This window comes from Cuculus canorus, chromosome 5, assembly GCF_017976375.1.
Source record: "Cuculus canorus isolate bCucCan1 chromosome 5, bCucCan1.pri, whole genome shotgun sequence".
Lineage (NCBI taxonomy): Eukaryota > Metazoa > Chordata > Aves > Cuculiformes > Cuculidae > Cuculus > Cuculus canorus.
In genome coordinates, this window is record NC_071405.1 from 30,153,741 (window position 1) to 30,225,829 (window position 72,089).

At 44.8% G+C, this 72,089-nt stretch overlaps 1 protein-coding gene across 1 annotated transcript; it reads left to right on the forward strand.

Moving 5' to 3' along the window:
* The first annotated feature begins 23,896 nt into the window (after window positions 1-23,896).
* On the forward strand, window positions 23,897-37,352 carry LBHD2 (LBH domain containing 2). Its single transcript, XM_054068803.1, has 4 exons — window positions 23,897-23,999; window positions 28,186-28,276; window positions 32,636-32,837; window positions 33,969-37,352. The coding sequence occupies exons 2-4, from the start codon at window positions 28,187-28,189 to the stop codon at window positions 34,043-34,045; spliced, it is 369 nt and encodes a 122-aa protein (XP_053924778.1). The 5' UTR covers window positions 23,897-23,999; window position 28,186; the 3' UTR covers window positions 34,046-37,352.
* Window positions 37,353-72,089: the final 34,737 nt, after the last annotated feature.

The following is a 72,089-nucleotide window of genomic DNA, read 5'->3' on the forward strand; positions in this document are numbered from 1 at the left end:
CTGAAGAGTGGGAAGAAAGGAGGTGAATGGCATTCCTGAAATGTAGGAAAAGAAACATTTTATCATGGTTGTCATGGAAACAAGTAAGCACTTAGAGGTTTTATCATTTCCCTTAGCACTTGTAGCACACAACCTGTGTGAAGAGGAGCATTATCATACACAGGGAGGCTGACAGATACCTGAATGGAAAACAATGTGTGAGGCAATCTGTTCCAGGGCCAGCTGAACATATCCCAACAGAGGGTCTCCAGAGGCAGCAGGGAGATGGCACTTCCTAAAGTGCTCCCAAAATAGGGTTTATATAGGCAGCACAGAGGCAAATGTCTGGGGAGGCTCAATTTGGCACAGAAAACCACATGCAATTTAGGGGCACGTACCATCCTGGGGCTCTCGTTAGTGCCAGCCCCACTTTCTGTGGTCCTGTACATCCTTAGTCCAACCAGGCATCTCTTTCATAATTGTTATGTTTGTGTGTTTCCTCGCTGCAATCTTTGGGTTTTATTCAACATATCATGTAAAACTTTCCTTACTCAAATTAATTATGGTGCATTTGACTGGAAAAGGTCGTGTAGATCCAGCTCAACCCTTAAATGACAGATCATGCCCACACAACATCAATACATCAAACGGGAAGACATTTCCTTGGTTACAGTGCATTCATAGGCCAAAAATCACTCTCTGATCTCAGCACACCAAATATCCATTATGTTGTGGCCGTGACTGTTTTGGTCATTTTAGAGAGGTGCTTTCCCTATCTGCCTAAAATACTAAACATCTTCCTCCTGATCCAATATTTTCTTTAGGATGTCTCTCTTCTTCTTGTGGATGTGCAAAAAAACATGCAGGCACTTATCACATGAGGCACACCATGATGAGAAACACCCACCCTTCTCATGAAGTACCACCTCCCTCCTATCCATCTTCTTAAAGTGCATGGCAGTGGCCATCTGCAACCACTCTGCACAATGCTAAATAATTCTTCCTTCATGCCGATATTACCAACAATGAGCTTCCTTGGCCAGAGAAACAGAGCATACACTGAATCCAGATGCCCAGAACAAGAACCATAGCATTCATATCTTCTCTGAAAGCAAATAGCCCTCTCCTTTTCAGCACCCAGTCCCAATTTTTTTGCAGTAACACAGTATCACAGACAGAGCAGAAGCCTCCCTATTTTAAATCCCCACAACATTTGTGGAAGCTGATTTCCCAGCCCCAGCTGGTGAGCTCCTGATCTGCAGTAAGTTGTCAGAAGTAGTGGTGACATGGTTGCGCACTTGTACAGGCACAGTCATGGTTGTGTTCTTCTCTTGTATTTCTGGACACTGCTCACATCTCTAATTGGTCTTTGTCACCCAAAACTTTGCCATTGGCTGCAGCCACCCAGTTCTGCACTGCTACCTGTGTCCCAGAAGTCATTGCTGCCTATGTGAGCCCCAAAACAGAAATCTTGTCAAGTAAAACTGCTTCACAAAATTTGATCTCGGCTTCCTACAGCATAATTTCCTACAGCTCTATCACCTCAGTATCCAATGTCCTAGAAACTCTCAGATGCAAATTCTTCTGCTTGCCCAACCACAAATGCCTATGCATAGTGCCATCTATATTAATGAATCTCATAATCATAGCACTTAGCAACATGTCTTCCATCTGCTGCCCAATAGTAATTTGAAAATGGTGCCAACAACTGTAATGGATGGCAGGAAAGGATGTGAATCACAGGAGTTTGGCAGTTTAATACACTTACCCCTCCAGACTAGTAATCCTATAGTTTCAGAAAGGCATCCCACAATGTACTGCTAGTAAATCTGTAGAGCGCCGAACAGAGAGGGGGATGGCTCGACCTCAGATCATCTCCCAAATGCTGAGAAAACATCATATGCACAAGGATTGTCAAGAGAAGCATCTCAGACTACCATAAGAAGGAAGGTGGACACAGAGTTTGATATGGTATGTACGACTCACATGTATATACATATCTACAGAAAAATACCATCCCAGTATAGACGTAGCCAAAGCTCTAAAAAAGCCAATGTCTGTTCTAGTTGGTCCAAAGACATCCTTTACAATTTAGAGAAAGATGTGAATACTGGAGAGGGAGAAAATGACAACCTATCTCCCCAGTTAATAGCTAGGGTTAAATCCTGAATAGCCATTTTTCACCACTGAGCTATACGACCACATTGTGACAGGTTTACCATATATATACCATATATATATATGAATATACTCTTTCATGGTGGGGAGAAACATAGTTCAGTTGACTTTCTGTGAGAGTAAGGCCTTTCTCTGGGTATTTTAATGTACATACTGGCATACAGAAAACATGGTTTGAAGCAAAGGTCTGTAGGGAATTAATGTTCCAGATAAACACTTGTTTTTTTTGGCCTGACGCAGCACCAAGATGAAGGGGCTGTTGTTAAGTTGAATTCTTTTCTTGTTAGCAAGTAGGTCTCCCGGTAGCACTTGTAGAGATAAGGGGATCAGATCTCCAAATTCAGGATGAAAGCTGATCACTAGGTCACAATGGAAATTATTCTCTTGCTTTCAAGGTATCGGGTAGTGGCCATTACTACAGACTACTGTGTTAGTTTGGAGTCATATGAAACATCCTATTTTCTTTGCCCCTGTTACTAAGACAGTTGCCATCCTATTACTATGCCTTTTGTATCTTTTCTTGCTTTTTAAAAAATTTTTGTTTGTAACTTTACACTTTGCTTTGCTCGACACTTTCCTGTGTAACCTATATCCCAAGAAGAACACAAGTAACTGTGGGTGACGTTTGTTTGGTAGCAGGTCTGCCAGCTGATTGTCTTCCAAGTTGTCCATACGGGATATGTAGCTGGTTGGCATATAGCAATTTCTACCTTGTAAATCTGTGTCCTCCTTTATCACACTGCTTTGTAACAAAGATAACCGTGTCCTGCAAGAATATTCCTGTTCATCTGAGTCTTTTTACAGATTTGCTTTGACTGTGTTCCTTCCTTTTTTGTGTTTGATTTCCACAGTTATCCTAGGGAACACATTTTTCTGGGACGAATACTCACCAAGTGTGAATTCAGCATGAAAATACATTTCAAACTCATAATAACAACCTCTTACATCACAAAATAATTCCAGAAAGTTACAGTCACCCACTTGGAAACAGAAACATATCACATCATCAGGATATCAATGACTTCAAAGGAACTAGCTACAAATGAGACATAGAGCACAGATTATTCTATTTAGCAAATAAGTCTAAACAACAGGTCCGTATGTAAATATTGTGATCTCTTCTTCAATAATCTATGAAGAAAAATTATTTAGTTATGCATCAGATGAATTATTCAGCCAAACACTTGGAAAATAAGTGAGATGCAAAACATTTGCTCTTTAAGAAGTCTTCTTTTAATCAATTAATCTTGTTACCAAGTTGGCTTCTGACACAGGAAAAATGGAAAAGAATGAAGCAGAACAGTTTCTTCCTGAAGAAAATTGATTAGATGTCAGCAACATCCTTGTTTTAAATCTGGAGAAGTAGTCTTTGAATGCTAGTAACTTTCTTAAATCTTTCTTAAAGTTTGTAAAGTTATGCCGAGAATCCAGATGCTACATCTCAAAACTTCTGCAGAGATGCTCAAGGTCATAGTTAACGTTTCTCAGATTCAAGAGATTAGAATAAAGGTTCCTCATGCAGCTTCGTATGTTTCCTCTGTTGGATCATGAACTGTATTTCCCTCTTCTTGCACCTCTCCTGAGTTGTATCACAGAACCCCACTAAGAGAAAGATTAATACATCTAGTGACACTCTCTTTCAAAACCACATTGAAATGTTTCTCCAAGAAAAGCAGCCTCCATCCCCCCTGAGAAATGAAGTCTGCCATCTGGTAGGTTTGTTCTTTATAGTCATTTAGAGGATATTAAATCTTCTTTTGTATGCAGAGAAATGGATTGTGGAGGGGCTTAGCATTCTGTTTAATTTGAAAAAAAATAAAAAGGAGAAAAAACAGTTTGGAAAGTCATTGTGTCCAGCGAAGAATATTAGAGAGGCATTAAGTAGGAAGACAAAAGGCAAGCTAGCATCAGCTCCTTTGAAAGCTGTAAATCTCCTGACTCCTCGGGTGGTTGGTTAAGTTCATTGTTAGTTGGGTAATTATTGTCCTTCATTAGAATCTAAGCTTCTGAACAGATTTTGAAACAAAATCATCCAAAATGAGCAGCCAGCAAGACCCACTGGTGTCAAGGGGAAGTCATGGAAAAAATATATTCAAACAGAGCCTTTAAAGAAATCTATAAATTTCCATTTACATAGATAAATTGCTTATCTTTAAAAATCAGGGCTTTTTTAAGATGTTCTCTTTGGTCACTGAGGAAGTGTTGAAGGTAGCTAGTTCCTCAGGGAGAAAAAGCCTCCAGACAAGGTTTTTGGTTTACCTTGGGGACTTTCAATGACTCTCCAACTTGGAGACTAATGGTTCAGGATGCTTCCTAATCAGCATATCCCAAGGGTGGAGTGCCCCTTCTGTGAACTGGAGGCTGTTTGCAGACCTTTCCAGTTGAAAGGATCAGGGAAATCCAAGCAGAGAGGAAAGCGCTACGGGCATGCTAGAAATTCAAAAGACTCATGCAAGGTCTGATAATCTAAAGCAAATTAGATACAGTGATTGATTGGATACTATTCATTGATTGCAAAGATATAGACTAGCAGCTCCCAAAACAGACTTCAAAAGGTTTTAAGCAGGGCCAGAAACCTAAGTTAAATTCAGGTTAATTCTATTGTAATGCTGATATTTGGTGTTATTGTAAGCATTCTCTCTGTAAGTGAGGATTCAAGAAAAAGAAAAGTCGAGAACATTGAGCTAGACAGTGTCCCCATGAAATGCAGAAGAGCCTTGAAATTGAAACCCACTGTAGCACCTGCACCAAAGTGTCCAGTGCCACACAGAGCAGCCCTGAGCTGGTTCTCTACAAAAGTGCAGGAAAGCAGTAGAAATCAAGAGTGTCATTTTGTGCCATCCTATAGCCTTACACTGCAACCCCATCCAGACTTACAGGACATGGCTGGCCCAGCTGCCTACCTGGGACCACGTACTCACCTCAGGGCTGTGAGAAACTCTCTAAAATGGGAATTCAGCTGTTCTTGAATTACGGCAAAGACAAAAGAAGCCATCAGAAAAATACTATGCATCCATTTGAACACCTGATCGAGCCCAGGGTACCACCTACACAACAAAGTAGATCCACGTAAGTCATCTGGGAAGAACCAGATGCAAACTGGAGCAGCCCTGCGACTCACATTGCTAACTGCAGGGAAAAACAACCCTGTAACTAGCAGCACCAGCAGTAGATCTCCAAACCTCTCCACTATTCCTCTGGATTCACAGACAGTCAAATTCTTACCAGACTCATGTGTCAGCAGGTTGTAAAAAGTTTTAAGTCGCCTCTTCTTTTTATAGCATTCTGGAAGAAGTTGTACTAACAATGAGACACTGCTTGACAGCCCTGAATCCCAAGCTGTTGGGATACAGTGTGACTTCCACCATATTGCTGCCAGCCCCCACCACCCACCAGGAATGGCCTGGCAGAAGGAGCAGCACAGCCTGTTAGGAGGAGCCTCTAACAAAGAGATCCCTTATTCCCTGCACTCAGCTAAAGGGCAGCACTCACATCCATCAATGCAAGGATGCCAATTCAGCTTCTTGCAGGTCAAGAGATCAGAAGAGTGGTGAAAACTGTATACATTTTTTGTGCTGCATGGTCCAAATGAAAGGATGTAGGCTGAACGATACCTCATCCACAAAGGATGCTGTTTGTTTTTACCTTGAACTCCATTTTCAAACCCATGCAGGAAAGCTAACCCTAGAGAGCTGAAGAATGGAGAAAAAAATGAAACGCCACCAACTGTTGTCATTGGACTTGGCTTCACTCCAAGAACTGTCAGAGCTGAAATTGATTAGGATATATGGTATCCTGGAAACAGTCAGTACCTTCAACTGGTTTTAAAGTTGTTTTAATTGTCTCCCTACCACCATGGCAACCATACTCCCAACCACAGCCTCCAGGAGGGGAGACAAGCTGTTGGAGGAGAGTGGCTGTGCATATAGACCACATCTGATGATGATGCAGTGATTCAGATGGATACAACCTTGCTTCAATTCCAGAAGGGACCAAATTTGGAGAAGGAAATGCAGCCAGTACTGTAATAAATATTAACTCATAGGGATAGCCAGCATAGAATCGTAGAGTGGTTTGGGTTGGAAAGGACCTTAAAGATCATCCAGTTCCAGACCCCCTGCCATGGGCAGGGACACCTCCCACTAGATTAGGCTGCTCAAGGCCCCATCCAGCCTGGCCTTGAACACCTCCAGGGATGGGGCAGCCACAACTTTCCCAGGCAACCTGTGCCAGTGCCTCACCACCCTCATCGTGAAGAATTTTTTCCTAATGTCTAGTCCAAAATTTTCCCCTTCCAATTTAAAACTCTTCTACCTCATCCTATCACTACTGGACACAGAACTCCAGGTGGTGTCTCATGAGAGTGGAGGGTGAAAATCGCCTCCTTTGACCTGCTGGCCATGCTTCTTTTGATGCAACCCAGGATATATTAAGCATAATTATTCAAATGAACCTTTGGTATTATACAGGGAGGCCCCCATTATGGTAGTCACTAAAAGTCTTATCCCACGAACAACCCCTGCAGTGTTCCACACCTGTGTGGGGGGTATGCAGGGTTGCATCTGCACGGTGGCAAAGGATGAAGCTGTGTGGCCTTTGAAAGCATATCAGGAAGTAGTAAAGCCTGAAGGGGAAAGGGTGTAAGTAGGAGGTCTGTAGCCAAGGAAAGACATACGTTTGATTTAAAAGTTACTCTCTTTCTTCCAATATATTTTTGATATTCAATATCAGAAAGTTCTGTGTGATTATTAGTTTCCCAGCCAGAAGCTCTGGCAACTGAAGACTCTGATTCTCACGCATAGTGCATTTTAATACACCTTACATTCTCCTGCTCAAGCAGCACCATGGTGAGACCAGGTTTTCTAACCCTAAAGCCTTTGTACCAGGTGGAAATTGATCCCTTTTGCTTCTGCCTGATTTATGTGAGAGCCAAGCCTGCTGTTGACTGCTTCGTCCATGCCTGCTTGGACACAGGAGCTGTGCTGCCTGTGTTTTTCTTCAAGATATGTAGCCATGGAACTTTACCTATTATGAGATGCTTCACGAAACCACCTTTTAAAATAGTCAAATATCTGCAAATTATTTGGAAACTCTTATCTCCCTTGTCTCTGCAAGGACATTACTCAGTCAAATGTAACCAGAAAAATGAAGGACTGAGAATTTTCAATCAGGACTGGGGTGATTAATTGTCTCAGAGCACTCACAAGGTGACCTGCACAGCAAACAAGGTCTGACATCTTACGATGCAAAATGAGAGGTGTTTCCAGGAGGGACAAGAGCAATCCACAGAGATGGGAAAAGAAAGGTCAAATTTACAACATTGAATTCACAAGGTTAATAATGCCTTAATTTATCTGATTCCTTCACTTTGGCTGAGCCAGCACGGCTGCCCCTACTTCTAACATTACCCTGCAACAGAAGTAAAAGAAATTAACTTCTTTTAATCTATAGAAAAAACATTTATGGTAAGAGACACCATTGTATATATGCACTACAGATGGGCAGTTACCACCACTCAGCTGATGTGCTGACTTGTTAAGGCACGTGAAGAAAGCAATATATACACCATGTAGAAGCAAGGTGATAGCTGCATCTCTTGCATACAGCTCTACGGGCAGACACACAAGACAAACACATACCCGTGCAAGCCCCACTGTAGACATCCACCTTGTGGAAACTGCACATCTAACCTGGTTGCCTTTGGCTGTAATAACAAGTCAGATTTTGGAAGAGGCTCAAGGTACGGGCTTCTCTGATGCAGCAGTGCTGGCACTGGGGGCTTGCACATGGTCCCCTCCCAAGAAACTCAAGGTGTCACATGCAGCTGGTGTCACCCAGAGCCTCAGCACTGGCATGTGGGTTCATGCCTCAACCCTCTTGACCATGGGTTTTCATCTTGATTTAGTGTGCAGGATGAGTGCCCTTCCCACACCGGTCTTACTCCAGATTTGGAAATAAAACCCCCTTCCCTTGCAGCCAAGAATTATTTCCATGATATTTACTTAATAAAGACATCTATCCATACTTGGAGTCTCCTGGCATCATTAATCATACAATAAAATTCAGTTTTTGTAGTATTTAAATAAATTCCACAAGAATAACACTGGCTGGCTGGCACTTCCCCTGCTTATCACCTAGAGAGCTTTTGCCATTCAGCCTCCCTTAGAAATTACAGTGGGCTTCAGAAGCCACCAGTATGGGGCTTCCAGAACCCCACACAGAGGATATTCCCTCCACATCCTCTGCTTTCCCAGCTGGTGTCTGATCAGCTTGCCCGTGGGAGGAAGTGAATGCCTCACTCAGGGCCTCAAATGTTGCAAATGCAACTCTAAAGCCTTCTTGGAGAGACCCAAACAGGTGGTGGTTGCTTCATATAAATGTTTTCACTAGCTGCCATGGGCACATCTTGAGCTAACAGAGGCATGAACCTTATCACAAGTGTTTATGTGAGGAAAGAAGGGTCACATTTCCTCACCAGAATCATGGTAAACACACAGTGGAAGCATTGCTACAAAGAGCACTTGGGAATTTATCATGATTCACAGGGACCTCAACCATCCACTCTCGTTTTCCACATTGTTCCTCATGATTGCTGCTGCTCTATCTGGGTGGTGTCCCAGCCAGCTGCTCTCATATCAGTCTCAGCTAGCAGTAGCTCATTGCTTGATGACATCCAAAGAAGAGAGCCCTTGCCCAGTGTCCAGCACCTCAACAACCCTGACATGCTGGTATGGAGGAAGGACAGAGAGGCTCTGAGCTGTCTGTCACCTGAAAACCTCTCAGGAACTGCCAACTTCCTGCCACAATCTCTGTGAGGAGCAGGAACAAAGCCTCACAGCACTGCAGGGCACCAAGAGGCCTGAAGCCAGAAGCCAGACACTGTGTCCCGCAGTGACCCACCAAGGCTCATCTGCCACCCAGGATTACACAGGGCCTGGGACGGAGACAGAAACTTGTTATCTTCATCTTAATATCTTAATGAATGACATAGACAGTGAGATTGAGCGCACCTTCAGCAAGTTTGTAGATGACACCAAACTAAGCCGTGCAGTTCCCACAACAGAAGGACGGGATGTTGTCTAGAGGGACCTGGACAAGCTGGAGAAGTGGGCCTGTGGGAACCTCATGAGGTTCAACAAGGCCAAGTGCAAGGTCCTACATCTGGGTTGGGGCAATCTGCAGATTCAGCTCAGGATGGGAGATGACGTGATTGAGAGCAGCCCTGCAGAGAAGAACTTGGGGTGCTGATTGACGAGAAGCTCAACATCAGCTGGCAATGTGCCCTTGCACCCCAAAAGGCCAACCGTGTCCTGGGCTGCATTAAAAGAAGCATGGCCAGCAGGTCGAGGGAGGGGATTCTGCCCCTCTATTCTTCTCTTGTGAGACCCCAGCTGGAGCATTGTGTCCAGTTCTGGAATCCCCAGCATAAGAAGGATATGGAGCTGTTGGAATGAGTCCAGAGGTGGGCTACAAGGATGATACCATGGGCTGGAGCACCTCTGCTATGAGGACGGGCTGAGAGAGCTGGGGTTCTTCAGCCTGGAGATGAGAAGGCTCAGAGGAGACTTCAGAGAGGCCTTCCAGTACCTGAAGGGTGCTACAGGAAAGCTGGGGAGGGACTTTTTATGAGGGCTTTTAGTGATAAGATGAGGGGCAATGGGTATAAACTGGAGAGGGGCAGATTTAGACTAGACATAAGGAGGAACTTATTCACCATGAGGGTGGTGAGGCACTGGCACATGTTGCTCAGGGAAGTTGTGGCTGCCCCATCCTTGGAGGTGTCCAAGGCCAGGTAGGATGGGGCCTTGGGCAGCCTGATCTAGTGGGAGGTGTCCCTGCCCATGGCAGGGTGGTTGGAAATGGATGATCTTCAAGGTCCCTTCTAACCCAAACTATTCTATGATTCTATTTTCTTCCTTGTGGCCACAAAACCAAAATAAATAGCTTTTCCCACAAAACTCAGAATAGCTTTAAGACATCTATTTTTCTGACAGCAGTCACACCCTGTCCCTACTCTTCACCTTGCCTTTTGTAGGTCCTGGTGAAGCAACTCAGGAAAAAGAAGTGCGTACAGGATCCTGCTCATGGAGAGCAGAGAGCAGAAGTGGAAACAGGGGGAAAGGTCCCTCAGTTTCATCTCACCATCCCCACCAACCTCCCTGCAAGATTCTGGTGTCAGTAGATACAGAGAACAGCAGCAGTTTCTCTGGTTTACCTAGGGGAGCAGCTTGCCCAGCCCCACGGCTAGATTCTGCCACATTCCAGACATTAACCACGCTCCCCAAGTACCTGATGGGGCATACAGCCTCCCTAACATTGCCCCAGGGCTCTGATCACATGGACACCTGCTTCCTAAAGAATTCATGCAACTCCCAACGTCACTAGGAAGTCAGTTTTAACATCTATCATGTAAATCTACCCTTCCAGCTGTTCTGTCCTCAGACAAGGAAAACTCCTTGTTGTGCGTCTTGGAACAAAATTGCCACAAATGAATGGCCAGCCTATTGCCACAGCAGAGCTCCGTCTTAGCACACCACATCTTTATACACTGAAGCTGTGCATTGCCCAGCTGGGGTTACACCAATAGCCACATTTTCCACACGCTTGCAAAAGTAAGGTGTAAAAACACAGTGTGTAAAAGCTCACAGTTCAGGAGCAGATCCCAAAGGAGAGTGGACAAAACCAGTTCTTGGGCAGCTGTTGTGTTGGGGTCCATATCCATAACCTTGGCACTGGAAAACATCCTGGTATATACAATCTCTGTGTAAAGACTGTATATATATCTCCATATATCTTTTGGGAAGGAACTGCCCTCACTCTCAAGCAACTGTACCAACCATGGACACAGATCCCTCCCATCCACCATCCTAGGTACAGGAACTGCTGAACACAGCTGTGCCAGCATTGTCCTACTGCCCTAATTCAATCACCTTTCAGCATTGCCCAGGGACACAGGCAGGTATCTTGCCTTAAATCAGCAGCAGCTGACATTCTTCCCACCAGCCAAGCATTAATCACCCTGAAATGGAGGCCAAGCTCCTCATTTCCTGACAACTCAAGGTTAGCCCAAGCAGAGGAGATCTTAGGAGAAGTTGAACATCACCTCCTCTTCCCCTGCCTGCTGCTGGCCAGGCAGAGGCTCCAGCGCAGGCAGCCGTGCCACCCTTGGGGGCTCCATATACCCTGTTCCATTCATACCATGTGTCTTCAGTCCCATGCCTGGCACTGGTTTTGTAGGACCTCACACGAGCCAAATGCTGGAATGGCCTTCCCTTGGTAGACACCCATCTGCTGTTCACTGCCCATGTTGTTCCATTGTGATCTTGTGCTTGTGCTGGAAGCACTGCTGTTGGGAAAGGCATGGAAGGAAAGGCACGCTCAACCGCTGTGGTGCATGTCCCCCCTCAGAGTCCCACCACCCCTGGGGCCAAGAGAAGAGGGGACCCCATGGACTGCATCTCTGCAGGCTAAGCCTGCATCTCTGATCGCTGGATGTGCAGAAGGAGGAAGGCAGGTCTTGGCTCTCCTCATACCCCTCAGCGTCTGTGTTTGAGCTGCTTTCCAGGGGAATTGGCAGCAGTGGGAAGGTCCATGTTCCTTTTTACAGCCCTTCAGGGCTACATCCTCCCCACCACTGCTTCCCAGGATTCTGCCACAAGACTGGCTCACCCACTGCTTGTGTTTTCTGTATCTCCCCCTGCCATCCCCAATACAAGCAGAGCTGCAAACACTCCGCTGACAGCCTCTCTCCAGAGGGTCTGAGGTGGGCTCCTGGCAGCTCCCTGGGAGTCCCTGGTACAGTGTGCCTGCCAGCCCCAGCTCCGTGGCCCCTCTGGACAAGATGGTAATGGGATGCACACAGAGAAGCATGTCCCAACTGTGGGCAGGGCATGCAGCTGAGAAACTCACTCTGGAGAGAATACACCCCCTCCCAAAAGAAAAGCAAAAAAAGTTTTGTAGACTCTGGAACAGTTTGGGTTAGAAGGGACCTTAAAAATCATACAGTTCCAGCCTCCCACTAGACCAGGCTGCCCAAGGCCCCATCCAACCTGGCCTTAAACACCTCCAGGGATGGGGCAGCCACAACTTCTCTGGGCAACCTGTGGCAGTGCCTCACCACCCTCATAGTGAATAAGTTCCTCCTTATATCCAGTCTGAATCTGCCTTTCTTCAATTTATAGCTATTCCCCTTCACCCTATCACTCCATGTCCTTGTAAAAAGTCCCTCCCCAGTTTTCCTGTAGCACCCTTCAGGTATTGGAAGCCCTCTTTGAGGTCTCTCCAGAGACTTTTCTTCTCCAGGCTGAAGAACCCCAGCTCTCTCAGCCCGTCCTCATAGCAGAGGTGCTCCAGCCCATAGTATCATCCTTGTAGCCCGCCTCTGGACTCATTCCAACAGCTCCATATCCTTCTTATGCTGGGAATTCCAGAACTGGACACAATGCTCCAGATGGGGTCTCACAAGAGAGGAATAGAGGGGCAGAATCCCCTCCCTCGACCTGCTGGCCATGCTTCTTTTAATGCAGCCCAGGACACGGTTGGCCTTTTGGGGTGCAAGGGCACATTGCCAGCTGATGTTGAGCTTCTCGTCAATCAGCACCCCAAGTTCTTCTCTGCAGGGCTGCTCTCAATCACGTCATCTCCCATCCTGAGCTGAATCTGCAGACTGCCCCAACCCAGATGTAGGACCTTGCACTTGGCCTTGTTGAACCTCATGAGGTTCCCACAGGCCCACTTCTCCAGCTTGTCCAGGTCCCTCTAGACAACATCCCGTCCTTCTGTTGTGGGAACTGCACGGCTTAGTTTGGTGTCATCTACAAACTTGCTGAAGGTGGACTCAATCTCACTGTCTATATCATTGATGAACAATGACATAAAACAGCACTGGTCCCAGTACGGACTCCTGAGGGACATCATTTGTTATGGATCTCCATCTGGACATCGAGCCATTGACCAGTACTCTCTGAATGTGACCATCGAGCCAATTCCTTCTCTACCAAACAGTCCACCTGTCAAATCCCTGTCTCTCCAATTTAGAGAGAAGGATGTTGGGCTACAAAGATGGTCAGAGACTGGAGCAACTCCCGTACAAGGACACACTGAGAAAGTTGGGGTTGTTCAGCCTGGAGAAGAGAAGGCTCAGAGGAGACTTCAGAGAGGCCTTCCAGTACCTGAAGAGGGCTACAGGAAAGCTGGGGAGGAACTTTTTACAAGGGCTTTTAGTGACAGGACGAGGGGCAATGGGTATAAACTGGAGAGGGACAGATTTAGACTAGACATAAGGAGGAACTTATTCACCATGAGGGTGGTGAGGCACTGGCACATGTTGCCCAGGGAAGTTGTGGCTGCCCCATCCCTGGAGGTGTTCAAGGCCATGTTGGATGGGGCCTTGGGCAGCCTGATCTAGTGGGAGGTGTCCATGCCCATGGCAGGGGGGTTGGAACTGGATGATCTTCAAGGTCCCTTCCAACACCATGATTCTATGGTTGTATGATTCTATGAATCTATGATGTTGTGGGTGGCAGTGTAGAAGGCTTTACAGCAGCAGTCCAAACAGATCACATCCACCACTTTGGATGCCTGTGCCTCCTGAACTCGTCCATTTCCCACCCGGGGCTGTCTCGGCGCAGGTGGGGAGCCCCGTGAGGAGGCTACGGGGGGCGCCCCCTCCGTGCCGGGCGTCCCATGCGCTGCGGGCGCGGTGGGGTCGCGCTGTTCCACGCGTGTCCGCGTCGGGGCTTCCACCCCCCCGTTTGGGGAGGGGTTTCCCTGCCGGCGGGGCCGGCCGGCGGGCGGGGAGGTGCCGCGGCGGCGGTGCCAGCGCCCGGCCCGGGGGGATGCGCTGACGGAGCTGCCGCTCCCCTCTGCCGCCGTGCAAGGGCGGCGGGCGGCTGCCGCCTCGCCTCGCCTGCCCCGCCGGTGAGCCGGGACGGGGACCGGGACGGCGGGGGGCGGGGGATTCGCGGGGAAATTGCTGGCGGCGGGGCGGGGGGCGGCAGCCCCGGGGTCCGGCGGCGCCGCGGGGAAAAGCCGCCACCTGTAAGTCCCGCGCTTGCGGCGGAGACGAGCGCGGGGAGCTGCCGCGGGGCAGCGCGACCCAGCCGGGCTGCGGCGGAGCGCGGGGGCAGCGGAGCGGTGCGGAGCGCGGGGGGCAGCGGTGCGGAGCGGTGCGACGTGGGGTCGGCGGCGCGGTGCGGGGGTCAGCGGTGCGGAGCGATGAGGCGGGCAGCGGAGCGCGGGGAACAGCGGGGAGGTGCGGGGCACGGCGGTGCAGAGCGGTGTGGGGGCAGCGGTGCGGAGCGGTGCGGGGACAGCAGAGCCGTGCGGTGTGGGGGCAGCTGTGTACTGCGGGGGGCAGCGGAGTGGTGGGGTGCAGGGAGTAGCAGAGTGATGGGATGCGGGGGGCAGCAGAGCGATGGGATGTAGGGAGCAGCGGAGTGATGGGATGCGGGGCTGAGCGGTGCGATGTGGAGCAATGCGGGACCCTGCGGAGGGCAGCGGACAGGGTCGTGCGGGAGGGAGAGGGGTGCAGGAGCTGGGGAAAAGTGCTTCACTTCCATGCCTGCCTGTGGGGAGTTGCAGAGGAAGGAAAGTCAGAAAGTGCACGTCTGCCCTGGCTTGTTTCTCCAGGTCCTTATTTGTTCGACTAAAGGATGTTAAAGAGAATTCACTAAAAAACGAGTTCTCCTTAAAAAAAAAAAACCCAAACAACCAACTTGTTCGGCAGCCGAAAGGGCTGTGTAGAGGAATCCTGATGAATGAGTGTAGTGCTGAGGGAGCTGTTGGTTTGTGGTCTGCGATCACCTCAGCTGTTCATTTATTTTATTTCTTTTCACGGCGACTTTTGAGGCAAGGAAGCGGGTAACAAAGCCCAAGTTTAAGACAATGATGCTTTTGCGTGCAGCCTAGCTGAATTGAGTGAAAGAACCCTGAAATCCTGCTTTTCCTGTCAGATAGCAAGTACCACACACACGATTACTTGTAGAGAAAGAAAGAACCTACTTTGCTCTGTAAATGAGGACTATATTTTGCTCTGAGCAAGGGGTGTGAATATTTTCGTACTGCCAAATGAACATACCACAAAAATTTTCTTTTCATCTGGGATAGAGCCGGGTTTGTGGATCTCTGAATATAGCTACAGTTGCAGAGGGGCATTAGGTTGGACTGTAGCATTAACCCCTCAAGCCACAATCAGCAATATACAGAGGGAAATTTGTTTCCATTAGTCTTTTCCTGACTGAGATCTTTACTGCAGTTGTATAGTCAGTGGTACAGTGAAGGAGGCCCTCCTGGCTATAGGTTCAATGCTCATTGAAGGACCCTGAAGTTGGTGTTCACACCCGGAGCCTGGCTCTTTGCACAATGCCTCCTTATGAGTAGCCTGAAAATGAAGGTGAAGCGGGGAAATCTGCCTACACACAACCAGGCTCAAGCCAGTGTTTTCCTTCTCTTAGATTTAATGAGCAACAAATTTTGTGCCCAGAAAAGGATCCAACTTGCAGCTCAGGATTTCAATAATTAATATTCCACTTAAAAAATGTTTTCACAGTCAACATTATGATTATAGTGAGAAAACAAGCAAACAGGGAATGACTTGACCTGGTTTCCTTGCTTTCCTGATCTAGCCTGACAATTTGTCAATCAAGTGGAATTTCCTCTGACATCTCTGGTACATTACTTTAGCAGAAGAAATGAATGTGCAGATACAGTTACTACTTTCCCTCCCTTCTTACAATGATCTCTTTGTATTAAGCAACAGGCTTTTGCATAGCTCTGGTATCAACCCCACAGTGTCACTGGCTGAAATTGCTCCTTCTCTCTCATTTCTGAAATAAAGCCTCTGCGTTTGAGCCTATTTAACCACATCTGTCTGTTTTGGAGGGGTCAATCAGAAAAGCCTCAAGCCAGGGCAGATCCTACCTCATGTAAGGCAGGAGGAGCCCTGCTGTTAGTTCAAGGAGACCAGCATCTACCTCTCAGCAACAGCCCTTCTCTTTGCTCCTCAGACAGGTGTATCTTCTCTGGAAAAATCTGTAAGTTAATCAATTTCCTATGTTTTCCATCTTCAAAGGAAGACTTCATTGCTGACCCCAGGAAAACTGCAAACCAATAACACCAGGTAGAATGAAAAAGAGTGATTGATACCGACAGATCCTTAAAACCTTATCTCAACTGCCTGTTTCGGTCTTTATGCCTCCTTGATTGCAAGTCTTTAGGGGCTGAGATCAGCTCGGAGAGAACATGACCAGTAGCATCTTCTGCAGAGCAGATACCAGTGCTGGAAGAAGCTGTGGTCCAGCAGGACAAGCCCTTGCTCTTATCAGGGTGCACTGACTGGTCCTGCAGCATTTGCCACACAGTATTCATGTCCGCACAGGACTGGGAGAGAATAGTCCAAGTCTGTTGAGACCACCTGAATTTTCGGTTGAGATCTGTCTTTGTTATACACGTGCAAAAACTGCCCCTGTGAAAATATTTAGAAGACCTCTAGGTCCGTAAGATGCTTGTTAATTGGTTGGCAGGAAGACTCATAGCCCTATTAATGCGTATCTGTTTTCAGTGTTAATGACTCATTAAAAAAAAATAAAGCATACTGAATTTTTATTTTTTTAAATAATTTCTTTATTTTCAATTGTGTGTTGTCCTCACCCTCCATCGTGCCCATCCCTGCTGTGATAGCACAGAGTGTTCTCATATCCTCTATCTCAGGCTGGGGCAACTTCCCGTACTCGGAAATTCAGTTAAGGGTGGCAGAGTTTTTACTTCCTAGAGAAAATCAACTTCATCTCTGGTGTTAGGTTGTGATGTAGTGACGCTTGTGGTTATGCTGTTAATTACCAATAGGGAACATTAAAAATCTCCTCATGGTCTTTGTTTTCTTAGGAGTGTTCAGCGGATTTGTGTTCGCTTGTTTTTAAAATCTAACATTTTTGCTGTTTTGGCTTTACTAAATTCTCTATTAAATGTTCAATACTGTATCATATTAGAGCACTAATAGCACTATATTCGGATTTCCCCAAAGTTACAAGGAAAGAACTAGCTTATCTTTTAAGTAAATACTGTTCTAGTTAACCGTACGTAACCTCTTATCCTATTCTGCTATCTAGAACTGAGCCCAGTGTGATAAACTATCTGGAATATTCTTTCATGGTGCCAGAAAGGCATTTTGCAATCCATTTTCCATGGCATTTCCGTCTAACAGTTACCTTCTCTGCTGATGTTTTAAGACACTTTTTTCCCCCTCTCATCTGCTTGTGGGACTGTGGCCTGAATTTAGGACCATCCAGAAATAGCTATGGAATAGTAGAAAGAAGCGTAGGAAGAAGTTTCTGTCACCAATGCTCATGGGTGCTGTAAGGTAAGGGAAAGTCGTGACATGAAATCGAGGGATGAGAGAATCGTCATCTTCCAAGGAAGATGCCGAAACCAAAACTATTTCTTTCTGAGACCCTTTAGTAACAGTTGTTCAGAATTAGGTGGAGTGGTGTACTTATTTGTAAGGTGCTGGCTTTGTAAGGTTGTTTTGAAAAACTGAAGCCAATGAAGGGTTCATTGCGTGAGCTGAGCTCAGAAACTGTTTGCTCAGCACAGGCATTTCCGATCCCAAAAGCAAGTTCTTGGATGAGAGAGTATTTGCACAGTGAGTACCAGAAGAGATGCTTCTAAAAACATTTAACAGCTTGTTGAGGCTTATCTCTAATTTTGATGGGGCTGTTTTCTTAATGAGGTCCTCTCACATCAATTAGCTGCTGAATACGTTGTTAAAAAAAATAAATCCAAAGTTTCTCTTGGCACCCGGTTCTATGAGGACTCTATGGAGATTTCCATGATACTGAGGTCTATCAGCATTCAGAGGAGCTGGCTTAGTCATTCTTCCCATCTGCTCTACTTCTTCCTCCCTCCGCTGCTCTGCACATGCTTCCTGGCTGTCTGCTACTCATCCCTATCTCTGAGTGTCCTGGCTGGCTGCCTGTCTCTTCTCCCTTGCCGTACCTATCCCTTGTGGCATCTTCTGTGAGGAAGTACAGGTAGTTTAGTGCTAAGATCAAAGAGCTGGAAAAACTTAGCTTCTCTAAAGCAGCCAGGAAAAAGAGAAGGAAAAAAGAAAAAATTCACCAAGGAAGCACCGATAGCAAGCAGCTTTGCAAATATCATTTGTGTCAAACTTTGAGTTAAATCACCCCCAAATCCTGAAATTGCTTTAAAAATTGTGGTAGTTAAGCACAGATAAATTTAAGTTCTTTTTCCTTCTTCTTTGAACATTTACGAGTCAAGTTTCTAGCTGCTTTTCACAAACAGGGCCAGTAGGAACTTGGACAATTACAACACACTGGAGGGTGAGGTTTGTGTGTAGTCATGATACTTTGGAACCCAGGGATGCAAGAAGAGCGGCGGCTCCTTAATGCCTCACTGTGCAGCACCAGGAATCAAGGAAGCTGAGTTTGAGTGATCTGCCAGTACTGTGCCCTTTGCAAGCCTTTGTTTTCATGTGTTGCTAATCCACAGATGAGTGTTTGAGAAATTCCGCAGAGTGATATTTACCCCAACAGCTTCTTTGGAGCAGAAACAGTAAAAACTGCAGCTCCATGGAAAGTGAGTGGCGAGAGGCAGCATGGTCTGGAAATAGCAGCCTCCTACCCCTTTTCACTCTCCCAAACTATGTGCTGTGTCTCATGCTGAAATGCCTGCTCCTCCACATTGACAGTCATTTCATTGCGCTGCTTCCTGAGAGAGATCAACATCTTTTGCAGAGCACTTGCCGCTGAGGAGAGGAAGGCAGCTTTGGCCTGTGGAGAGCAGAACTCAAGTACTGTGTGGGTGGCTGAAGACAAGAGCTTCTGAAACGAGGGAAGAGAACAGATCTCTAATCTCCAGACTCTGAAACATATCACACTTTTCTCAGTTGCTTAGGGAAGAGATTTGCATCCAAAAAGAAGTGGGAGGTTTAAACAGGAGTTCATACATGCACGCATTTATCTTCTGTGGTCCATGCAATAATTTACATTTTGCTGGTCCCATGGAGCCCACAGCACTTCGTAAAATGCATCCATTACAAATTTGCAATCAGGGAAAACAAAGAAGCTGTCCAAGTTCCCATCCAAAAGCTGAGCTCAGTACGCACTCATGGAAACAGGGAGGCTGTGGGGTGTCCCTGAGGTAAGCAGCTGTGTCAAGCTGCTGAACTAGCGTCCCACCCTCAGCAGAGATACCTGGCATGGTTCTGCATCTGCATTCCCCAGGCCACCTGTGTGACCTGAAGCCCTCCAAAGCCTAAGCCATAGCTCCATCCTCCTAGGATAGTAACAGAAGACCAAGGCGTAGAAGTGTTGGATCCACAGAAGCACCTGGCTGTAGAAAATGCTGACTGACATGCTTCCTTGCAGGGATGTGCACATTCTGGTACCATGTGAGCAACCCCTTCCTGGTTTCCTCTGCCACAACAACCATAGCTCTGTTCTAGATGCCTGCGCGCCTGCCCAGGATGAACTGACAGCCCAGTCTGCTGCAGCAAAGTGGCCCAAATAAGGCATGCTTTCTTCTTCTGCATGGGAAAATTCCTTGGACCTGTCTGTTTATTGAGAATTGCTGAGCAGGGTTTGATGTGTCTTGTTGAAATTTTCCACTTTGCAAAAATCAAGCAGCAGGCCATCACTTCTCCTGCGTAACACCATTCTTATGCATGCCCTGTCCCAGTTTTCCTTGTAATCAATAGCAGGGGGTTCTTTTTGTGGCACACACAAAGACTAGACTCCTTGAATGAAGAAAAGTTTGCATTTATCCAGAGGCTTTAGTGGGGTGAAGCAGGGGGGACTGGATGCCCAGAGCTGAATTCCTGGTTTGTTTGAGGCGCTATCTGAAATCAGTGGGAACCACACGTGCACTACAATTGCATGGGCAAGCTCCCAGAGCTTAGTGTTTGCAGTCCTTCTGCATGCAAGGCTGAGCCTGCAGGGTCGCATGGGGCATATCTCTCCAGCAATTTAAACACGAGTCTGCTAAAGTCCCTGGGATTGTCCCATTGAAATAAGAAGGGGAGGGATCCTGTTTCTGTGGTGCCGGAAAAACGATAAATTTGCACACAGAGCAGTGGTTTAAGGCCAATTTCTGCTGCCTATCTGCTCTTACTTGTTTCAAGGAACACCTTCAATGTGGTATTGTTAGGCTGTTATCATAAAAATCCCATGAGTGTTTAGTGGCCGAATGATTAACTTGGGAAGCCTGGAAGGGGAGGAGAGAGGAGGCTGTTCCACAACCCCTGCTATTCTAGGAGCAGACCTGGCACCCCGAAGTCAGTTCTCCCTCTGCCATCCAGTTGTCTCCAATACTGGGACAGCTGGGAGAGAAGGGGTGATGCTTTCAGAGCAGGACGCATCTCAAAATGAAAGTGACCTGATGTTGAAGGCGCTGCTGTTTCTCAGGGAAGCATGTGGGGCTTGGCCCCTCTGAAACATGAGGCTCCTTTGTCAAGTGGACAATCTGCAGACTGCTAGGATTGCACCCCATGGATGGTTCCTATTTCTGTATTGCTGATAAAGCACACTTGCCTTAAAAACATATACTTTGCAATTCATGATGGATTTATCCCAGGGAAAGGGCTCCACTGCTGTGCATGGTGGAGTCCTTTCACCACATGGTATGGCAGATCATGGCCCAGGAGAGACAGTCAGGATGGGCTTCCCCCATACCCAACTGGCCAGAATTGCTGCGTAACATTTTCCTTCTGTTCCCTGATGCTGATTGTCCTCTGGTGGGCGGTGAGACCATGCTGTTAGGACAGACTGTGTCCTTGTGGTGTAGAAACTCCAAACACAACATACTCCAGATACTTTCCAAAGTGGGAGAGAAGCCTGGAGAGCATCTTTTGATGCCTGGGCTTTTGGCCCATGCCAAGCAGAACAGGTGGAAATTCATCCCTTTGAGTGGGGTGATATGTGGGGAGCCCTTGGTCTGAGCAAAGGACTTGGTCTCACTAGTGGAACTAGCTCTCCTATCACCCTCTTGGTTGTATCTCCTCACACTTTCCTTGATGGTGTGACTCCTAAAGAGACAGAGCATGACCAGCTCGTTGGAGTAGTTTCTAAATCAGTTGTTCTTTACTGGGAAGTGTAGCAGGGCTCCCGGAGTCCAGTGTAAGGATGGCCAGCCAGTGTCACTGGTCTCTGAGAGTCGAGACTTCTCAGTCACTGTTAACAGTAGCACATGTACACACTGCTGCATGCCTCTGCTTGGCAACACCTCATGGGCTGTGTGAAAATGGTTATTATTTCTGCTGTGGACAGGCACAAACACTCCTCGATCCCAGATCAGCCCCAATGTGCAACATGTAATGAATGCATCACAGTGTGTTTTCCGCAGAGAGGTCCAGCAGTGGCCTGGGATGAGGGCACGTGACAAATGGGAAGGGGAGGAGGACGGGGTAATAACATGATTATTGCACAAGCTGATCCACTTCAGGTCATTTGTGGGTTTTGGGTTTCTCTAAGAGAGGTAAAGCAAGAGAGGCTGTTCAGCTGTGTTGGTACTCCTGGAGCCGGACAAGATGATGATTATCAAACTGAGGCAAAGGAGGGCAGGTAAATTTGGGAAATGGAAGAGGGGTAGATTGGGAGAGAGCACATTGAGCACGTGGGTTGCAGGCTGGACTAACCAGCAAAGCTAGGTAAAAGTAAGAAGAGACAAGAAGAGATAAGCAGAGACAGGCTTTACTAGCGTGATTTCCAGGCTGTTTCCATTGCAGTTAAGCCTCGCTACATGGTCTCAGTAGCTGCGCCTTGTTTTTAAAAGATTAAACAGTATTGTAGAAGGAAGGGTATTAGTTTATGTTTCCTCTAGTGTCAGACAAAGAAGATAATCTCAACTATTAGGTAGATGAAGTGAGTATTTCCTCTTTAGAGAAATATATTCCAGTAGCTTTTCACACTGGAAACACGGAAGTCTTCAACAATCTTGGCTAGAAGAAGTTTTTCTGTTTTTAAGTATGGCTTTGTGGGGCTCGGGGAAGGAGTTCTTCTACACTTCTGTCCTCAAATGATTTCCTATTCAATTACAGCTTTCAGCTGCTGAGTCCCAGGGTCTGATGTCCCCTCTTAAACCACTGTAGTACTGAGTTTCCCAGAACTTTGGAGAAGAGATTGATCTTGGGTCAGTTCAAGCCAGAAGTTCTTTGCTGAGACTGGAAAAGTAATGAAAGTGGTTTTAATTCATTCAGTACTGTGTGGATTCTGATATCCCACTAACCAGTCATCTGAAGATACTCTTAATAGCAAGTGGCCTGGCTTGGATTCCAACCAGTGGCCGTGTGGTACCTGGTTCACTATCTCTTATGCCATTTGGTCTCTCACTGAGGGGTGACTTAGTGTAATAACTGTTCTTATTACATCCAGTCTTTTCTAAAGGTGAGATTGAAGGTAGATGAGTTCTTGCTGAATTTTCATGGGTTTAATAGCAGTGATCTTGTAATGTGTAGTGGGGTAAAAAAAATTAGAGTATTGGATAACATGGTATCGGATGCTCTCTGATTTCCATACAAGGGACAAGCAGTGAATGTAGTAATGAATTTTTAAGGGACAAAACATTAACTTCTCTGAAGTTGGTTTGATCACTGGTTAGGAAGGAAAATTGCCAGACAAGAATTAAACCTTCTGAACTGAATCCTTGGGATGGAGATGTGATTTCCAGCTTCCCTGCTTTGCAGTAAGCATAGCCTGTGGCATAAGAAGAAACTGCAGAATGCAGCATACAATTTTTCCTCTGTCACTGTTTTTGAATAAAATCAGTGTGCAGTTAATCCAGTGTTATAAATCTTGGTAGGAAGGCCTCCAGAGCAGGTAGATTTGTTTAATCACTTGGGCTGGAGTCCAAGTCACTGGACGATATAAAATATATACACTAGTGTCATTCACTTCACTGAAAACACCTTTTTGCCATCCAAGGAAATAGCTGTGGCTGGCATGAATACATATTTGGCATGCTGTAGGACTAAACAAATTTCTCAGAAAATCATTTTTGGCTGAGATACTGACTGTATTTCAGCACTGTAACTTCTCAAGCTCTTCAGCTGAGACTTTCTGACAGAGTAACCATAAGAAATTAGTGAATCACTCTTTGAACTGGTGGGATCCTCACCTCTGCTCACCAGACTCCTCCATCCTGATACCATTCAAAATATTACCTTCACTTTGGAGTAGACCTTTTCAAAAATCACTTTACTTGTGACATCTGTAAGACATGTGGAGTAATGTCATTCTAAGTTATACTTCTTTCAGCCTAATTTGTCTCCTTTGTGTCTTGACCAGTGGCTTCTTCAGCAGGAATCTCATTCTTCAATGTTTTGAACTGTGCCTCAGTAAGCACGCTGATCTTGCCAAATAAGGGTGTACTTTTTTATTTTCTTATTTTCTAAATCATCAAAATTCTTGCATGGAAGAATTTCAGGGTGTCCCACTTTCAGCAGGCTTTACGTAGCTTACACTGGGAATACAGTTTGCCATCACAAAAAGAGTCAGATTGCAAGGTATTTCAGCTAAGAGCTTTGGGTGGGTTTGGAACATTACTTACCTCAGTAATACACTACAAGCTGCATCCTTAGCAAGATTAAAGCCCATCTGGTGTAGAAAATTCAATGGACCTTCACAGTAGGAGTTTCTGCAGCAAGTTTTCAGTAATGTGCTTTCACACCGGTTGCTGCCAGTGTTGTTTTGGTTGCATGCTCTGACTCCTGTCGTATTGTCTCCTTCAGGTACTTTTAGGATTTGACAGAGTTTGCACAACATTTCAGCAACGACGTGAACATCTGCAGTAAGGACAGTTTTCTGAAGTGACATCCGTTGATGTGATTGAAGGTAACATACGCTTTTCCTTCATTGCGCTGTACTCGTCATGTATTCCCCCAGAGTCTTGTCCTCTGGCTGGACATCCCCTTTGCTGCCCACCATCCTGCTTGGTGAGGTGAGAACAGGATCAGGCCTCTGTACAGTGCCTGTCTGAGAGTCCTCCAGGCTGATTCTTGCTTCAGGTAGCGCCTGCTCCCAACCATAGCCCAGCCTGTCCCATAAAATGTGGATTTGCCTGGGAAATCTTTGCTTACATCTCACAACTTGCCTGTTTTCCATAGCCTCCTAAGTGCTGCATGGTTTTCGATCGTGAAGCTAGTCCTCAATCAAATACTGTTTTGCCACTAGGAATTTTACAGTTCAGTTTTGCCCTCTGTTCAAAGACTAAAATAAAAATGTACGTACTCTTTCTGAGCACTTTTTCATGGTAAGTGGTTTAGCACTTGTCAACCTATATCTTGCTCTGTATGCTGCTGACCTTGTTAGTGCCATCACCAACAGCAGAAAGCCGGCTGTGTATTTGCTCTCTGCCCCAGGGAAAAGATCAGGATAGCATGGTCCTCCAACAGTAGCAGTTGCATTTAAGATACTCTTCTCTAAATGTAGTAGTTGCACAGAAGGTATTTTGCTTTCCCCCCCTAATTGGTATATTTGAGCTTAATTAAACGTAGGGGAAGTAAATGCATCTCTTAATTCACTGCTACAAGAATTTGGAGGTTCAGTGTAGGTGACTCATCTACCAGAAAAGAGTTTATTCTTTGTTTGTAAATGCTATTTATTGCCTTGTTGTGCATCACTATGGCTACTGTATGTCACTGGTGATAACATCACCTACCCTACATAAAATGAATGCAAGACCAAATTTAAAAGAGATACAGTTCTTATAATAACATGCTGGTATCAGTTGCTTTTCTGTTGTAAGTACTTCTCACATAAAAGCAGCAGTGAAAGTGGCTCAATATTTTTTCCATCAAAACTGTCTGAAAAGTAAAAGTTCTCCTGCACATAAATTGTATCATAGGTAAAAAAGCCCTGAGCAGCACCTCACCCCCCTTTTCAGATTCTGTAGCTTTATAAACAGTTTGGTGATGTCCTACAGGTGATTTCTAAATTTAAGATGAAGTGATTTGCAATGGCATTCTCAATTATTTTACTTCTAGTTATTTTTAGCATTAAATACCTAGTTAATCTTGTTAGAAGCGTCACTGCTCTTACAGTCCGTATAGATTCTTCTGTTTTCCTTTACCATTTCTAAGTGGAGGCTAAGAATAATTAATCTGTTGTAGTTACAGCCTAATTCTTTTGCCAACTGCATGGCCCCATGTTCTTTTCTGAGACACATCGAGTACAATACTTCTGCCATTCTATTCAATCAAACCCTTAAGTTGCACAGATTTTGTGAAATGTCCTGGGCTTCAACAGCTTGGGAGCTGATTCACTGAGGCATCTGCTGTAACACTGACGGACTGTCACCATTTCCCTAGCCAGAATCATTTGTCTTTGTCATTTAGAAATGATCTGCAGGGTGTAATGTGGTCTTGGGTAAGCATGGAGCCTGTTATTGCTCGGTAATAGAATTTCATGAGTTTCTTAACAACATCTTTGAGCTCATATGACACATTTGACAGTGCATGTGTAGATGTAAATCTCTAAAGTCCCATGGTACAAGGACACACAAGTGTTTTAAAGACATGGTATGTATTGAAAGGCTGCTAAAACAAACCGGTCAGCTGTGGGAAACTGCAGAGGTCTGCCGCTGGCTAGCAGGAACCAACCCCTAGAACACATAGCAGTGAGTAGTCCCTCCGTGGTAGTCAAGCCGAAGACTTAATGAACCCTAGTCTCCCCAAGCCTTATTTCCAGCCAGAGACACACTTTCTTATTTCCCTTTCTCTGCAACCCAAGACAGCTGGGGATGGAGCATTGAATCCCCAAAAGGATCCAAAAAGAAAGAGGTTCATCTTGGACATGGTCAGAACCTGGGTCCTGTGTTCCTCCAGGCTCATGACTGGGTCTGACTAACAGGTGATGTGAAAGCCCGCAAATCAAATCTTCCGAAAGAGCTGGAGTGGGGGAGTGAGGTCCTGCTATGGCCCAGCAGGGTCAGTCACAGAGGCAACACTGGAGGGTCAGCAGGAGGGAGGGGGGCAAAAGAGTCTCTCTTGGACCAAGACAAGAGAACAGGACCAGGCCAGGGAAGAAAGACAAGAACTGCATGAGCACCAGGAGTGGTCAAAGGGAGAAAGCAACAGAGCAAGTGCTGCTTTGCTTTTGGGCAGGGAAGGGTCCAAGGGCACAGCTCTGTCCTTTCAAGTACTGTCTTGGGGTGTAGGAACAGCTGGCACAGCTGGGCCCATGGTCACCGCTCTAGGAAAGGGTCTCTCATTTCCACATCACCAGTCTCTCAGTGTTGTCATCCATGGGTGCACACTAGATGCTGCAGGAATAAAAGCATGTGTCCAGAAAATAAATGTATTTTACTGATTGGGTGGTTTGTGATATCCCTGGGGAGGGGTACAGATCCAAGCAAGGGCAGGCAGCTCAAATCTCTTTTCCTAGCAGGCAGAATCTATCCCTTTTCTACTGTGCTGTGGCTCTGGGAGGATTCAGTCTGTGTGATCTGGGAGTCGCACAGATCAGTGTTTAGTTCAGACTTCTACTGCATTTTGGAGCCTGGTTCTGCTCTCCTGTTGTGTGCATGCTGTTTAATTCAGTGTTGATTGGGTCGAAGGCTGGCGCTTCAGATCTTTTCCCTAAGATGCCCATGGAGTTGGGTCCTGGCCCACAGCTGAGCTCAAGTGTCTCCTGGGTCTGCTATGCTCTTTATAAAATATGGTGCAGTGGGAGTGAAAGTCTTTGCAATATCACGCTGCTCTGTGCTACAGCTAATTAAAGTCATTGTGAAGGGTTTTGTAGTAATTGCAGGTATTGTAAAATTTAGTTTTGTGGGGTAATTGGTAATGTAAGCCTGAAACGAGTTATCCTTAAGATGTTTTCATGTGCATTTCTCAGTAGGAGCAGCCTTTACAAAGAAGGCTTTTGTGTGTGAAGCAGGACCAGAATTAATGGCAGCATTAGTCGTGCCTAAAGGGATGCTTATTGTGGCAGGACGGTGTAATTGAGGATGCCTGTGTTCTGTGTGCTGCAGGAGCCTCTGACAGCCAGTAGCTGCTGTACCTGACAGTGACCTAGGGAGAGTGAAATGCCCAGGGCCAAACACATGTATTCCCATCCAAGATGAACATGGGTCCTTTAGTCCATAGATCAAAGAGAGTGGTTCAGGCTCTGTTTTCTCCTACACACTTACTATGCATTAAGAAGTTTCCAGACATCCTCAGTTTTTTCAATAGAATGCTGTATCTATAAATCTCAAATGTGAGGAAAATCCTAATGCTGTAGAAATGCACAGCTGCCCAGCCATGGGCTGTGCTGAGCTCGCTGCAGCTGGCTCTGATCCCTCTGCTCCAAGGTGCCAAGTGCCCAGCAGAACAAGGAGAGCATGAGGGCCGGCGCTGTAGAGCCTTGGGTGCCAAATGGCACAGGGGAATGCTTAATGGGACCATAAGCAGATTAGGTTCCTAAGTCCCTGATGTAAATGAGATTTAGGTGCCAAACCTTCCCTGATGCATTTGAAAATCCCGCTTAACACTTCTCTGAATACTCAGGCAAGTAAAGGCTACTGAAAATCTGGCCCTTAGACACCAGTACAGCTGGTGTGTCTGAAATTAACAGTTTAAAAAGAAGTGCTGGCTCATAACTAAATGGAATAAACATCTAAGAAGAGCAAATATTGAAGACGTTATGAAGAAACAGAATGAAAATTTAACTCAGGGCTAATATTTCCATGAGTAACTTCTTTTGGTCAACAGACACCACTTACCAGCTCATATATTAGTAATGATCTGGTAACATAGGAGGGCTCATATTTTCCTGCTGATGACTCTGGCAGTCTATGGGGGTCCTTTCTGCTGTGGGGAGGAGGGCAGCTGGGGCCAAGGCCCTAGTCTGCATCGTGGCATGAAGTGGGGCACAGTTGGCTTGGAGGGCCAAGGAAACACTTTTTAGGGGGGCTGTTTAGAAAGGACAATCTGTAACACAATTATTGTAAGAAAAATGAAAATCCAGTCTTCTGTTAAATTAACTGTAGGGCCAAGGCTCAGAGATGAGTTTTCCAAATCTGATTTAATATTCGCAGCATGACAGAGGTGATGAACACACGGGAACCAGCGATGGAGGAATTTGCACTCAGCCAGACTCCCGAAGAAGAAGGAGGCTCTTCAAGCCAGGTAACAAAAACTGGTTTTACAAAAACTGGGAAGTGTTCTGAGTAGTGTTTCAAAAGCAATGTAACACAACCAGTAACTATCATACATGTAGATGCTGAATTGCAGAGCATAACTGGCAAAGAACAAGCCTTGAAATACATATTTGATCCTACTTAGGTTTTGTTTTTAAAAGTAAGACTTCTGGTGGGAGGGTTTTGTCGCGTGTTGGGCCTCCAAGGTACAGTGGCAGGGGTGCTCCTGCAGAGATGCAGGCAAAGAGGGTATTTGTCACCAAGAGTTCAGATCTGAGCAACCACTGCAGGATGAAGGCATCGTGCAGTATACTACATCATGTACTGTACTACAGCTTCTATACAGTCATCCTTGTTATGAACTAAGTTCTTCAGGCTCAGAAAGAGCTCCCTTTTTTTTTGAAAAGAGACCCTCTGAAATGGTGAAGTAATTCATGTAAATGGCTGTGGTGTCATAGCAGCAGCACTGGTCAAGGCCATTTGCTGGCAGGTGCAAGAGATTTTCTGTTCCCAGGCGGTCTCAGACACCCACTCATGTACCTGCCTGCAGCGCTGTTTTCAGCAGGAGAGATCACGATGCCTCAAGCCCTCCTTGTGACAACCCCTGTGCCCGAGTTTGTGCTCTGTGGCTGTCCTCATGACTCTCAATGTCACTGCTGGGAACAAACCATCTAATGTGTCCTGGAGGACCTGGGTTGCTTCTCAACACAAGATGAATTATTGTGCGCAGATTCAGAAACTTGAATTGCAGGTTCAAGTGTAGCATTTAGAGGCCGGGAGAGTCAGAACTGAAATTTTGCACATTTCTTACAGATCACTTGTGCGGGTAATGAAAGGCTGTATGCAATTGAAGAGCGTACCATAGGTTTTCCCAGGTTTCATTGACCACACAGGATAGATGCTGCTCACTCAAAGAGCGTATTTTCAACTTTCTCTTTCCTCTTTTCATGGAGTCCCAGGTTTTCATTATTGTATTAGTGTATGCTGTCCAAACTGTGCCAACTCTGACTCCACCTGTGTTTTTGTAGAATCATAGAATGGTTTAGGTTGGAAGGGACCCTAGAGATCTTCCAGTTTCAACTCCTCTGCCATGGGCAGGGACGCCTCCCACTGGATCAGGTTGCTCAAAACCTCATCCAGTCTGGCCTTGAACACCTCCAGGGATGGGGCATCCATGGCTTCTCTGAGCATCCTGTGCCAGTGCCTCACCACATTCATAGGAAAAAAATTTTCCTAATATCTAACCTAAATCTCTCCTCTTTCATCTCAAAACCATTACTTGTCCTATCTCTGCACTGCCTGATAAAGAGCCCCTCCTCAGCTTTTCTGTAGGCCCTCTTAAGTCTTGGAAGGAGCTTAAAACTTTTCTATGGTGTCCCTGATCATACACTCCAGAGGTTTTCCCCTAACTCCTTTACCCTACTTCTCTGGGAGAAGGTGATACCGTCCAGGTTTTAGTGATGGCCAACTGAAGCAAATAAGAAAAAAAACTCAAGAGGCAGCACAAAGTCTGTGACTCAGCGGGAGAAGTAGGTTTCTTCCAGAAACTTTCAAGCACTCTGGCCAGGAGACCAGTCCTTCTCTTCCTGCAGTCTCCTGCCCACTCATCACACCCTCCAGCTTCCGCAGAAAAACACAGTGAGGCCCGATAGGCAGCTCTGCTTCCTGCCAGTCCTGACTCATTCTTGGAGGGACGTGGTAAATACAGGACTCTGGTGGAAAAAAAACATTATGTGATTGGTGTGAGAAGAGACCAGATGAGAATGACACAAATAAAAATAGCCAAGCTGAGGCTGCACAGGTACCTTTTCTGAATTTTGTTGCAGCTGTAATAGTTGTCTCTTAGCACATTTTTAGACCAGTGTGTGTAATTTCTAAGGGCTTCAGGAAGCAGAAGAAAAAGCAGAAAATTTGTTGGATCCACCATGCAGGGTTGCTGGCAGGCTTGGGACAGGGTGGCTGTCCCGTGCCTGTGCAGTTCTGGGGAGAGATAAGGCAATTTGCCCACAGTTTTCTGGCTATTTCCTGGCAGCTGAGCTGGGAAGCTGAGGGAGCTGAGTCTGAAGAAGAGTGCACTGCTGCTCAGGGGTGTCATTGAACCTGCCCTGGCCAAGGATATTTTGCCTCATCTCATGTTTGGAAACAGCAGGATCATATTAGCAACTTCTTAAAAATTCCTCCCAGTCAGGACAGCTGCCAGGGAAATGTCTTTCTAAATTATAAACAGCTTAGGAGGAGGTTGTGCAATGGGAAGTTGGGGGAAACTTTTCTGATAGGCAGCATGAGCAGCATTGCTGGATCAGCATGAATTTCACCCATGTGGGTGTAGCTCAAGGAGGCATTAGAAAGGTTTGTCTTCAGTGATTCACTTGATCTAGTTGCACTGGAACGGCTTTCTCACACACACAGGCAATTCCTCTTGACTGTCTTACCTTGCAACATTAACAATAATATACAATATTTATCAGCTTCATGTAGATTTGCAGAGTAATGAATCCCTGCAACAGTTTCATGGAGAGTAAGGGTGTTCCCTGTCTCCAGCAACACGCACTACAGGCATCAGAGCAATGATAAAAATGTGCTTGCAGCTTCCCAGACACATAGGAAGAGAATTGCCCTTCCCAAGGCTCCCCATGCCAGCTCTGATTTCAGGTGGGACAACTAAACCCTAAGCTCTTAGAGAGAGCAGCTGCTCTCTGGGTTGAAGAAAGGCTGCAAAAGCCACGGAGCAAATATCTACAGGGAGTTAGGACACCCTCATATTGCTGGCGATGTCCTGGGGGATGTGCCCACTTTTGTGGTGGTTAGAGAATATCCTGTGTTTCTGCCTGTGCTCGTGGCAGGAGCTATGCTGAGGCTGCCTCACGTCACAGCAGTGCTCAGTTTAACCAGAGACTCCAATGCAGTGGTGAACATGCTGCAGGTATGTAGGGAGGTTCCCACCGGCACGCAGTAAACCTGTGGCAGTGCCTGGAGTTAAACTGGGATGGTTCTTGCTCTGAACCCTTAGCTTGGTACCCTAGACTGCACCTTGATTTGACTGTTACAAATAAAATAAAACAAAACGAATCAAAACCCAAAAGTCAGCTAGCACAGAGAAATTTACAACCTGTTAGTGCATATATACAGAAATTTGGGAAGCCGTGAGATAAGGTTTCAGTAAAGCAACTACAGAGTTTGTCTTATGTTAACATCCTAGAGGATCTGGAATGATTTTTCCCCCCCAAAAAAACAACAAAACAAACAAACAAACAAAAGCAGGGAAAAACCATATACAAAGGAGATTAGCCTGAGAGATTTAAAAGAATTAACAGTGTTGAAAACAAGAAAGCGCTTGAAAAATATCCTTCTAAAAAGACCTAGTTCAGCTTCAAGCTCTAATCACCGCACAGTGTTTGACCTGCAGCTCCAATGTGACAGATGAAAATAATAGCTGGCACTGCCCTCTGTGTAAAGATGATCTTCGAGGCCTCCTGTTTTGCATGAATGCATCATAAAATACAGTTTTTCACATTTCAGAAAATAGCTCCACAGAATCATGGCTTCTTAATAACTGTCACTACAAGAAAACATGAATATCACATTCGAGTAAAAGAATAGCAGCTGGAAGGGGTGCAGCAGCTGTAGAGCTTAGCATAACAGTGATAACCTTTTCATCCTAAAACCCCACCAGAACTAAAGCCCACGTGTTTGGCAACATAATGAACTTTGTTGCCTAAGTCTCCAGTTTGGCTATTTGTGTTGTATCACACAAGTCAAGGCAATTGTCTGCTGATCACACTGGCTCTGTTCTTTGCTCAGTGAGGAACAGCACATGTAGAGGAGAGTGTGCTGAGGCTATAGCCCCTCAACGCCCACACTTGGCCACAGAGGAGCTGGATTTAACTGCTTTTGAAATCCTCCCTTTGTAGGATTTTTGCCCTGTACCAGTTTGAAGGGGGGGGTTGGTGGACATAGAATCATAGAGTAGTTAGGTTTGGAAGGGACCTTAAAGATCATCTAATTCCAACCCCCCTGCCATGGGCAGGGACACCTCCCACTAGATCAGGCTGCCCAAGGCCCCATCCAACCTGGCCTTGAACACCTTCAGGGATGCGGCATCCACGACTTCCCTGGGCAACCTGTGTCACTGCCTGACCACCCTCGTAATGAATAATTCCTCCTTATATCTAGCCTAAATCTGCCCCTCTCCAGTTTATACCCATTGCCCCTCGTCCTATCACTACAAACCTTTGAAAACATGGGAGTGCATGTCAGATGTAGAAAGGATGCTAAAACAGAATGTGTTGCTCTGAATATTTGTCCCTGGGAAAGGCTTTGACAGGCATGTACCCACGTGTCTCATCAGGCCTTCCCAGACTCACGTGAGAAGTACCCCAAGCTGTCCAAAAGACTGCCATCGATCGTGGTGGAGCCAACTGAGTCGGGGGAGGTGGAAAGCGGGGAGCTGCGCTGGCCTCCTGATGACCTGAAATCAGCAGAAGACAAGGGTCTTCATGGTGACCAAAGAGTCTGTGTCCAGCAGCAGCATCAGCAGATGGATCTGGAAGGTCTGAATGAGTAATTTTCATCTTTTTTTCCCCACAGGAAAATTGCAGTTTCAGGCTATGCCTTGCATTGAAGTTAGTCACGTACCAAAGAGCAGTAGGTGCTTGAAGTTGCGCAGAAACACTTGTACTGGAAGGGGACTTCTGTGGACTGAAAATGTCTTTGTAGCTTTTGAGCACATGGTATTTACATCCACATCAGATTCAGTGCTGGCTACTTGCATGGCCAACAATAGCAGTTCGCTCTAAGAAGCAGTAACCCTGTTCAGTAGCATATATCTACCTCCCAATCTCCAACCTAAAAGGAAACAGCTGCACATTTTCAAATCATCTTGGTGTCCCAGGAGTTTATTAATGTAGGGGAAGCTCACAAATTTGTAAATATGGCTTGTAATGTCGCTGTAGGGTAAATACGGCTAAAGATAAGAGCTTGTTGGAGTGTACCTGGCACAGTGAATGCTCCAGTGTGGAACTGGTGTATTTATTTATGTTCTTTTCATTTCAGTGCTCTTGTTTTCCCTTAAAGAGTGACACAGTTTCCATTTCAGTGCACCAACATTTGCTACCCAAATGCCCAGAGAGAGCAGACAGGCTGGGGTGCAAGATACAGTTTCTCAAACCTTCAAAGAGGTGGTGATAAATGGTCTGATCTTGAAGTGCCAAATCACCTGCTATTCCACTTGGCATTTCTGGGTGATGCCAACCACAGGGTTTGATCGTTTAAGTAGTATGAACCAAATCTGTGACCTGACCTCTAGGTGTCACAGTATGGACTCTGTGTTGGTTTTGTGCAGTGACATAAGGACTCGTTCTGTCTTCAGGAGTGAGAGTTTGAGTAGATTTCACTAAGACAGCAGGTAGCCTTCTCGCTGTGGGGGCTGTCCTGCTTTTAATGAGAGGGATCATTACCTCATCTCACTACCCATCCTGAGGTATGACATCCCCTGTAAAGTCAGGCTGTGATGCACTCAGAGTACCCTACTCCAGGTTTAACTACTGGTTTGCAAGTAGACTGAATTGCTCGTGTCAAGTCTGAGTACCACGATGGATCATCTGCCTGGTAAAGCAGGGTATCAAATTAAGGCTGTTGTACCTGTATGGGGAGATAAATGCTGACAAACTATTTGTTTGCAGATACTTTAGCACATCCAGGTCAAGAAGTGGAAGACAGTACAGATACTCTGGAAAGCAGAACTGAAGAGGATGAGTAGCGACTCCATGGCCTCAGAAGTGAAACTTCATTGTGAATGTTGTTGGAAAGCTCACACACTCTGAAGACATGTCAAAGTAATTTGTTTTTAAATCTGCAAGGGTTTTATTTAGTTAGTACTTGGTAAGAAGCATCTGGGCTTTAGAACTGTTCTTTTTAACATTTTGATTTTCAGGCTGGGATTTATATTATTTGTTTAAATTTTCCTTGGGATACAATAGGATATGTTAGGAAATACAAGTTTATCAAGGAAAAAATGCTCCTAATTTCAATTAGCACATTTCATTGGATTTAGCTTTTCTGAAGCAAGGCTGCTTTCAGGTATCAAGAGCAGGACAAAGAGGTTACGTTTTTACAAGAGGGATGTCTTAAATCTAAAACCTTTCTTGTTTTTAGCCATTTAAAACTAGCACTGTGATATTATGGACAATAGATGTAATATAATGTCACCATTTGATTTTTTAACTTTTGTATAGAGATGCAAGTGTAAGAATTGCCTCCAGGCTGCCACCCCAGGGCTGCTCAGAGCAGTTCTCTCCCTTTGGATAACCTGTGCAAATTTGGATGAACCAGCCTTTTCTCAAGCTGCCTTTTCAATAGGGCTGATGCCTTTCAGAAATGCTTTCTTGCTGTACATTGACAAAGCAGATAAGCTAGTTGCTGGTGTTGGTGGAGTGCAGCTGTCTGTTGTAGGCTTGGTGGAGTGAATCATGCTGTTTGTGTGCTCTTCAGGTCCAGGTCCAGCCATGGTGTGATGCACGCTTCTCTCCATTGAAGCCGATGAGACGGCTCTCACTTCCACCAGGGCTGGATTTGTCCCATCTTGTTAACAGAAATTGTAACAATTCTACTTTTAGTATGTTTTGTGTATAACATAGGTGCAGAGTTCCAACCATTCCTTTGTTGACCTGAGCTGAGCAGTTGTTGTGGTTGGATGACGGGAGCTCCATAGCATGGCCCAAACCTGCCCTGAATTTTGCCTCATGCCAGGTCCTCCGCAAGCCACCCGCAGTAGGAGGTGGTGGAGGAGGGATGAGTTGGTGGTAAACACACCCACTTCCCTCATGCCTGAGCGACATGCTGGGGGTGCCTTCACCTGCAGCATGGCCCCCTTGGCTTCAGTTACATGGCCACCTCCTGGAGACCAGAGCTAACAGTGGGACCAACTGTCTTTGGACACCTCGGGCTTCCAGTGGATTTTCCTTTGGGATTTGGGGCCTATTTTGACAAGGGTGAACCCATTCCTGAATGGGAACCTCCCAGATACTCCCTCCCACCACCCCAGGAGAAGCACCAATCTTGGACCAAAACTCTACCCTTTGGACAATGTTGGTGGAGGCAAGTAATGCATTTACTCAAAAGGGTTTGACTATGTCAGAGATGAGTGTCCCACAAGTTATGATGATGCTTTCTCCATCTCTGTAGGGCTGGATGAGGTCTGTACTTCCAATTAATGTTGCAGCCAGAAGAAGCTGCTCACTGTAGGTGGAATGAAACAACAGGATTTCTTCCAGCGTTAACTCTTAAGTTGACTTCCAAGTGCTTTCTTTTCTCTAGTAATGAATTTCTGTAACAGCAAATTTTAGTTGTGTGATGGTGGGTAAAATTTACTGGCCAGATGTATTAATAAGATAAGTTTATATCTTCTTAGCAACCAAATTTAATATATTTACTTACAAAGACTTCAGTGCAATGAATGTTTAATACAAAGGAAAGAGACTATTTTACTTCAAAGCAACATTAATTTATGTACAAAACTATAGCTCATTATTTGGGGTGTTTGGGATCTAGAACCCATTTTATAAGCAGTATAGTATAGTATAATGTGATACTTAAACTTTGCTCTCTCGACCTATGTAATAATCGGTTTTGCCTTCTTGATATGGACTCTCTTACCTATGCTGTCACAGAATTATTTTGTTGGACAAGTGGGATTCTGGTCAGAGCACCGAATTCACCAGGGTAACTGAAGGTTTTGGAGCAATTCCTATATCTGGCTGCCATCCCTGTCACCACCTTCGCTGGTGACAATTTTCTGGTAAAGCCAACGAAGCAAAAGCAAACTCAAGCTACATGTTTGGGTAGCACATGAGCAGTGAGAGGAGGCTCCTATCTTGGACTTGTCTACAGCTGGTCCCAGTGGGAAGAAAGCTGTGCTGGCAAGCCAGCCAGGAGGATGTGAGGTGCTCTTTAATGCTGCTTTTGCATTGACCGTCAAGAAGCTTTACAAAACTCTGGGGGAAAAACAACAACGATGACGACATATTTTTAGCCGTGTGATTTCCTTTCAATCTGCATCTGCCCAGCTCCATGAGGAATGACGTTAGACTTATCACTTAATTTGCTTTTCACTTTTTAAAAGGAAAAACAGTTGTTTCAAACACTTCCCCCAATTTTATGTGCTCTCTATCTGCTTTCAGACGCTCCCTCCCTTCCTGCTGTGGATAGCCCTTATCCTATTTCCACCTGAGGCCAGTGGCACTTCCCTAAATAAATTTCCCAAAGAAACAACAAAATTCTACATACACCCTGAAAAAACGCCATGTAGCTGTGCTTTTTTTCTTCCTTGTACGTAAAGCTACAGCCCATATAGAAAGGCTAGATTTCCTCCTTCCAGCCTAATTACTTCTCCCTTTCCTTTCACACTGTGCCCTTTGAGTATTTTACCTGAAGCAAATGGATGCTTAAAATGAAAGCTTTCTCCTAAAACTGTGTGGCCTCAGTTCAACGAGCATGCAAAGCCAAACTCCTCCTCCCATTTTTATGTTTCTGAACATGGGCCAGAGGCCCTAAAATAGGAGAGCAAGATAGAGAAAAAATTGTTTTATACAAACAAGCCCTATTTATTCAACTTGCAGGTCTATGAATGTCCACTTAATTTGTTTGTGTGCAAGTGTTGTCTCTCTAATAAACTCGGTGGTTGTTTTGTATTTTTTTCCTGGATTAAAAGCTTTGTAGAAACTGAAAAGGAAAAAAAAAGACATTCAGTCATATTTTTCTAGTCTAGCTTGTAGAATATTTCATGTAGTGAAGAAAGGAAGTTTTACGGATTTAGACATTGTTGGATATTGCTCTATTTCAGTTCTTTCTAATTTTGTAAAATGCCACCTGTACATAATACTCAACTACTCTATGTCCTGTAGATGTATTACACCATTTAGCCTATTAAATGCCTATTCTGGACTGATTGTGTGTTCTGGACTGATTTTGGATATGTTTTCCAACGTACCTACGTGTTTTGGTTTGAAAATGCAAAGGGTTGTTTGTGGTGTTGTGCAGCTCTTGTCCTATGACTAATACAGCTAATACAGGGGAACGAAGCCCGCTCCAAGTCTACCTTTGCCCTGTGTCATGCAAATACTTGCACTTGTCCTTTGTCCCACACGCTTCTACACAGATAAATTCAGATTTACATGAATGGCAGTTTCCATCTCTCTGTTTGCTTTGCGCCTTTCCTAGACCAGACGGCTCTACGCTCACTGCTTCTCTCTTGGGATTTCCTTGCTTGTCTGCTTGGCGTGGCCCCTTTGCGCTGGGTGGTACCCTGCCTTGCGTAGCAGTGAGCCAGTTGGCTCATCTTCTTTCACCTTTTAATGTAATGCATATTTTTTAACATTTTCTGGAGACGCTATTGTGGAGCCCAGCAGGAACTCACATTACTGGAAACCTATAACCCGTGCAAGGACATCGGGGTCATGTGGCAGAGAAGATGAGAGGCAGAGGTAATCTCCAACTGAACAAACAATTTTTTCCCCAAACGTCACGTTACCAAAAAGCAAAGGATCAGATAACTGGAGGGTGAGACTCCCTCTTACTTTCACAGTTCAAAAGCAGCTGCTCCTCACTGGGATGGCAAAAAGCATTGCTTGGGGTCAAACCCAGTTTCTCCCTAGCTGGGATAGGGACCTGCCACTGCAGGACTGTGCCTGGCAGGCAGTCGTGGCACGGTTAGAGAAATTTTCTGTATCCCAGGCTGGAAGCAATGAGCTCAGCTTTGGCAAAGCAGCGCTTGCAAACCTGATGCTTAATGTCATTCAGTACTGGAGTTTCCATGCACCGTGCATGGAAAATCACCTCTCCAGGCATATATTACCCTGGCGGTGGGTTCGTGGAGGGACTGACACTGCCTCCTTCTCACCTCCCTGTGAGACACCCCTTCCTTCTGGGGTTTTCCTGCGTGTTGTATGGCGTTGAGATGCATAAGAATGCAACAGGTGCTACCTGATGGCTCCAGGGGATGCAATTTCAGCTGATGCTGATTTTTATGGTGCTGTGAGATCCATGCTGAGTCCTGACTGTTCTGTTTCCTTGAGTCTGAAGGCAGGGAGTTTATCTGTGATTAATTACATAGGATGAGCATGGGAACACTGCTGTCTTGCTCCTAACATTTCTATTTTAAACTTAAATCCACTGTATCCTCAGGTTGGTTTAATGTTATCCAATTGGTGTGCCATGAGACATTTTAATTTATCTTTAATCAGACATCTGCTTAGTAGTTCTTTCTTTTAGATATATTCTACTTGACACTCCTGTCTAAAGCAGCAAATAACATTTTCAGTGGAATTAGCCTTTATTTAAACCACAAATAAGAGATGCAAACTGGCTTTTATGGCATTAAAATGAAACACGTCATATCTAAATCAAAGTAATCCTACTTTGTGATTTTACCATCTTTTTTTCTTCCCCCCCCCCCCCGCCCCAATCTGATATTTGTGAGAATTCTTTTGTGGAGAAAGGTGATCCGTGGCAGCTCCAGGGAGCCATGACTTCCATAATAAACAGCGCATGTTTGAAAACACATTGTGGCTTACATTTCAGGGATGGTAACTCTCCGAAGTTAAAGTTCACTCAATGGAGAACTAGGATTTTAACAAAGTTTTTGGGTTTCTCTCTTTAAAAAAAAAAAAAAAAAAAAGAAAAAATCAATCCACTTAAAATATAAAAAGTTGTGATTTTCTTCTAAGAACACTGATAAAACAATCCCCTCATTTTCTCCAACATTTCTCTGATGAAGAGTACAAAAATGTCACATCTAACCTTAGCAGACTTCCCTGGTGGAGACTCCCTGAGCCCAGCTAGAAGCATGGGCAGGAGCTGAGGAGCAGGGGCCTCCAGCGAGTTGAAGACACAGAGGACAAAATCTTTTCATCCTGCCTGACAATTCTTGCCCACACCCCAAAGGAAATCTGTTTAAAATACCCGTGATTGCAGTGAATCCAGCCATTAAATGGATGTTTGCAATCAAGCCAGCATTCAGCTTCAGCGTGGCTCCTGGTGTGTGACAAATTCTCTTTATGAATAAGTCATTTAATTTATGAAACATAGGTTGAATATTATCACATACCCACATGTCCTCCATACCCCTGACGACAGTACCCCCACGCATTACTATTCAGTAGGCGATGAAGCCATGAAAATCCCTGGAACTGTGATGCTGCTGGAACATGCAACCAGATTCAGGAGCTGGGGAAAGTTCCAGATACCACAGTGCTGGAAACCTAAGAATAATTCATAGTTGCTGTCAGCTATTCAGCGATGATAATTTGAGCAGGAAGAAATAACACAGGCACCTACCTCATCAACCCAACCTTTCCTTGGCAGCCCTATACCTCCTCCTGGATTAGCTCTTCAGGCTGGTGGGGTCTTGCAAGTGCAGAACTACAACTGAAAACACAGGGGCAGAACAAAATAAATTGAATGTAGGATTAAACCCAGCAACTCAGGTGCTCTTTCGTTGGTACTGGTATTTAACTCCTAGTTTGGGTGTGCAGGGGAGACAACTAGCATTTTTTCCCCAAATTTACAAATGAGGAAGAAAGAAGTGAATCAGACACAAAAATGGTGTCCATAAAACAGTGGAGTACACTGCCTCTGGAAGCAGCACTCCTCTTTTTCCCCAACAGGACACACACATGGCTGAGGCAGCTCATCCTCCCCTTCCTCATGAGCTTGAGAGCTGAGACCTGCTGCAGAAGAGATTTGTCCCAACTCCAGGTGTTCCTGTCCATCCTGGGTTTGGTCAGATTGGCCCAGTGGAACAGCCTGGAGGTGCTGGAATGGCATCCCTTGCAGGGACAGGAGCTAATGCCACTCCTGCGAATGGTCTCTGCAGAGAGGGAAGAGCAGCTCCTGGTTTTCAGCGTTTTTCACCGTGAAGCCCTCAAAGTACCACAGGGATGAACAGTCACTCCCACTATGCAGAAAAGAATTTTGCTCCAGTAGGGACAAGAAAGAAGGTTAAGAGGGGGTTTGGGATACTAAACACTAGGAGGACTTTGAGCTTAAAGCACAACCAGAAAACATGAGCAAAGCAGCCTTTTGGCCCCAGCACCTTCCTTCTGTCTCAAGGTGCCTCTCTTTGGAGCAAACCCCATGCCCCCAGTTACCTTTAATGACCCTTTAGTGTGCGGATACATCTCAAACTGAAGCTGTAACTCCAGGGTGTGATCGTAACTGAGGAGGTGCATCTGAATTCCCTAGTTCACATGAAGGCTGAGGTGCTGCTTCCTATTTATAGCCAGGCTGGGTTAAATAAAGTGCCTTATTCATCCCTGAGGTTTTAAACAAATTCCATAGAGGACAAAGGGCCTTGTGTCTTTTTCCCCACCTTTTTTTTTTTTTTTTTTTTTTTGTCTAGTTAATACACACAGAGCTAAGACTTGTTCCAGGAGTGATTCAAAATAAGACCAGAAAATTATTTGTTGACTCAGCATGAACCACTGTCCTGACAGAAATCATATGGATGATTTTCATATGCATTCTGAGTAAAACAAGCTGTTAAAATAATATGAAGTTTTGACCTGTTGGTACAAACCCTACTGCAGATTCACTGATAGAAATCCTCTAAATTTGCTGGCATTGCTTTGGGTCCACTGCAGCTGAAGGGTGAGTGGGTACTGAGAGCAAGGAATAAAACTGGGGTATTTAAAACCCTGCTTATAGAAATGCTCAGTAATGTATTGAAATAAGCAAAGGGTGAAATGACGCTTATCACACTAAGCTGCTGTCCCAAGCAAGGCCAGCTGTCTGTGTCAGTAGAGATTTTATTGCATTCTTTAAAATTTTTCATGTTTCTAAAAGTGATGTGTGCCCTTCTCACCAGAGTGTGCTTGGGAAGCAGTGGTGCTGAAGGTACTTTGCTTTTTGAACAACACAGCAAACCACACTGCTTAGGTGCTTGTATTTCATTTCAGCAAACAACACCAGAACAGATTCAATCCACAAATAACCCAGACGTGTAATTACCTTGTTTTCATAATAGGTGATTTTGTCACAACCTAGCATCTGGCTCCAGTCATGATCACCACTAATGAAACTAAGCCAAAGTTTTCCTTCCAAGTGATAGAGTTTTAAACTCTTTAGGGCAGCAACTGCTTTTTTTGTTGCTTTGTATTGAAAATATCTGCACAGCGCCTTCAGCAGCAGGTTCTGGGCTGCAAGCATGAGGGTCGCTTGTGGTGGGAGGAAGCTGGCAGAAGTTGCCTGCAGTGCCTGTACCTGTGCAGAGTTGTCTAGTCCATCCCTGCCCAAGGCTTGAGATTGGGGGCAGCTTTGGCATATCAGCCCTCTGCTGGCTGCCACCAGCTTTATTCCCCCCTGCAGACTGCCTTGGGAGGGAGCTGCTGGCTATGTGGATAAGCTGAGTCCGGCAACAACAAAACCAACATGCTATGTTCCCCACTGGAGGTGCCTGGGGCCAAAATGAGAGAGAACTGAGATGAAAGGAGGCAGGTGAAACCATCCAAGAGCTGCCCAATGCATTTGCTTTTAAAGTAGGGTAAAAGCAACAGCTCTGAATCTCTCCAGTTATCTTTCCCGGCTACTCTTGAGTTGCTAGGAAAACCACAGACAAATTAACTGATTTGTTCCTTGTTCTTTCCCTCTACCCTCCAGAAAAAGTTCACATGCATTTTGATGAAGACATAGAGTGTTTCTGCAAAGCAGAACTCTGCCAAGAGCTGCACTTGTTATTCCAAATTTACAATAAAAATTTTTATGCAAATGACCTACATACATACAGCGGGGCACTTAAATGAGGATTTGGCTAAATCCAGCACACCTAGTCAGGAAACATATACAGGCTTGGGAAAACACTGTGATGTGATGTGATCTCCTAGATTCTTATTGTATGGGTGTGCATAGATTACAGGAGAAGATACAGGAATACTGCATTAGTGCTGCAAACTATCTTTTGTGTCTGTTTATAACATCTGCTGGCCAGATGAGAGAACAAAGAACATTGAGATGTATATTTTTCACTACATTTTAGCAAAATCTTCCTGCTTCTGAAACTATTCTCACTTAGATGAAAAATCCCACAGGCAACAATTTTCTGTGTCTTGAACAAAGGAGGGTGAGCTCTCTTAGTAGAACCATGACTGCAGATGGCAGGATAAGGCCCATGCTTTACACCAGCATACAGCTGGTGCTGGAGCAGAATACAGCTATGACTATAATGCAATCGTGCCTGGCGTCTTCATAAACAACAGAGCTTCTGTAGCAACATATGCTATAGGCCATACATTGCAGTAGGTAGGTTTGTCAGTACCGTACCACTGCAGAGTAGTTAATTTACTCAAGTTAAACACATGCAAACCAAATAAGACACACTAACACAAAGCATATGATGCAAAACATTAATACTGGATATTCCTAGAATGACCATCTTCCAGAGAAAGATTTCAGAGCTCATTTCCAATCCAAATTTACCGTGATTAGCACCAGACTCAAGACACCCATTTTGATACTTCAGGCTTCACAAGGCACCACTATTTATTCTGTTTACAGTGTCACCTTCCTTTCCGGTGCATTTTAACAAACTTTAAAATCATTACAAGTATTCAGAAGTTGAATTTTATCGGGGCTGTATATGCTAGAACCAACTCAGAAAACTTGTGTACAACCAGTCTCTCTGCAGGCTACCAGGAGCATATAACATGCTGTACATTGGATTATTCCATAGTTAAGCTAGATCTTGTCTTTGTGAATTTAATTTTTCTGCCTAGAATTATACCATTACCCTCTGAGTAATGGTTTGCTACCAACTCAATGCAAAACGAGCTGGACAAAATGTTCCCTACAATATACATGAAAGAGCAGGAGTCTCTGGTGCCCAACGTGAAAAAAGCTAACACAGATACTGAACTTTTATCACAAAGGCATAAACCAACCCCAGATATGTCCATGCTGCTGGGTTAGGTCTGGTGAAGTTGTGCTCATGAACTTCTTATCCAACGTCCCTCTGAGATCAGGTATGTACAGAGGTAATTCCTTTGGCTTTGTGGACTTGCTTCTAGATAGATAATATGCTGAATTTGGGCATTTGGACTTATTGGAGCTTACTTTTGAAATGCTTGTGGCCCTGTTAATTTGGTATGCATCTCTTGGCAGCTTTCCTGGGCCTCCATTGAGAATCTTCCTCCTGTGTCTTCTTGGTGAGATCTGGTAGTTCAAACAAAGGAAGGATTAAAAAACACAGGATGGAATCTCTTATGGTGCTGACATGTTTCTCTCTCCTATTTGGAAAAAATTTGCAAAAGGGCATGTTATCTTGAGTTGGTCTCTTCTGCACCAGAGGCTGGTGGATTTGTCCCACAGCCTGGAGTAGAAGTCAGATAATATGCCCCATCTTTCTTCTGCAGCTTATTTCCTGTCTTTGAATTCCTACACGAGAAGCACGCAAAAAGTGTATTAAAGATTAATGCAAAAGACCCTGAAGATTGGAGCTTCCTGAAAAGCATTACACAGCAGGCCTTCGTTAGCACACGAGAGCAGATGGACACACCACTGGGGGGCTGACAGCACATGCGATGCCTCTCCACACTTTCTTCTTCAGCTTAATGCCTCAGAAATTCATAAGCAGCCTCAAAACATCCATAAATGATTCAGAAGAAGAGGGATTAACCAGAGGAGAGAAGTGTCACTTTCTGGTATGCAGGAGTCTCTAGACCTCTGTTCTGGTTCTTTTTTCACCCCAAACCTAGATGTAGCCACTTCATCTATCTAAGCTGAAGTCACACAAGGAATTTTATATGTTCAGTCCCCAAATTTTCAATTCCTCCATGTTTACTCTCCTGAGAATATCTGTGCCTCGGTAAGTACTCTGCATTTTTATACCTGACAACCATAGTCATGTACATCTGTGGGATTCACAGACTTTCTTATCCATGTGGTCTGGTCCAGGAGACAGTGTCCCCACAGATTTTGTCTGTCTCCTCTCAGGGCAGGAGGAAGGTTGCAGAGCAGTTTTTAAGTGTAATCTGCTGAGGACGTGGCATCAAGATGATACACTGGTTAAAAGCGGTGACATTCTTCTCATTTTTTTTTCCCTTTTTCACCCCAAACTTAGGAGCAGTGATTTATATGCCTAACATTTCAGAAACGTTTAAAATAAAGAAAGAGTACCAAATAATACTTCTAATGCCCACACAATGTGACACTGAATGCTGCTGCTTAGCAAATTGGACAAGAATCATTATATGTGACATAAAAGCATGAGTATAACAACAGTTTTTTTACTTGCAGATCCTGGAGACAGTAATGTTTTGCTTAAAACATACTGGTGAGGCTGGCATGATATAGGATTACATCTTCCAACTAAAGAGTAGAAATGTGCGTTTAGTTACCATAAGCGCTTACTTTTCAGTTCTTGAATCTTCTTCTTGACGTTTGCTTTCCTGTTGCATTTCTGGTGCTGATGCTGAGCTTTATACAGAAAAAGAGAAATAGCTCAAACATTCTACATTCCTATCAGCAGTTGCCTGATGTTGCTATGCATCCATCTCTCCTCTCCAGGACGCCACTGCCTCTGTTGGATGTGAACAGCCAAGAGAGAGCCAAGGAGCCAAACCTGCAGCTGTAGAAACGGCTGACACCCTGCCACTGGCAGCAGTCTTGCTGCCTTCTCTGACCCCTCCCCCAAGTGCCACCAAATGAATACTTACAAACTCAGTTGTTGCCCTTTTGCAGCCCACATGTACCTAATGCCTTTCTGCTCTGCCTTCACTTCATCCTCATCTGTCAAAGGGGCTGACACAACAGCCATTGCTCACAACCAGTAATTGGCAGATGTTTGTGACACCACTGGGACCCCTCTGGGACTGGCTTGGACCGTTGCTCCAGATTAGAGAGCAGAGGGACAGAGCAAACTTTGTCAGACCTATTTATGGGACCTGCTTCTCAGTTCTGTGCCACGTCCTTTAATGCTGAGATTTGCTTTGCATGGTGTTCAGTCCCACCACCGCCCCCGCATCCTGGTGATGCCATGAGCTCTCCATCCCTCTGCCCTGTGACGATTCACTAGAGCTGCAAACTCAGACAAGCCTGATTGTTTCCTGAACTTGCACCTAGTTTTGTGACAAGTACGTATCTTGCTAAATATCCATCCAGCAATTTAGCTTACAGCCTGTAGTATCATGCAAATGAATTTTATTACCAGCTGCTCAAAAGGGAACTTTTTTTGCAGAAGAAAATGTTTCAAAATACCTAACAATTTCCACTTTCTTCAACACAATGTTGCCAAGCAAAGGAAAAAAAAATACCCAGCCCAGCTTCCAGAAACACCCTACTCACCATAGAAACTATAAACTAAAACAACCCTACTAGTGATGGCAGCTCAATGGAGCATTTTAGTTAATAGGTTATTTGAGTAAGAGTGATATTTGTAAAACATCACTGCTAATCCTGCCATTTGCTGTGTGTAGAAGGGCTCCAGCTGCTTTCGGTGAAACTCCACCCATGTGAAGTAGGCAGCAGAAAGAGGGACACAAGGAGCTCTTGCCTATTTTACCAAAATAACCTGTCAGCAGCCATGTTTCAATGTAAACTAGTGAAGAATAAACACGGGATTGTTTCTCTGTAGCATTTTAACATTTTTCTTCTCTCTGTCCCAGCGGAGCAGTTCAGAATTTGCTTTCACATCAACTATGTTGGATGACTATCACTGGCTGCAGGGCAGCCAAGGCTGGATGCGAGTCGTGGGGTAACCAGTCTCTCGTGTCTCCTCAAAACAATTTATCCTACTCTTTCCCCTGGTCAGTACAGGGAAAATCTCTCTTTCTTGGCACAGGCAGAAAATTATAGGAGTGCTCCAGGCAGGGGTTTTAAGCCTGCGTACTCTTCTGCAAATTGACTCGACTCCTACCCACACCAGCTCACTGGTCTGGAAGTGCCACCAAACTCCTGCAGAAGGTCTTGTGTGCACAGATGAGTGAAATGATGACATCGGGATTGAGCTCAGCTTCACACCACAACAAAGAGCATATGCTTTAGACCAGATTTCTCCTTCTGAAGTCTTAGCCTTTTCATTTAGCACAGGTTGATTTACACCTACTGGTCCTCTGTTTCCCGTGAGAAGTCACAAGCAGAGCTTTAAAGGCAAACCTCTAAGTAAATTTATAGCCTACATCAGGTTTTTCATCTTGGAAGAAGCAAAGCCATGAATTTCCCACACAAGTGTTTCAAAAATCATCCCGCTTTTGATTCATTGTACTTGAAAGACTTTCTGAGCCAGAAAATGCACACGTCTCTGGGATATTCATTTTGAACGCTGAACAAAGGATTGAGGCATCATTTAGGAAATCTGTTCAATGCTCCAGAAGATGAACAACCCAAATATGCACTTGCATATATTATCTTCCTTCTGATCAAGCGGCAGTAGCCTCTCCATCACACAGACAAAAAGCACATGAATACCCCAAAAGAAGCCGGTGCTTAGGAATGATGTGAATGTTCAAGGTATCAAGTGCCTGTTTCAAGAAATCGAAACAGCTTTTGAAAAATACATTACAAATTAAAGACACATGTATCTGTGTAGATATATGCAAAGGCTGGGTGATCTAAGCACAATAACCTCTGGGCTGTAGGACTGTCAACTCCAGGTGTTCAGAAAGTTCTATGATTGGCTTAAAATTACAAGATTTAAAACGAGTGGATCTGGGATCCCTAATTGCATTTTGCAGCAGGGGAAGAGGAGTGGCCCTGCATTTTCAGTCATTTCCCTGCAGCACAAAGGGCTGAGAACATTCTTTAGAAAATCCCCTAACTGAGATTCTCTGCAGATCTTTTGATTTCCAGGTACTGGATTTCCAGAGAGAGAAACAGAAAACATGATCTAATGAGCAATAAACCCTTAGTCAGCTGTATTGCTTCGGAAGCTCACATTTCCCCACTATTTCAAGCCTATTCTGTGATGCTGGACTGGTGTCTGGGGAGATTTGTGGACAAGGGAAAGCGAGACTTCAGGATTTCAACTTTTGCTCTAGGGAATCCTTGCTCCAAAATATTTGTTTTAATTCACACTTATCTTCCAGCTGGCTGCCCTAAGGGTCTTTCTCTTCCCTCCTCAGCCAAACAGCTGTTTAATGCTCTGTGTGAAGAGCAGTGAGGTTTTTTTTCACTTTTTAGGGTATTGAAAATAAACTGTGGCCTCACAGGTCCTTTACAGATCCAGACCTCTGAGGCAGGAAATGTGGTCAGATCCTCCAGGCTGACATGAAAACTCCTGAGGCTTCTTCAGACACCACTGTGCACCAGACAGGTGAACCTCTGGGTCTGAAAGTGATGGCTTCATCCTGATACTTCCCCCCGGGGAAAACATTGAGCCGCTCAGACAGAATGGAAGGATGCCAGCAACCTTTTCAGTTGCAGAATAAATTAGATTGGGAGGGTTCTATAGACTCTATTTGGTCCAACCCATGCTCAAAGCACGGCTGTCTTTGGTGGTAGAACAGGCTGTTCATAACTATGTCCCACTGAACCTCGAACACCTTCAAGGATGGAATCACCGCATCCTCTCTGGGCTCCTGTTCTCTGGTTTAACCACCCTCTTGGAGAAGTTTTTGTCCCTTATATTCTATCCTTTACTATAATATGTGACTTTACTATAATACTGTGCACACCTGAGAAGAGTTTGCCTCTTCTCCATTACCACTCACTGGGGATCTGACAAGACAAGACAGAAGGAAGATCTCTCTATACCCTTCTGAGGATTGGAAAGGTGGACTTGATAAAAATGTGACCTGAAATATTGACCTAAGCAAGGTGCTCAGGACATCTTGAGTTAGTGACTCAATCCAATACCAGCCTCCCTGACATTGTTGGCTCCAAAACGTCCAGCTCTCACCGGAACAGTTCTTCTCTCTTCCTAGAGGACACCAGTTTCTCACTGCTACCACCTGGACATGGTTTAGTGGCTGATAGGAATGGTTGGACTCAATGATCTAAGGGTTTTTTTTCAACCTAGTGATTCTATGATTCTATGACACTTTCAAGCAGATTTTTTAGCATGTGATGATCAGCTGCTATGAAGATCCTTCTTTAAAATACAGGTGTTTCTTTGACACCTACATAGTTATTTTTGAAAAATATACTGGATGTTCTAGGTGCAGAGCAGATGGTCTGTGAGATATCTTAAGACTTCCTTTCTCTCACCTTTATCTGTCTTCTCCGGAGACATTTTCAAGGTCTTTGGGAAAGGTCTGTCTTTCCCGTGTCCATTCAGTCCTCAGCAAAAGGAAACTCTGATACTGTTTGGGTCCTGAATGACATAAACCATAGAAAGCCAGAAGCTGGGACCTTTCCACAGTTAGGGCTGCAGCAGTGCTACCAGTGACTCACAAATCAATACACTCTACTTCCACCAGGATTTTCATGGGCGAAGGATGTGGAGGAAATCATGGTGACAGTGTGTGTAGGAGTAGGGCTTTGCAGGCATCTCAGCTGCTCCTTGTCACACCAACCACATTGTGCAATGCCATTGCTAAAAAGCCACAGAGGACAATAGCTATTGCTATTTTCTCCTGTTGGGACAAGTACCCCCTTGTTTAAAAATCCACACCTCTATGCACACCTACACAATACTCCAAATCATTGCAATATGTGGACTCAGATGATATGAATAATATAAATATGCCTCTGTACTTGTTAAGACATTTAAGCTCTCCTCTCCACACACCCACCCCTGTGTGCCTCTATATATCTGATAATACGGTATTATAAAACAGTGCTATTATTCCTGTGGGGTTTGATTATTTAACATTGTATTGAGCAAAGTTATCAGAGCAATCCTGATGGACCAAAATAACTCTTTGTTTCTGATGTGTTTTTTCCAATATGGGAGCCAAAAATAGCTACTGGCTGGTTGACTTGAAATACTGCTGACCTTTCAGCACATCCAGCAGAATCCATCAATGTACAAATCCCTTTCCTCTGGGTGTGCAGAGTAAACCACCCTCCACTCATCTCTTCCGTTTAACTCCCACTAAGCTAGAGTCCAGCCCTGTTTGTTCTCAGTCCCTTGGGAGCATGCTCAAGGGAGAGAGTTGTCAGCCTCACCTGAGAAGACTGTCTGGACATCCATGGGAATAGAGGTCTGTAAGAGCACACCACCACCTCCCCCATTTCTGTGACTGTTATAGGTGAGTCAGTTACAACTGTAAATGTCTGTTTCTTCCTCCATGCACTGAGGCAAACCAGAACCTGGATGCCAGACAGAAGCCAGGAGATTATTCCCAGTTCTGCCTAGACAAGGTATCTTGCTTTCTGTTGTGTGGCCCCTTTTTCTACCTCATTAGCATTTCTCCGTCCTGCTCAGGGCTTTGCCGGCCAACACGCAGATACACATCTAAGACTCCTGAAGAGGCAAAGTGCATTAGGTGTTTGTCAAAACTTAGGCCCAGATCCCTCAACTAATTTCTTCCTATCTAACCAACCAACTCCTCGTGGTTTAGGAGCCTCCCTTGATCAGGGACAGTTTTATCCTCCGTCTCATGCTGATCCTACAGTCCCATACCAAAGGGCAATGACTTCAGATATTCCTGCATGTGTCTCATGCCTTCTTCTCAGCCATGCAGATGACTGTGAGAGAGGTGCCTCCTGCTCTTCTCTACTCCTTCTTTCCGTTTCTTCTGTCTTCTGTCCACCATTACTCCTTCTCACCCTTCTCCCACCTTTTCAGCTGAGAGAAAAGGCCTAGGGCACATATAAATTAATGCAGTTCATAAATCAGGGAGCCAGTTGAATATACAGAGACATCAGGTGCAAGTTTAGGCAGTAGCCAGAGAAAAGGGGAAATGTTCTCTTTGTCCAGGGGTCTGTTCCTGGCTTAATCCATGGGACCACCAGTGGGCAAGTCCAAGAGGCAGGGAAGACCCCATTGGGCTGACAGTGTCACACCCAGAAGAGAAGCGTCTCCAGCTTTTCCCTAAACACCACTCCTTGACTTGCCACAAGGCACATTGTTTGGTTTGCAGGATACAAAATGATATAAGACAGGATAGCAAGTGAAAAATCTCTTTGCTGGCCATATTTGAAGAAAAAGTCTGCTCATGCTGCACCCTGAGGGAAGCTCCATATGACATAGACTGCTCTGGTGACGTGCAGAAGTGGCTGCAGGGAACTAAGAGTGCAACGCTCCTTGGACATTTTCAAAGCAACTTTCCCTGCAGTGCACAAAATCTGTGGAAAGGAGAGGCTCTCAAGGAACTCATCTGTGTAATTCCTGCAAGCCTTTCCTCTGCAAACCGTGATTATTTTGAAGGTTTACACATTTCACTGCATTTAGGGGAATTTTCACAAAGAAAGATGGCCTTGATACAACACACCCTTCAAATTTCAAATCACTCCAGAAATCATGTAATAAAATGGGCAAAACAATATGCTTTTTTTATACTTTATTCTCAGAAACTGCTGCTTTAGGTTAACATTTTTACATATACAGCGAATATCAAATTACCTGGCTCAGTCAGAATGCTCTTAATGTTACATTTCTGCTCAAGCAGGAAAAGGCTGCAAACTAAACAAAAGGGGGAAAAAAGTCTTATAATAGGAAACATCAGGAAAACAGCTTAGTAACAGGTAGCATTGGGAGGACAGCCCATAGCAGAGCACTGATGGGCCTTTCTAAAGATGATACTCAGCAAAAGTATTCCTAAATGCTCTATAGGAGTAGAAGAGAAACAGCAAAAAGTACAAACCTGAAAATACTAATGAATTCTATGAATTTGGACAATACTTATTCCACCTGTAATACTGCAAGAAGTGCAGAGGTACTGCCAGACACTATGAAAAATATCATACCATGAACCTATTGGGGAGGGCCTAGTCCTGCTTTTTAATTAGTTTCTGATGGTGTTGGGATCAGACTGGTTGTTTAAGGGATGTTCCTTATTAGCAACAACCCCACTAGCCTACCTCAGATTTGTTTTTAGAAAGAAAATTTAAGGGAAAAGAGTATAAAAGTAGAAAGCAATCAGCATCCAACTTTTGGAACTCAAATAGTTTTAAACCTGGATTGATTCATATTGGTGCTGTGGCTCACCATGGCAAAGTCATTACTCCCCACCTGACACCCCTACTGGCACCAGTAAGTATTTTGCTTGCAGAAGAAGAGCAGGAAGGTGCAGCAGATAGACACTTCATTATGGACTGGATCTTCTATTAACCCTTTCAGTAGTATGACAAATCCTCACTGTACTGCTTTGATTCCAAATTGTCTTCAGGAATTACCTGCAGAAGAATCTGGCTCAGGCAGCATTGATTTCAGATTTGACCTGCCTGTCTTTTGTTGCTTCACATCCTTATTCTATCATGCTTCAAAGGCATGTGCACTTTCTCTGTAACAAGACCATCTCATGGATGTTTAGCATACAAAGGGCAGATTACTGGAGAATCAAAAGGAAAGCCCTTTGGGACACTTGTGCAAATTGCAGCTGAAATAGATGGTATTTAAACAGAACTGTCTGGGCACGATTAGGGGTGGAAGAGGGAAGCCACAGAGGACCTGGAAGGCAGACTGACAAGATCTTGTAGCCTTGGCAACACCTTTTCCTGATTGCCCACATCAAATGCAGAGGATAGGGCGTGAAGGAGGTTGATAATCAAGTGCCATCTTTGACGATCTTAGTTTCTGCCATTCTGCTCTGAAGGGCTTCTGCCTTTCTCCCAGCCCATGAACAGGTAGTGTGGATTTCCTTCAAGGAGCAGTGAGCAGCTTAATTAGCAGAATTAATATCTCAGGACGTCCAAAGATCTGCATGAAATTGTGCTGATGGCAGGACAGAAATATAAAGGACATACAAACCAAAGTTTTCAGATATAACTGTGGTCAGGGAGGGCTTTCTCTCTGCACACCTTGTTTGCTCATTCTCTGACCCATGATGACATACTTTGGCAGCACACTGGTACCGGGACACCAAATGGGCTGGAACCAACAATGCTCACAGGTGACGATGCAGTGCACCAGCAACTGGGAAGAGAGCCTTCTGCTGGACCAGCTTCTCAGGCAATGATGGGCTGGAAAGCTGGAAATAACAAACCAGAGTGAGCTTTGCCTTTAGCAGCTGCCTGGGGAGGGGCAGAAAAAGGCTACTGAAGGTCTCAGGTATTATTATCTTCAAGCATACTCAAACAAAGAGAATATGTGCCTAGGATGTGGGCCTGGGAGAGATGGCCCCAAAACACACACACGGCAAAGCAGAGTCAAACTCCCTTTAGCGCCTTTGGTAAAATTGATAGTTGATATATGGAACAAGCTCTTCTAGAGCAAGTAAAGAGTAGCCCAGAGAGGGCAGGGATCCAGGTTGGCAGACAGGAATTTTGCATTAACTTCAGCAATCTGTACACACCGAGCTATTCCCATTGCAGACGATGGAGAAAAGCAAATGTTTCTAGAGGAAGATTCATCTCATCTTCGATTAGATGTTTAAAACACAGGGAAACCAAGAAACTCACTATATAAGATACAAAGAAAACTACTTGCAAAAATTGTGACATCAGGGTTCTTAAGAGTTTTCCAAGAAAACTGAAAAGAACACAGAAATATTTTCTCTCTACCCTCTCTGGCATAATCACCTTGGGCATTACAAGTAAAACCTTTCATTTCTATGACAGAGGTATGTCATTTATAATTTAGCATCTCTAAATTTCAAAATAAAACTTTCTGCATCACCCATCAACTTATCTAAAATGTGCATCTTCAATATTTTACCTGCAAAAGTGTTTATAAGGCTTTGTCTGCTGAAGAAAGCAGCGGATAAACAACCTGAACTCTAACGTAAGAAATTCTTATCACCCTGGGATTGTAGGAGCAGTAAATAAACAAGGAAGACCTACTGTAAGTGTTCAGGGGGAAAATGGGTAAATAAGGAGCTGAAAAATGTGAAAGACAAAAGAAAGGATTTAGTTCTTTTTAAAATCCTCTGAGCTTGTGCAAATCAGTAGAAGAGGTGGTGGATTTGGTTACCTTTCGGAAGCTGCAGTCCCTGCAGGACTGAGCAGCCATTGCTCTTCACCTCTGCTCTGGTATGGATGGTCCAGAACCTTCTGGCCAGCACAAGAACAAACCTCTTGCATGAAATTTTCACAGATATTTGTCTTTCTCCTTCATTGACGTCTACCCTGAACTGCTCCTTTTCCCCCATGAGCAGCACTTTATCAGCAGCATAGATGAGCACATTTTATATTCCACAACAAGTTCCAAATGGGGAATCTTGGTTGGCATCTGAGCTCTGATCATCACTGGCACTTTGGTCTCACCTTTTAGGACTCTCCTGCTGCTTAGTTTTACATATGCCTTACAGTGGCTGGGGGATGTTCTAAGCACAACTGCACCTCCCTCTCCCAACCCATACTAGCGCTTCAAATAAAACCTTTAAACGTTTTCTAAGAGCCAACATTCTTGTAAACAACTCTTTTACTCTCCTCTTATGGACTACAGACATAGCTGTTCTCTTTCATCACTCAGCCTAAGGAGGAGGAGTATAGTTTCAACGTGAAAAAGACACGAATAAAATTTTCTCTGCTCCTCACTTAAACTGCTATCCCGTATTAATGATCTACAGCATTAGATTTGAACAAGTGTCAGTGCTCACAGCATGTGGAACTTGGAGGGGATCCCTCCAAAGGCAGCAAGGAAGTGATGGACGGCATGTCATCGGAACAGTGGCAGAGGAGAAAAGGCTGGGAACTTCTCCTGCAGCTCAGTGGATGGCTGCACATGACTTTATGTGGCTTAAAAACTGAGAGGAAACTCAGGGGTCACGCAAGCAAACACTCACACGCCCTGTATCCAAGTTGACTTGGGAGGTCAGCTTCCTCCCTTGCAGAGGCAGCCGCCCAAGGCTGTCTATGTGGAAAGCGGATAAAGGACCAAAAAAGGGTGCTTCATTAACAAGCAGAGCTGCATGCAGACCTATGCTGAAGCAGCATGCCAGGCAGCTCACAGCTGATGGTTACTTCTGTATGGCTGAGCTGCAGCTCTGTTTCTGCAAAGGGGGGATCCAAGAGGCCCCACACATCCTGCTGTGCCACCACTCTTCCAGCAGCTCCCTGGCAGAAAACACCTCTTCATTCCCTGGACACTGGGGGAACTGCCATACCAAGTGCAAAACCTGTGTCCCTGTCCCTAAAGCAGAGACACCCTGGATTCCTGGGAGCAGAAGCAAGGCTGAGCTGGCACCATTTTCTGGATATCTTATCAGACTTTTTATTTTAAAATGGGTGAATAATATTTCTCTTTGCCTGTGTCAGGAGCATTCTGGGTGGGTTTGCAGCACTGCTTCTGGGAGAGCATCCAAAGTCCTCTGCCGTGTTTGGAAAGGGCGGCTCCTGCCCCACCACCGACCCTGCTGTTGATCACATTGGCAGCTGCGGCAGATTTGGCCCATGGAACTTGCTGTCCTGGTTGACTTTCATCCCATCTCATGTTTTTGTTTTTTTTCTACTTGGCCTTGTCCCTCCAGGACAAAGATAAATGTCTCTCTGACTGTTCTTTGTGGTTGCCCTCACTGTGTCCCCCCAACAACTAGTGCCACCTGTGTGATCCTGGGTGCAAGCAGAACCCCTGAAGCCACCATGGCCCCTGTTTTCCAGCAGGGCAGCCAGCTATGGGAGGCAACCTGAAATTCTGCAGGAAGCTCACGCCTGTTCCCATCCCTTGGTAGCAGGGAGTTGCCTGTTTTTAGCAGCTTTCTGCACTGCAGTGCTGAGAAAGTAAAGAATAACCTCTCCCCAACCCAGGCCTGCTCCAGTATCCCACGCGTCTCTGGTTATAACAGTGTGAAAACACTGATTAACCAGAGGTTCACAGCAGCAAGAATAGCCCCATCCAGGTAGCAGCCAGGCAGAGGGAGAGCATTATTTGCTCTCTGGAAGGAGGCAGAGAGTAAATGCCAATAAAGCAACTGCAGCCCACTCCAGGACAGCAGGAAAGGATGGAGACACTCTCTCTGTGTGGGCACTACAGTGAAGAAAACTAGAAAAAGTGGGTTAGCCTCCTACACTGATGGCTCTGCAAACCTCCCTGTGAGAGCATGAGCATCCTGCCTCCCTTGAGGACTGACACTGTGCCCAAGCAAGTGCTCACAGGGTGTCTGAGCATGTTTATGCCAGTAGCAGAAGTGCCCTCGCCGTCTGGCTGCTCACAGAGCTCCAGGCCACGTGGAGCAGAGCAGTTCCCACTGGTGCCAGTGCCACTCATGGCAGCCCAGCCTCAAGTCAGGTGAACCTTCAAGGGACCCTGCTGGCACTTTTCCCCACCCTGAGCTCTCCAGATAAACCAAAATTCAAGAGCCAGGTTTGTGAGCAGAAGAGAACAAAAAACTCTGGTGTAAAGAAGAATCAAAATTAGTCAGAATAAAAGTAAGTGGTGGTTGCAATTCAAATTGTTGCTGCAAAGATTTTTTTTTTCTCCCTGGGTTTCCCCAGCACAGCAGCTGTGTCTCCTTGCACTGAGAACAGCCCTTTCTGGGGACCAGCTTTCTCGTTCTCCATCATCTCCAGGGCTGGGCTGTGTGCCATCCCTGCTTGTACCAAGCAAAGAGAGAGCTTTCTGCTCTGTGTCAACCCTTGTAGGCTTTATAGGAATATAACATAGCAACAGAAAACTCCCTGTGAAAAGACTATAAATCATCTATTGTATTTTTGCTGCACGTCAGCACCTGGCCTGATACCTGCTGGTGGCTGAGCCCCCTCACCAGCACAGACACCTTTGAAACCACCTAGTTCTCAGATATTTTTATTTCTCATGACAGCAAACCCAGCTCCCTTCTTTCCCCAGTTTGGCACTCAAACTTGAATTGATATATGAGCCAAAGAGGTGAAAACAGCATTGCTGTTCCTCCATGCTCTTAGGCAGCCCCATCTTGGCATCTTCCAGATGATGTACTGTTGGTGTGACCATGATTGCTCGGAGTAGCTCAGTGCTTTCAGAATCATTCTTGCCTGATGTGCAACTTCAGCAAAATCAAGAGCCCCAAATCTGTCCTTAATAATCATGGAGGTGGCTTTAAAAATTGACTTATGGTACAATGGGTGTGATTCCAATACACATTTATGTTCTTTTTCATTTGATATTTTGTTTTCTGTGCAGTTAGGAGAGATGGCTTTATATTAATATATATATTAAAACTTCTTTTTCCTTTAAACAGAAAAGCAGCTTCTGCTTCTGGAAAATGGGGTTTTACGAAAACAGTAAATATGAAAATCACAAGACTTAGCAACACTGTCACCAGTAACAGCAAATTTCCGAGAACACCAAATGGCTGGGTAGCCAAAGGACAGGTGACAAGATCTGTGTAACCAAGGCATCTGTCTACTCACAACAACATACATGTCTTTTGTAATTTCTTTTTGTGGGCTGGTTGGAAGGATGTTTTTGTAAGGAGGATATTACCTGGATCGCTCAGCAGTTCGGGATCTGATTCCCAGCTCTGCTGAAGACTTTCTCCTCGAGCTCAGGAAACTGATGTTCAAACTTTGTCTGCTTCAGTGTCCTTATTAGAGAACTAAGGAAACTAGTGATCTCTCAAAACAGCTAATACTCTAAAATTATATCTTGTTTTATTCATGTTTCCAAATAACTTAGAAAATGTTGTGTAAACAGAACTATAGATTACAAAGCATTACTTTTCATATGAACTTCGTCTTGAATCAAACTCTCCTCTTTGACTCGTTGTCCTTAGTTGGCACTGGCACATTCTTTTCTTCGTGCCTTTAAAGTGCTTTGGTTTGTCATAACTACAAGACTTAAAAAATAATTAAAATGTAAATTAGATGATACCCTATGGGAAGACTGCAATTAGATTTCATCATTCACTGTTGCTTCCCATGGTACCAATGGGTCTGTGCAACAAGCGTGCCAATTAATAGCAGGTGATAGAGGTGTCTGCAGTTACTTCTCTGTGCCTTAGGTTATTCAGTAAATGTTGTCTTGTGCAATAACTATACAAGTATCTCTCCTGAGTTTTCAGTTCCATCATGTTGAGAGATGGGAGAATGAGATCTTCATTCAGATCGAAAATAAAGAGAAACATGTCCAAAACAATGGGCAAACCTTTAAGAAACCTTAGCAATGATTTTCCACATAGTAAGGAGATGGCTGCTGTGAGACAGTTAAATGAAGCAGCATATTTAAAGTTTTATTTTGCCAGCATGCCTTCACTTTCATCCAGCTGAGAACGGATCAGCCTTTCCATTATATCTGTGCATTTAGAGCTGTCGAGTTCAACACGTCTTTAGGCTGAAATTACTGAATATCGAAAAGAATGTCAGTAATGAACTTGATTATACCAAATCTGAAAACATTTCTAACAGAAATATGAAAAAATAACACCAGGGCGTTTCCAATGACCCTGAAGTAAGTGCAATTTATCGACAGTCATCGTAAAAAAAGCAATATTTTTGAGAAAAGGGAGTGGGAACACAAGCTCTTTAGTGTCAGAAAATCCCAGAGCTTGTGATCTTCACTGTCTGACAAGCCAGAGGAACAGCAGCTGTGCCAGCAGCCTGTCTTCAGAGGGGTGATATCCATAGCTAAGGGGAGAATTTTCACACAGAGCTGGCTGGAGACAGCACATAGGGTTTCTGGAGGCACTCACGGAATGGGAGAGGCTGGCAGATACCTCCAGAGACCGTCTGTCCAAACTCTTGTGCAGGGTAGGGCCACCAAAAAGGGATTGCTTAGAGCCATGCCCAGTCAGGTTTTGAGTAGCTCCAAGGATGGAGACACCACAATCTCCATGAGCAATCCCTTCTGGCGACCAGTCACTGTCAAGACCAATCTCAGGAGAGAGTAGCAAGGAACAGATGACTTGTGTGCAAGACATCTTTTGGTAGAAATGTATGAATACAGAGTTAAAATTTTCTGCTTGTGAGCTGCAGAGAAATGACTGCAACATGGGCACCGTAGGAAACTATCCTGGAGATGCAATGGTAAAACTATAGGAATGGAAGAGTCTTATTACTATCGGAGGGTCTCGTGCCCCAGCAACAACCTGGAAAGCAAGTGCAACCGGTAATGATATTTCTAACTGTCATGTCTCAGAAATGAATGAGTGGCAAGAATCAGGCGAAGTTAAACCTTGCACAAGAAATAATAACACAGAGATTGTTCAGGTACCTAAATACAAGGAGAATAAGAACAGAGCTGTTCTGTTATCTGTTGAGAGCCCGGTAGATTAAAGGTGACTGAGGTATCGTGAATCCTCTGCTTGAGTGAGAACACTGATGCTGAAGATAACAGAGAAGGTGGTCTAGGCAAGGGAAATAAAGCCAACAACAGAAATCATACCTAAAGTAAAACGAAAAATCTAAGATTTTGTTGTGTTAGAGTCAGTAAATGTAGTCAGAGGAATAGACAGAGAATAAGAACAAATAATCTCTGCTGGAGCCTTCTGGCATGTAAAATCATTGCCCTAGTAGCAAGGCTCCTCAGGGGAGTCAGGGCAGTTACACCTGACTAGGCAAGAGCAAATGTGGCTCATACATGCCAGCATGGTACTAAAAAAAGGTATGAAAGCCTTTAGAATACATTCTGAAGAAAGGAACAACTAAATACATGGATAAAACAGAATAAAAAATGAGTAAAATTATTTTACTTAACATTGGGACAGAGTAACTTGTCTTTGTCCATCTGTGTAAGATTTTTCAGCTATATAGTTCATCAGGCTGGAGAGCATCAAAATATTCTTACAGAATCACATAGAGTATATAGACAATGTTTAGAGCGAGCAGAAATCAGCAGAAGCAAAGAAAGCCCATTTTTCTTGAAAAACAAGTCCTTCCAAACTGTGGCAATCCTCACTTCTAAAACTGTCTGGAAATAGACCTGTCTTTATTTATTTTTTTCCGTACTGTTTTAGTGTAACAGCATTATTGTAGTATCCTGGACCTCACTGCCCAGGTTTACAGGGGCATCTGAAAAGATATAGATGTCTCTTCAAGGGCATTTATCCTAGCACCGAGAGGGTGGGAAGGGATAATGCATGGATATGCTCAGTCATGGGTTTTGAGAAGGCTGCATCAGTGATGTACTCCTTGAAAGAGAAAGGGCAGCAACTTTTCTCCCTTGAGGACTATGAAGGACCTTACAAGGGAAGCCACGCAGGTCAGATGCAGTGCCATGGAGAAGAGGGAGGCATGGGAAGCATGCCAAGGGAATGGCAGATTCAAAGGAATGGTGAGGATGGTGATAACTACAGCAGCAACTCAAATGGATCAGTGCAACAGACCAACTGTCCAGATCAAGCAGAAGAGGGCTTGTAAGGAGCAAAACACAAACCAGTTTGTCTCCACAAAGGAGCTTTGGTCCTAGCATGGCTAAATGCACCCTTTTGTAGAGATGGAACATGAGAAGAAATCCAGAGGTTTAGTCATGGCCTGAATGCAGAGTCCAATACAGGTCAGCAGGAAAGATAATGCCCTCTCAGCCGTGGACTCTGTGGAGGCAGGATCTTAGATTGCTGAAACAACTTAACCAAGTATTTGACCAAATACTTAACTTGGTTAAGTACTGGAGGACAAACAAATCCGATAATCCAACCAAGGAAGGCACACATTTCAGCTAGGCAGTTTATTGAAGTGGAGAGAAACTGAAGAAGCCTCTCAAGATCAAATGACTGGATGGGGATTTACACGAGTGTAATAACAGCAAGATTTGGCCAAGGAGGATTTTGTCTCTCTCTGTATAGAACTTTTTGCTGTGAATTGTGAAAGCTTTGGTGCAATAAGCTTTCCTTGATTTCTTTATTTGGGACTGGAACAGAGGCTGACAATGAAAGTACAGATAGGAGCATAAAAAGTAGTAGCCAATCTACAACAAATACTTTGCTCAGATACCGTAAAGCCTGGCGTGCCCCCCCCCCCCCGCCTCCCCCTTTGCTACACAGAGCCACTGGAGCAATGCCAGGGAGCTCTGGAGCTTTTATTCTTGTGTTACCACTGCACAGGAGAGCTCTGTGTAAGAGCACTGAAGAGTTCAGCAGCACCTACCAGTGTTAATGTGTAAAGAGCCAACATCAGGACGAATAGCAGTTCAGAAAGAAGACTGAAAACCTCTAAGGGATCACGTTTTAAGGAATACCATGTAAAAGTGAAGAATGATGGACGACAGGGGCTACCAACAGAGCTCACTTGAAGACCAACTTTTGGAGTTGGGTCTGAGTCGGGAGATGGCATTGTGCAAATCACCATTCATGTGCCCAAACATGCAGCTCTGTGCCTCAGCACTTGTAGGGCACAAAGAGAAAATCTGCTGTATTTATGCACTTCCATCTGAGCAGAAACAGGACCTTCAAAGAAGCTGAGGGTGAGACAGGATAAAATCTACAAGATATTCCGTTCCTTCTCTCTTCCTCACCTCCCTACGCAAGGAGCTGCCTCCTTACTTCTCATTTTGCAAAACAAGGAAAGCATTTTCATCCACCAGGAGAATGGGGCTCCTGGGTTTGTTTTTCATAAGTGCATAGACAGGCCTTGGTCCAAACCAGAGTAGATTTCAGATAACATTGAGCTTCTCAGTTCACATCCATTATATATTTTTAACCAGAAATATTTCTAGTTAAGATTCTTCTAAACAGTGAGCAAGCAAGGAAAAGGAAATGAAGTGACCAATAAATAACCTCTACCTGAGCCCGTGGAAGGGTAGAGAGCATGAGGACATGGAAAAATACTCCTCAGAGACACCGTTCTCAGAAACTGAATGTGCTGCGGTGCAACCCATCCCACTGTGCTGCACTGGTGCAAAATCCAACTTCTGTTTGAAGGTGGCAAGGGGCGACTTTGGAATCCTGCCACCCCTGCAGTCATCCTTGCAGCTTGGGCAGCATGGCAAGTGCTTCTTGCAGAAGAGTTTTACGTACATCTGCAACCTTCAGTGCAGGCTATGCAGGCAGCTCCAACAACATTGCCAGCAGGTCTCCCAGAACAAACTCTCAGTGTCCTCGGGTGCATGTGTCTGCATGTGGAAAATCAACATTTGTGCCCTGGTGCTATCTATGTACGCTGCAATTTGTCCAGTTCCTGCAGTCAAACAAGCCTGTTTTTGTAGGGCTGCTGAAAAAGTGGCCTTTAATTACTGCCTTTGGCAAGGAGCGGGATTAGCTGGAGGATGAGATTAGCAGCCCTGTTGCTCTCAGGGATGGCATGTTGGCAGTGCTGAGCTCCAGTCAGCAGTCCTGGAGCTTTGTGCCATCTCCAAAAGTAATAGTGCTGGGTTTTACCTTTATGGAAGAGTTTATCCTTTGTACTTTTGTAATTAGCTCTTTCTTGGCTATTTGTATGAAATATTGAAAAAAAAAATAGGCTTGATTTTGGCTTTTTTGCAGTGGTATGCTCACTGAAAACTTCTAGTGCTCTATGGTATAAAATTACCTATTTAGTTATATAGAGATGGGAGAGAAAGGGAGAGTTTGCCTGAGACCTGTTTCTCTATCATAGGACTCCCCATGGGAAGCAGAACCAGACTGAGGAGATACAGCCCATCAGAGGAACCTGGTCAGGGCAAAGACAGGGGGAGTGACGGGAGAATACCAACCTTTTTTAAATTGTGAATGTTTTTTACGCATTGCCATGTCAGAGCACAACACCTCCCCTTCACCACCTTTTAAAGCATTTTGCTTTTGCATTGCTTTCTTTTCTTCCCTGTTGCTTCCACTTGCCACTGAGTAACATTAATGTTATTTTTATCTTAACTAGGACTCTCCTACTTGTGTTCCTGTGCAAGAATGGTTCCATGCACATCTTAGAAAAATCAGCATTTTTGTTGTCACAGTTATTTTCTTTATCCATTCTCTAACTTCTCCAAATTGAAGTTTTGAAAGGTTAGACAGTGGAAAAATGGAAGATTTGGAAAGAATATCTGAACATTGTACTTTCCCTGGCAAGCAGATGGAGGAAAAGTTGAGGGGAGGTGGTGATGAGAGTAGAGAGTGGAAAAGAAAAACCTGACTGAAAGGAAAAGAAAGAATTTTTTGTTTTGAAAATTGACAAGTGGGGACAAAAATCAATATTTTCACATTTCCTGAAATTTCTCATGAAATTGCCATTTTGCCAAAAATGAAGCCTTCCCATGACTACCCCCTCTCCTGTCACAGTAAAATATATTCCCATTGGAAAATATATATGTATTGAGTCCAGGATAAAGAACAAAATAATGCTGCAGTGTTGTGCCCAGGGGAGGGGGTGGGTGCAGTGGTGAGGTGGGCTGCTGCCACGACCATAGGGGTGCTTCCCTAGTTAGGTTGATGGTGCTAGAGTCCAGGAGACTCCCCATGTTGGGGAACAGTCTGCAGTGACCCGACAGCTACAATCAAAGGGTACAACAGTACTCGATGATTGTACTCAACTGTACTAAGAGATCAGTCACCTACAGAGAGTCTGGAGGTATTTTCAATCCAAAACACATCTTTGCAGCATCCTGCATAAAGGGTTAATAATGGGATAGAAAAGATGCTTATTATATTCACAAAGAGCTTCAGCATGGGGCAGGCTACTTGGTGCTGGATAACAAATGAATATAAAGTAGCCACAAAAAATCAGAGAAACATTTTGGAAAAGCATGGGATGGAATTCAGTGAGGACAAAATCAAAGTCCCAGCTGTAGGAAGGAAAAGGCATTCATGTTTATGGGAGATAAGAAACCAGTTTGGTATCAGCTGTGTAGGAAAGGATTTGAAGGTTTTAGCGGGTCACAACTTGACCGTGAACCAACATTGCTGTTGCAAAAAAAGTAAAATACTGTACTGTGACATGCTGATTATAAGAAACAAGAAATAATTCTAGTATGTGTAACACTGGTAAGATTTTAGTTTGGCTTGCTACATCCAGTTTGAAGGCAATTTAACAAGGTCATGAGTGTGCTAGAGTGAGCTCAGAGGAGACAAATCCTTGGTGAGCAAGGACCTGAAACCGCAACTTGCTTGCGAAGGTCTAAAGAAGTAGGTCTGTTCTGCCTCGAGAAGAGAGAGTCAATTCAAAGGATATAAAGAAAAGAACAAATACTGTTTCTCCCAATTTCTGCTGTGTGTATGACAAAAATAATGTGCATAAGTTACAGTGAGGGAGATTCAGACAAAATCCAGCAGAGCTTTGGGTTGATGGGAGCAGCGAAGCACTGAAGCTGCTGAGCCAAGGCACACAACTATCTGTTTCTGGACATTTAAGAAGAGATTGGACAAGTACCTTGAGAAATGGCACAGGTATGTCACCTTGTGAGAAATAATGCCCTTCTACCTAGTTTCCTGTGATTTTTATGATGCTTATCATAACGGTTCAGCAAATGAGGATTTTTAAAAATAGTTCCCAAAAGGCTTAGAGCTTGCAGAAGATGACCAAACCGTCTGTCTTTTTGCAAGCTTTTCCCACTGAGTCGTATTTCCACTGGCTTCGGTGAAACGAGAGCTTGCCAGCTGCAGCTCTTGGACCACATCAATGGCTGCTCACAGTCAAACATTTAATTTACCTCCCAGCCACACTCGGAGGCTCTGGAGTGAACAACTATTTTAAAGTTGCCATCCTGCCACACTGGAACATTTGCTCGGCAGTAGAGAGTGAGCTCGAAGAAATAATGACTGCCTTTTTATCCAAAGACTATTATAGCTAATGTTTAAAGTTCACTAAAAACATGTTTCTGTATATTTGTATGGAAGTTGTATTTAAGGCAAACCTCCCTCTAACTCTACTCAATAAGCAAAGAGCACACAGCAATACTCCACTCTTGACGTTTTAAAAAGCCCTCTGATTTTCTTTTCTTTTCTTAACAATGGGGCCAATTTTCCCTTTCCTGGCTGCCAGCCTGCCCTTGCTTTTTGTTTTTAACACCTCTTGAAATTACCTTGACCTCACCTTCAAGCATACTCTTCTCCAGAGCACTGAGCTTAGACTGTGTGGGAGGTGTTGCAGGTGGATGAATGAAAGATCAGACATTAGCTTAACGGTGAGAATATAATCAGCACTCACCATCTTCTCTAACACCCTGGGGGCACCATTAGCATTGTTCATGGGCCTTGCCTCTGTTCTGTCACTTCCCAGAGCTGCGAATCTCTTTTCTGAACATCATTTTCCATGAAGGACCCACAGACTGCTGCACATGCATCTACATTTGGGAGAGGGGAGTGAATGGACCAGGTTCAGTCTAAGCCCCTTCCCAGCCATTCTCTTCATGACACAGTTTGGTCTCTTGCTGTTTTACTGCTGACCTTACAGAGACAGATGTTGACTGCTGCTGCCACACATTTATCCTTACCAAACTGGAGACAGGCGCCTCTTACAGCTGGAAAATAAGCAGTCTTCTAATTTAGAGGTTTAAACACCACAAGTGAAAAAAATGTATGAGCCCCTCCCAGTAAAAATAGAAAAATCATCCGCCAAGAGAAGCTCAAAACTGTGAGCACGTCTGTGCTGGAGGAGCTGAGTTCTCGGTTCATAGGCACTGAGCCGGCACAGATCTCCAGCTACAGCTGTCTCACTTCAGGCCAGGTCCACCACAGGTTTGTCACTGTCCAACGACAGGTGGGTGATGGACCAGATGATGTGGATAGACTTAGATTGGATATTAGAAAGAATTTTTTTACTTTGAGGGTGGTAAGGCACTGGAAGAGATTTTCCAGCAAACAGATGTCTCATCACTGGAGGTGTTCAAGGCCAGGTTGGATGAGGCTTTGTGCTGCCTGATCCAGTGGAAGGTATCCCTGCCCATGAAAAGGGGCGTTGGAACTGGAGGATCTTTAAGGTCCCTTTCAACTCAAATCATTCTATGATTTTATGATTCTATGGCCTTTGAGACCAAGAACAAACAACCAAGGCAGTGGGCCACGCTCCCCTTTCCCTACCACTTTGGCTGCAAGCTTGCTCACATCAGCATCCCAGGCTCATGAAACAAATGGCTTGTGTGGGATGCTGTGGTCCTCCCACAGTGTTGTAGATCCCTGTGTCCTTCTTGCTTTTTCATCCAGCAGTATTGATTTTTTTTCTTCTAAATATCCTGGGGCAATCACAAGCTCTGTTATTTTGGTTTGTGGCTGTGGGCTACTTGCCCTATAAAAATGAGAAAGGGCAAGGTCCAGCCTGAGTATGACAGAGGGGTAAAGAGCTTGCTGCAACTACAAGAAGAAGACCTGAGCATGTCTGCTTATGCCCTTCCAATGATTCAAATGAGGAAGAAGAGCTGGAAAAGCAGCACAGCACACTGATTCAACTGGTCCTGCAACAGTGGTGCACCAGCAGTGTGAGCAAGAAGTAATCATCTCTTTCCTTTCTAGGAAGAAGCACCGCCACCTGTGACTGCAACCATTTCTGGGTAATCCTTTTTGAGCCAAGTCAGCTCCAGAGGGTTCATAGCTTTGCTCCCAGGAGATTAGTGCCAGGAGTTTGCACAGGCGCCAGCAGTGTGGTGCGAGATGGGCCATGAAACTACAGAAGAAGATGGGAAAGGGTAAGGAGAGAGAACAGATCTAGAAATTCAGACAAGATTTTCACAGCTGCACAATCACTTTACTATATCCTCAGCCCTCATGAGATGCTCAAAACACAAACATAAACACAGGCCAGGTGTACAGAGTCAGTAGTCTCACAAATATGTAGAAGGCAGAAGGCCTTGAGAGACTTGGAAGATCCACACACCATGAGTGGCATGGAGTAATGTTACCTTGTGGGTAACAGCAGAAACACGTTATGGGGAGATCTGAGCAATGAGACTTGTGTGACTTGATGAATCTTTTCTCTTCCCAGCAGACAGAGGCAACACCCCACTCCAGAGAGCTCAGGTTAGGGCTGTAAAAATAGTTGAGTTCTTTTGGCTTTAAGCCCAAATAAAAATATTTTGATAAATCAGAATCAGAGCAATCTGAAAAGAAGTTGTTATTTTCTGGGGCTACATGGACTGGTTTGAGCCATCCACCCCTCTCCTTCTCTCCAGTGATATTGTAGAAATATTTGTGGATGGATGTATTTATTTTGGGACATTTCAGGAAAAAGAAAAAAAGAAAAGAAAAAAAGAAAGAGGGATTTCTTCCCCCCCTGCTGCAAACGATTGTGGGAGCCTGCCATCCCTGAGCTCTCCATTGCAAGTACCTGGCATCTTGGTGCTCTTGGCCCTATCAAGATTTTACCACGGTGCAGATCAGGGCCAGGAATGCTAGAGCCAAGGCTAAGTTCACAAGCACATAAAAGGTAATGGTATCCTTGTAGGGATTCCAGAGAAACGGCGAAATCAAGACTGAGCCTATGCTTAAAAGGCAACTCGAGACTCACTAATCCAAAGACTGATGGATGGGCTTTGTACTGACTTGACTCAGGATTCATTGCAGAGTGATTATACAGGAGTACTAGTGTGAAGAGGTCTGACTTGGGCCTGAGGAACACTGCTTGTTGGTACTGGGCAAGAAACAAAAATTCTGCTTTGTAGCAAATGCCCTATTTAAAAATATCAGGAATTGACCTGATTTCAATAAAAGAAATGAGTCAAATATTTAAGAAAGAATTTTAGGGCATTTATTTTTATATAAAAAGCAAATTTGAAAACAAAGATTTTCTGAAACTTTCTCCATCCTCAGCAACTCTGTTCCAGTAATGTCAATTAGATTATCAAAATATTTTTCATTTTTCTGGTGTAAAATGATCTATTGGTATTTTTCCAGCTTGGTCTAATGCTAGGAGTCATGGGATGTCCTGTACGATGAATGCAGAGCACAACTGGGAACCCCTGATTAAAGCACACATATGACTGAGTCAAGGGGAAAATATTACTAGGGAGAGGGATAGCCAGGTACAAATTTTACTTGCATTATCATGAATTGTAGTTATTTTAATGGAGTAATATATTACTGGCAACATTTTTTTCTTTCTTTTACATTATTAAAATAAAATTCAGTCTTTCAGAAAGCATCCTTTACCTGGCATTTACCAAAATTATTTTAAGCTACTCTTTGAAAACATAACTGAGTTTTTACTTCCTCTGAGGGTCTGCAGATATCATGGGAGAAACGAAGCTGTTGACCAACTGCATGGAGGAAGCAGTGAAACAAACTGCACCCACTGCAGCTACATGCAAAAAACAGACTGAAAAATAGGAAAACTCTCTTTAAGTGAAATGACTCCTTGGTTCTAGGCATGCTGAAGGCTGAAACAAGAAAAACAAACATTGAGCTCTTTTATAAAGATCTTTGAGGTCCTTCAAAGAGAAAAAAAAACTCTATGAAAGCTATTTACATTGTTTTCAGAGAAGTGTGATTTCTGCCTTTCAGGCCCATATGCTCTCAGGCAAAGTTTGCTTCAGCTGGAACTTGCAGCCCTGTCATTTAAAAGTTGAAAAGGGACAGTTTCCTCCCTTCTTACCATTCAAGTAATGGCAATGGATACTTAAGACTAGAGGAACAAAATGTTTTCTGTCCAAAACTCACATATTCTGGTGTGGGAGAATGGTGTGGGGAGCACAAACAGCTTCATGTCTTCCCCTAAAGCAGCACTTATGGTCTTAGAATCATAGAATCATAGAATCACCAGGTTGGAAAAGACCTCTTGGATCATCGAGTCCAATCATTCCTACCTGGCACTACACCATGTCCTTGAGCACCTCATCTACCCATCTTTTAAATACCTTTAGGGATAGTGATCAACCACTCCCTGAACAGCCTCTGCCAGTGCCCAATGACCCTTTCTGTGAAAAATTTTTTCCTGATGTCCAGCCTGAACCTTCCCTGGTGCAGCTTGAGACCATACCCCCTCATCCTACCACCTGTCACTTGGGAGAAGAGGCCAGCTCCCACCTCTCTACAACCTCCTTTCACTTAGCTGTAGAGAGCAATAAGGTCTCCCCTCAGCCTCATCTTCTCAAGGCAAAACAACTCCAGTTCCTTCAGCTGCTCCTCATAAGACTTGTCCTCCAGCCCCCTCACCAGCTTCGTTGCTTTTCTCTGGACACTCTCCAGAGCCTCAACATCCTTCTGGTAGCGAGGGGCCCAGAACTGAACACAGGATTCGAGGCGCAGTGTCTCCATTGCCCTGTACAGGAGCAGAATAACCTCCCTGGACCTGCTGACCTTGCTGTTTCTGATACAAGCCCAGATGCCATTGGCCTTCTTGGCCACCTGGGCACACTGCTGGCTTATGGCTTATTCGGATGTCAATCAACACCCCCAGGTCCTTCTCAGGGCAGCTTTCCAGCCACTCTTCCCCTAGTCTGTAGCACTGGACAGGGTTGTTATGCCCAAAGTGGTTGTTATGCCCCAAACCTGGCATTTGGCCTTGTTAAACCTCATGCCATTGGTCTGAGCCCAGCCTGTTCAGATCCCTTTGCAGAGTGTCCCTACCCTACCCTACCTTACCCTACCCTTATTGGAGACCTTATTACTCTCTACAACTACCTGAAAGGAGGTTGTGGAGAGGAGGGAGCTGGCCTCTTCTCCCAAGTGACAGGGGACAGGACTAGAGGGAATGGCCTGAAGCTCCGTCAGGGGAGGTTCAGGTTGGATATCAGAAAAAAATTCTTCACAGTAAGAGTCATTGGGTACTGGAACAGGCTGCCCAGGGAGGTGGTCGAGTCGCCTTCCCTGGAGGTGTTTAAGGAACGGGTGGATGAAGTACTTAGGGACATGGTTTAGGGAGTGTTAGGAACGGTTGGACTCGATGATCCAATGGGTCCTTTCCAACCTTGTGATTCTGTGATTCTGTGATTCTGTGATACCCTATCCTACCCCTCTCCTCCCAGACTGACACTTCCTCCCAGCTTAGTGTCATCTGCAGACTTGTTAAGGGGCTTGTTGCATTGGTTCCATTTATGGACCCTTTGGGGGCATTTTGATTGCACATCCATCACTTTCTCTTTTCTCAGTCATGGCTAATCCCCTCAAAGAGTTTGATTAGTCCATGCACCTTCTCCCTGGGCACTAAAGCTCTTTCTTGGCCCCAACTTGCCTAACTTGGGACCCACAGCCACATCCTGCCTGGACCTGGCTCATCGCTTGCTGTATTTGGGTCTGTCCATAGACCCCACAATCAGCCTCACTCTGCCCACGTCTTTGGCCGCCGGCAGACCATGCTGTTGGGACAGGCACAACTGCCTGGGGCCATCTCGGTTCCTGGCTCTGCTCCCCTTGCAGGCAACAAGGCTCTGGCTGCTCCTTGACACAGGGAGCACGTTATAAATGCCTTTATATCAGGAGGCACCATACACAGCACCAGCACAGTCTGAATTACAGACAATTTCAAATTGCAGAGGGAAGAAAATATTTAGTAAAATTATGTAACTGAAGTTAAAAAATAGCCTATTGCCATCTGGTTGTGCTATTTTGGAGACCAAAAAACCCTCAAGTCTTTTTAAAGCTAGCTATACTGTTTGCAAACTCAGCCAATTTTTTTACAAAATCTCAAGTTACACATGCTTGAGTTACCTCCGGAGTTTTTTGAACCAGCTTTGCCTGCACACAAGCCATACTCAGTCATCAGCTCCATTCCACGTCTGCCGTGCATATTACAAAAGCCCTGTCACATTCCTGTAAAAGCAGGTGCACGACATCAGGAGACTGCAGAAAAAGAAGTCTAAAATAAAATAAAATGTAAAATACAATAAAATATAAAATACAGAATCCTCAGCACTATGGATTAATGCCTAACCCACTGTTCCACCTCCATTTGGCATCAGGACACAGCTATTTTAGAAACAGCCCAAACTGCAACGAAAACATCATCCTCCGGCTTCTTTTTTTTTTTTTTTTTTTTTTTGCTAAAGCAACCAGGAACTGCAGAGAGACTGATACAGTGCCCAGATATGACCTTCTTCATTAAACGGAGGACAACTTCATGGTATTTGCACCCAGCTGGAACATCAGCATGGAAGGGACTGTCACCCTGAAACCCCTCCAGACCAGCAGTTCACCATCACAGGGATGGAGCTGAGCACCTGACAGTCTAACAACATGCCAGGATATGAGGTTATCCAGCTTATGCTAGATCAGCCACACATCACTGTTTCTTAGGTCTAGTATTCAAATATCCCTGCTGACTACTAACCTTACCAACAAATCCCAAGAAATCACCTTCCCGTAACTGCGAATGAATCTCAGAATTTGCGCGTTAGTGAGAGCAACATGTATGGAAACCTTCAGCATTCGATATTGATTATGTATCATTCTCCAGTATAAGAAAAAAATAAAGCAATGTTTTCAGATGGATTCTAACATCATCTAGCCTGAATCTGACCCCTGCAGCAGGGATGAGGGACAGCACCTACCTGCTTGCTCTCAGACTTGCCACCACAGCATTGAGCTAATGACGTCCACAGCCAACACACCAGACTGTTTCCCTTCAGCAGTTTTATGTGTATCGCCTTTCAGCCTCATTACATAAGCTTAATTATTTCTGACTTGCTTCCTCTGTACACATTGGCATTATGCATCTAATGCCTGCCCTGATGCTTTGCAGCCCTGACCACTTTTCACACTTCTCTTCCAATATAGAGGCACGGGACAGTCTCCTAGCAAAGATCTTCATCACCTCTGGAGATCTCATCTGCCTCTATTGATGTTCAGAGGTGTCCAGAACTAGAGGAAAACCTGGCCTGAAGCAAAGCTTGTGACTAGGATCTTGGTTGAGGTACTCGCTCTTGCAGGTAGCGTAATTATGGAGCTGCACACACAGTTGTAGGTAAATGCTGGAAACAAATTATTTCATAGCATTATTACAATCATACTCACTTAGAGTGAACTATTAGCTAATAGTGAGGACTTCATAGGGTTGTTTCTCCACTGGAAAAATTGAGAATCTGATCCAGATGTGTCCCAGATGCAATTCTGTTTATTTATGGTGACTGAGTACAAAAGTACAAAAGTGCCAAGTGTGGAAGAACAAAAAAAAAAAAAAACAAAACAAAAACAAAAAAAAAAAGACAATAACAACAAAATAAAGGAGCAGTCTTCTTGTTCCCATTTGCTAAAGGTGCCATTTTCCATGGTAGCTTAGAACTGTCTAAACATAGACTGCTGCCACCCCGCCTGCTCCCATCCCTGGTCCCTGGCTGGGCAGGGCTGTCCCCCTTGTCTAGGATATGTAGAATCTGATCAGACTGCCAAGAGGGTCATGAAAGAGGTGGAAAGGATGCCAGGTTGGATGCCAGGATGCCAAAGAAATATAAGCTTCAGCTGTCTGAAGCTATATTCCGTTATCAGGGCCGGGCTTCCAAAAAGCTCCATCCCTGGTGGATAGAGCCACATGAGGCTATGACTAATCAAAGACTCTGACCTTGTGATTACAATCCCAAAGAAAAGTTCTACCACTTGCTGCTCTGCTGGGCAAGGCTCCTGCTAGCCTGGGCTTGACTTGCAAGGTCATGCTTGCTGGTCATGTTGGCCACTGGATGACAGTTCCGGGTCCTGCCAGGCTCTCAGATGGAAAAGAGGTGCTCAGCACATCTGTGACCCCTATCAGCCTATGGATAAAGGTCAAAGACCCACTTGATTGCAGCCATTACAAGTCCTGCAGTGTGATGTTTTTTCAGCCTCATTTTCCACATCTCCTTGGCAGCCTAACACCGTGCTTGCTGTGCCCACCTCACCGCTGCTTGGGGAGGCAGAGCTAGCTATCCACAGCAAAACACTAGTTTACTTTCTCCCTTGGCTATCATGGTTAGTTGGGAAGCCAAATAAAGTATTAGCATTTCAAATTAATCTTACTTAGCATCTGAGTGGTATTTGGTCCCTTGCTAACCTAGGTGCAGAGCTTTGCAAGCTCCATTCAAATCCTCCTTGGAGGTCATCCATCAAGGTGATGAAAATGAGCTA

Coding starts and splice junctions, on each gene's coding strand:
- LBHD2 (XM_054068803.1), top strand. CDS start 28,187: ATGACAGAGGTGATGAACACACGGGAACCAGCGATGGAGGAATTTGCA. Junction 28,277..32,635: donor AAGGAGGCTCTTCAAGCCAG/GTAACAAAAACT, acceptor GTGTCTCATCAG/GCCTTCCCAGACTCACGTGA. Junction 32,838..33,968: donor TCAGCAGATGGATCTGGAAG/GTCTGAATGAGT, acceptor ATTTGTTTGCAG/ATACTTTAGCACATCCAGGT.